The sequence below is a fragment of the Globicephala melas genome, chromosome 5 (genome assembly GCF_963455315.2).
Source record: "Globicephala melas chromosome 5, mGloMel1.2, whole genome shotgun sequence".
In the NCBI taxonomy this organism is placed as follows: domain Eukaryota; kingdom Metazoa; phylum Chordata; class Mammalia; order Artiodactyla; family Delphinidae; genus Globicephala; species Globicephala melas.
The window spans coordinates 92,174,862-92,246,950 of NC_083318.1; the positions used below are offsets into that span (position 1 = coordinate 92,174,862).

Sequence of the window (72,089 nt, forward strand, 5' to 3'; positions counted from 1 at the left end):
GATGGAAGTCAGAGGGCAGACAGCAGAAGCAAGAAGAACTACAACCCTGCAGCCTGTGGGGAAAAAACCACATTCACAGAAAGATAGGCAAGATGAAACGGCAGAGGGCTATGTACCAGATGAAGGAAGAAGATAAAACCCCAGAAAATCAACTAAATGAAATGGAGATAGAAAACCTTCCAGAAAAAGAATTCAGAATAATGATAGTAAAGATGATACAGGACCTTAGAAAAAGAATGGAGGCAAAGATCAAGAAGATGCAAGAAATGTTTAACAAAGATCTAGAAGAATTAAAGAACAAATAAACAGAAATGAACAATACAGTAAGTGAAATGAAAAATGTACTAGAAGGAATCAATAGCAGAATAACTGAGGCAAAAGAACGGATAAGTGATCTGGAAGACAGAATGGTGGAATTCACTGCTGTGGAACAGAATAAAGAAAAAGCAATGAAAAGAAATGAAGACAGCCTAAGAGACCTCTGGGACAACATTAAACTCAACAACATTCGCAGGATAGGGGTCCCAGAAGGAGAAGAGAGAGAGAAAGGACCAGAGAAAATATTTGAAGAGATTATAATAAAAAACTTCCCTAACATGGGAAAGGAAATAGCCACCCAAGTCCAGGAAGTGCAGAGAGTCCCATACAGGATAAACCCAAGGAGAAACACACCGAGACACATAGTAATAAAATTGGCAAAAACTAAAGACAAAGAAAAATTATTGAAAGCAGCAAGGGAAAAATGACAAATAATATACAAGGCAACTCCCATAAGGTTAACAGCTGATTTCTCAGCAAAAACTCTACAAGTCAGAAGAGAGTGGCATGATATACTTAGTGATGAAATGGAAGAACCTACAGCCAAGATTACTCTACCTGGCAAGGATTTCATTCAGATTCGATGGAGAAATCAAAAGCTTTACATACAAGCAAAAGCTAAGAGAATTCAGCACCACCAAACCAGCTCAACAACAAATGCTAAAGGAACTTCTTAAAGTGGGAAACACAAGAGAACCAAAGGACCTACAAAAACAAACCCAAAACATTTAAGAAAATGGTCATAGGAACGTACATATCAATAATTACCTTAAAAGTGAATGGATTAAGGGCTCCAACCAAAAGACACAGGCTTGCTGAATGGATACAAAAACAAGACCCATATATATGCTGTCTACAAGAGACCCACTTCAGACCTAGGGACACATACAGACTGAAAGTGAGGGGATGGAAAAAGATATTCCATGCAAATGGAAATCAAAAGAAAGTTGGAGTAGCTATACTCATATCAGATAGAACAGACTTTAAAATAAAGAATGTTACAAGAGACAAGGAAGGACACTACTTAATGGTCAAGGGATCAATCCAAGAAGAAGATATAACGATTATAAATATATATGCACCCAACATAGGAGCACCTCAATACATAAGGCAACTGCTAACAGCTATAAAAGAGGAAATTGACAGTAACACAATAATAGTGGGGGACTTTAACGCCCCACTTACACCAATGGACAGAACAACCAAACAGAAAATTAATAAGGAAACATAAGCTTTAAATGAAACAATAGACCAGATAGATTTAATTGATATTTATAGGACATTCCATCCAAAAACATCAGATGACACTTTCTTCTCAAGGGCGCATGGAACATTCTCCAGGATAGATCACATCTTGGGTCACAAATCAAGCCTCAGTAAATTTAAGAAAATTGAAATCATATCCAGCATCTTTTCTAACGACAATGCTATGAGATTAGAAATAAATTACAGGGAAAAAAATATAAAAAACACACAAACATAGGGGCTAAACAATATGTTACTAAATAACTAAGAGATCACTGAAGAAATCAAAGAGGAAATCAAACAATACCTAGAGACAAATGACAATGACAACCAAAACCGACGAGAGGCAGCAAAAGCAGTTCTAAGAGAGAAGTTTATAGCTATACAAGCCTACCTCAAGAAACAAGAAAAATCTCAAATAAATCACCTAATATTACACCTAAAGGAACTAGAGAAAGAAGAACAAACAAAACCCAAAGTTAGCAGAAGGAAAGAAATCATAAAGATCAGAGCAGAAATAAATGAAATAGAAACAAAGAAAACAATACCAAAGGTCAATAAAACTAAAAGCTGGTTCCTTGAGAAGAATAAACAAAATTGATAAACCATTAGCCAGACACATCAAGAAAAAGAGGGAGAGGACTCAAATCAATAAAATTAGAAATGAAGGGCTTCCCTTGTGGTGCAGTGGTTGAGAGTCCGCCTGCTGATGCGGGGGACGTGGGTTCATGCCCCGGTCCAGGAAGATCCCACATGCTGCGGAGCGGCTGGGCCCGTGAGCCATGGCCGCTGAGCCTGCATGTCCGGAGCCCGTGCTCCACAATGGGAAAATCCACAACAGTGAGAGGCCCGTGTACCGCAAAAAAAAAAAAAAAAAAAAAAAAAAAAAAAAAAATTAGAAATGAAAAAGGAGAAGTTACAACAGACACCGCAGAAATAAAAAGCATCCTAAGAGACTACTACAAGCAATTCTATGCCAATAAAATGGACAACCTGGAAGAACTGGACAAATTCTCAGAAAGGTATAACCTTCCAACCTGAACCAGGAAGAAATAGAAAATATGAACAGACCAATCACAAGTAATGAAATTGAAACTGTGATTAAAAATCTTCCAACAAACAGAAGTCCAGGAGCAGATGGCTTCACAGGTGAATTCCATCAAACATTTAGAGAAGAGCTAACACCCATCCTTCTCAAACTCTTTCAAAAAATTGCAGAGGAAGGAACACTCCAAAACTCATTCTATGAGGTCACCGTCACCCTGATACCAAAACCAGACAAAGATACTACAAAAAAAAGAGAAAATTACAGACCAATATCACTGATGAATATAGATGCAAAAATCCTCAACAAAATACTAGCAAACAGAATCCAACAACACATTAAAGGATCATACACCATGATCAACTGAGATTTATCCCAGATATGCAAGGATTCTTCAATATATGGAAATCATTCAATGTGATACAGCATATTAACAAATTGAAACATAAAATCCATATGATCATTGCAATAGATGCAGAAAAAGCTTTGGATAAAATTCAACAGCCAGTTATGATAAAAACTCTCCAGAAAGTGGGCATAAAGGGAACCTACCTCAACATAATAAAGGCCATATATGACAAATCCACAGCAAATATCAGTCTCAATGGTGAAAAACTGAAAGCATTTCCTCTAAGATCAGGAACAAGACAAGGATGTCCACTCTCAGCACTATTATTCAACAGAGTTTTGGAAGTCCTAGCCACGGCAATCAGAGAAGGAAAAGAAATAAAGGAATCCAAATCAGAAAAGAAGAAGTAAAACTGTCACTGTTGGCGGATGACATGATACTATACATAGAGAATCCTAAAAATGCCACCAGAAAACTACTAGAGCTATTCAATGAATTTGGTAAAGTTGCAGGATACAAAATTAATGTACAGAAATCTCTTGCATTCCTATACACTAAAGATGAAAAATCTGAAAGAGAATTAAGGAAACACTCCCATTTACCATTGCAACAAAAAGAATAAAATACTTAGGAATAAACCTACCTAAGGAGACAAAAGACCTGAATGCAGAAAACTATAAGACACTGATGAAAGAAATTAAAGATGATACCAAGAGATGGAGAGATATACCATGTTCTTGGATTGGAAGAATCAATATTGTCAAAATGCTTATACTACCAAAGCAATCTATATATTCAGTGCAATCCCTATCAAATTACCAATGGCATTTTTTACAGAACTAGAACAAAAATTTTTAAATTTGTATGGAGACACAAAAGACCCCAAATAGCCAAAGAAGTCTTGAGGGCATATACCCTGAGCAAACCATAATTCAAAAAGAGTCATGTACCAATATGTTCATTGCAGCTCTATTTACAATAGCCAAGACATGGAAGAAACCTAAGTGTCCATCAACAGATGAATGGATAAAGAAGATGTGGCAGATATATACAATGGAATATTACTTAGCCATAAAAAGAAACGAATTTCAGTTATTTGTAGTGAGGTGGATAGACCTAGAGACTGTCATACAGAGTGAAGTAAGTCAGAAAGAGAAAAACAAAATACCGTATGCTAACGCATATATATGGAATCTAAGAGAAAAAAAAAAGGTCATAAAGAACCTAGGGGTAAGATGGGAATAAAGACACAGACCTACTAGAGAATGGACTTGAAGATATGGGGAGGGAGAAGGGTAAGCTCTGACAAAGTGAGAGAGTGTCATGGACATATATACACTACCAAACGTAAAATAGATAGCTAGTTGGAAGCAGCCGCATAGCACAGGGAGATCAGCTCAGTGCTTTGTGACCACCTAGAGAGGTGGGATAGGGAGGGTGGGAGGGAAGGAGACACAAGAGGGAAGAGATATGGGGGCATATGTATATGTATAACTGATTCACTTTGTTATAAAGCAGAAACTAACACACCATTGTTAAGCAATTATACTCCAATAAAGATGTTAAAAAAAAGAATAAAAATGGTTTAGTTATGCAAAACAAGACAAAGCAAAACAAAACAAAACCCTCCAGAGAGTAGGCATAGAGCGAACTTACCTCAAGATAATAAAGGTCGTATTTGACAAACCCACAGCCAACATCATTCTCAATGGTGAAAAACTGAGACTATTTCCACTAAGATCAGGAGCAAGACAAAGTCGCCCACTCTCACCACTATTATTCAACATAGTTTTGGAAGTTTTAGCCACAGCAATCAGAGAAGAAATAGAAACAAAAGGAATCCAAATCAGAAAAGAAGAAGTAAAACTGTCACTTTGGCAGATGACATGATACTATACGTAGAGAATCCTAAAGTTGCTATCAGAAAACTACTAGAGCTAGTCAATGAATTTGGTAAAGTAGCAGGATAAAAAATTAATGCACAGAAATCTCTTGCATTCCTATACACTAAAGATGAAAAATCTGAAAGAGAATTAAGGAAGCACCCCCATTTACCATGCAACAAAAAGAATACAATACCTAGGAATAAACTACATAAAGAGACAAAAGACTTTTATGCAGAAAACTATAAGACACTGATGAAAGAAATGAAAGACGATACAAACAGATGAAGATATACACCATGTTCTTGAATTAGAAGAATAAACATTGTGAAAACGACTATACTACCCAAAGCAATCTACAGATTCAATGCAATCCCTATCAAACTACCAATGACATTTTTCACAGAACTAGAACAAAAAATTTCACAATTTGTATGGAAACACAAAAAACCCTGAATATCCAAAGCAATCTTGAGAAAGGAAAACGGAGCTGAAGGAATGAGGCTCCCGGACTTTGGACTATACTACAAAGCTACAGTAATCAAGACAGTATGGTACTGGCACAAAAACAGAAAGATAGATCAATGGAACAGGATAGAAGGCCCAGAGATATACCCATGCACATATGGTCACCTTATTTTTGATAAAGGAGGCAAGAATATACAATGGAGAAAAGATAGCCTCTTCAATAAGTGGTGCTGGGAAAACTGGACAGCTACATGTAAAAGACTGAAATTAGAACACTCCCTAACACCATATACAAAAATAAACTCAATATGGATTAAAGGTCTAAATGTAAAGTTAGACACTATTAACCTTAGAGAAAACACAGGCAGAACACTCTTTGACATAAATCACAGCACGATCCTCTTTGATCCACCTCCTAGAGAAATGGAAAAACAACCAAAAATAAACAAATGGGACCTAATGAATCTTAAAAGCTTCTATACAGCAAAGGAAACCATAAAAAATACGAAAAGACAACCCTTAGAGTGGGAGAAATATTTGCAAATGAAGCAACTGACAAAGGACTAATCTCCAAAATTTACAAGCAGCTCAGGCAGCTCAATATCAAAAAAACAAACAACTGAATCCAAAAATGGGCAGAAGACCTAAATAGACATTTCTCCAAAGAAGATATACAGATTGCCAACAAACACATGAAAGTATGCTCAACGTCCCTAATCATTAAGGGAATGCAAATCATTTGCAGAAATGCAAATCAAAACTACAACGAGGTCTCACCTCACACCAGTCAGAATAGCTGACATCAAAAAATCTAAAAAGAATAAATGCTGGAGAGGGTGTGGAGAAAAGGGAACACTCTTGCACTGTTGGTGGGAATGTAAATTGATACAGCCCCTATGGAGAACAGTATGGAGGTTCCTGAAAAAACTAAAAATAGAACTACCATACGACCCAGCAATCTCACTACTGGGCATATATCCTGAGAAAACCATAATTCAAAAAGAGTCATGTACCAATATGTTCATTGCAGCTGTATTTACAATAGCCAGGACATGGAAGCAACCTAAGTGTCCATCAACAGATGAATGGATAAAGAAGTTGTGGTACACATATACAATGGAATATTACTCAGCCATAAAAGGAAACGAAATTGCTTTATTTGTAGTGAGGAGGATGGACCTAGAGTCTGTCATACAGAGTGAAGTGAGTCAGAAAGAGAAAAACAAATACCGTATGCTAACACATATATGTATAGAACCTAAAAAAAAAAAAATGAATGGTTCTGAAGAACCTTAGGGGCAGGACAGGAATAAAGATGCAGACATAGAGAATGGACTTCAGGACACGGGGAGGGGAAAGTGTAAGCTGGGAGGAAGTGAGAGAGCGGCATGGACACATATATACACTACCAAATGTAAAACAGATTGCTATTGTGAAGCAACTGCATAGCACAGGTCAGTCCTTTGCGACCACCTAGAGGGGTGGGATAGGGAGGGTATGAGGGAGACACAAGAGGGAGGGGATATGGGGACATATGTATATGTATAGCTGATTCACTTTGTTATACAGCAGAAATTAACACACCATTGTAAAGCAATTATACTCCAATAAAGATGTTAAAAAAAACGAATTAATGGCATAATAAAATTTGACATGCTTCCTAACTCAGTGTATGATGATGGTTGCAGACATTCTGTTTTCCGATGTTACATTCAGAATTGAGTTAGTGAGAACTCGTAATCATTTGGTGTAGATATGATTCCATTTATGTGACAAACTGGGTCCTGAAGAAATATGTGCAAAGTGGAGTTTTTCTTTTTCATATATGCAGACATTTTTTATTACATTAAAGTAGTATCCTATTAAATGAATAGTCTAAATCAGTTTGTAACATGAGTTTCTTAGCGGTAAACTTAATGTCTTCATCGCACTTACTCACATGCTTCCTCTTAAAATTCATTTCTCCATCCTTCACATTTCCAACAAAACTTCTATCTGTATAAATATGCAGCCCCACCAGTTTATAACCTCTCTGAATGTATCTTGATTTTTTTCACCTATGTGTCCCCTAGTGGAGTAGTTCTTAATCAGAGGTTCACATCGGAATTTTCTTGAAAGTTGTTAAAAAATACACAGGCCAGGACCCCACACCCAACCTACTGAATCAAGAGAGGAGAATGGAGAGTACATTTTGTAGTGGTTCTCAGGTGATTTTGACCAGCTGACCTTTGGTTAAGAGCTAAAGAGAGCTCTTGTCTGGCACTGTTAAGAGGGGTGTTTAAGAAATGATTAGTGGAATGAACTCTTTTCAACAATGCCCTAAATTCCTCTACACATTTGAGCCCCAATGTAAGGCCTCTCTCTGTTTAGCATCCCTCATTCTTCTTGTATGTGCCTGTGTCTATTGCTCCTTCCTGCCCATGCCTATCTCTGCTCTTCTATGTTGTTATTATTGTCCTATAGGATAATGCTCTCCTTTTTATCCTGCCATCTGTTTCCTCTAGAGAGAAAATGTGAGCTACTTAAGTGTAGGCGCTATCTTGTATTTCTTTTTATCATCTTCCTCTACCATCCCAAGTCCTCTATATCACACATTTTATCTCCTTTCTAGCACTTCTAAATACCTAAATTGATTATGTGCATTGTTTCCTTGGTTATTACGTGTTTCCCTTTAATAGAATGTAAAGTCCTTAAAAACAAGGACACTATGACTTATTCAAAGTTCTAGCCCAGTGCCTAAACCTAAAAGAGTATCTAGTTCTCAAAATATATTTGATGAGTAAACGAACTACCTAGAGGATTGACTTTTTGTGTGTGTATAAATGTAGTTAATTGTATATTACATTTATTTAGTTTCCACTGTACCAACTCATTCACTTATTTCAGTCCCATCTGCTAGTCCTTGCTCTGCAAAAGCCATCATGTGAAAGATATAAAGGGCAAGTAAATTTATTTTATTCTGTCAAGATAAATCAAGTTCATTGAAGGTCTCTTTTTGAAGGAACTAGAAATTATGTATGCTTTAGAATGGATAAATTCCAAGGTGAAAAGTAGAAAATGATAGACCTCTAAATGGAGCTAATTTATTTATTAATAAATGAAATGTTGCTTATATTTTAGAGAATTTCTTAATTTTAGTTTGGGAGTTCATTTGTTGACTCATAACAATAACCATGATGTAATATTTACTCAGACCCTGGTGCTATCTGTAAAAACTCAAGATCAGCTATATGAACAAACACATAATTCTACTCTGGGCTCTATAGCACACATTTTAGCAGAGTCAAAGTGAGTTTGTTTCCACTATACATATAAAATATTATCAGGATCCAGATACTAGGCACCAAAATGAGTGTGGTTGGCTAGGAACATTTGCCTTTAGGGCTGCCCTTAACCTTATACTAGATGAGGGAACCATCAATTTATCAGGGTAAAGAAGAGTTGCTTCTCTACTTGAAATTCTTGCAATTGTTCCTTCTTGTCTCAACTTAACATGCAGAATGTAAGGAATCCCACACTTACATGGGGTTGGTTTCTTTCTCATGCATATATTCCAGAATGCCATGAGTCATCAGGGGTGCTGCCATTGTGATGCAACTATGATGACGCCTATGATACCCTGTGATGAACCATAAATGTTCAAAATGTTTAATCTTAATGTGAAGTAGGTATAAAGTTCATGGCTTGAAAATATTGGAGGAGATTATTCACTTACTCTGTGAGTAGCTGCATTTATAAGAGTCACTTAGTTCTTCAATGTGATTAATATAATGTAACTATCATAATGTCAAGGTTAATAATAGTTACCATCTACTGTGCACTCATGATATGCTAGGATCTGTGCTAGCGTTTATGTATCTTATTTCATTTAATCTGCTTAACAGCAGGCAGGGATCTTTATTCCTATTTTTAGATGAGGAATCCAAATTTTTCAAATATTAAGTAACTTAATATATGGTGGAATTTGTATATGAAAACCCAACTTGTTTGAATCTAAGCACTCTGTCCCTATGATGCCATGTTATATTCCACACCAATGTAAATTATCACCCTCTAAATTTCCAATCGGAAAAAGACAGAACAATTTCCATTGTAAACAGCCCCTTTCACTTCAAAGTAAAACACTTTCGATGACAGATATGCACAACCTGCATTCACCTCACTAAGAAGAAGGAGTAATAAAAAGGGAAGAAGGGGACTAGAACAAAATCAAAACCTAGGAGAGCAGAAAGATGCACCAGTGTAGGCTGACAGCCTGCAAGCTAAACAAAATCTCCATCTTTTGAAATCTGCGGGTAAGACTGTGAATCTCCCTGAATCACAGTTGCCTCATTCACCAAAAAAGATGACCACGCCGGCCCCTGCTTCACTCTGGAATGGGCAGTGTCATCTTTCTAGTCTGCTTTTCGGCTCTCAGTCACACCTCGACTTCAGGTATTCTTTCCATTTACACTTTCTGCTGGGAAGGCCACTGAGTGGCCTCTCCATCTTTCCACAGAACTTTCCATGATACACATGGCAAAACTAAACTGCATCCTGGTTTTTCATGGCACCCAATCCTTCTTTTCATCGGATGTAACAGAATTACTTTCCTATGCATCTGACTCTCGCCTCATTGAGCTACTGGGATCAGGGAGTTGGTCATCATTGAATCTCCCTCTTTACTACCTCCCTGCATAAAACATAAAACAAGTGGATTACACAAAATATGTTCTCCGCAAGTGTCCAATAGGAGAGAAGACATGATTCATGACTGTTTATTTTGTCCTACTAAACATATGGTACTATTTAGCCTACTTTATTATGATGTGTCATTAAAAAATAAGTAGCTTTTAAAAAGTTTCCCAGAATTAGGAAAGATGCACTGTGGCCCACATTCCGAAAAGAGCTGTTTTACTGGAACAGTCACGGAAGAGATACATATCTTCAGGACAAAGAAACACTAAGAGAGAACAGTGCTTTTTTCGATTCCTCAAGTCAAGAGAAATCCAGTTCTGGAGTTGTCTCTACATCAAAGTTAGTCAAATTAAGCAGCTTTCTCCCTCTCCCTTCATATTATCTACTTGTCATGATTAAAATGCCTTACTAGCTTCTAAATGGGCCCTAAAAGCTGGCCCTTTTTATCTTGGTATTCCAAGAGGCAAAGTCTTGGGACCACCCTTCATCCAAATGCCAACGTGCTACTTGTAGAGATTATTCCTTTATGTTAAATATTATTCTCTCCCAGAAATTCTCTTTTCAAAGAGAAGTTTAGTCTAAATCCCTTTATCAGAAAGGAAAGAGATTTTAAGAGTCAGATGAACTTGAAGTTAAATCTATCTGACTTCTGCCATGACCAGCTGTGTAAAGTCCTCCTTGCTTTGTAAAGCTGACATTAGTCCCTCTTGTAAAACAGGGAAAATGATACTTAGCAAGGTTTTTGAATGAGATGGCACTGGTAATATTTTTAGTGTACTGTTCTGCAAAATAAATGATCAATAAATAATGACTTTGACAAGGGCCCTGGGACACATAAAGAAACCAGAAGGGAGGTGGTTGGAAATTTTGGCCACTTAGTAGCGGGTGGGAAAGAGCCCCGGTTGAGATATGGTGAATAAAGCAGCTTCTCATTAGGAGGTGTGCTCTCTAGTCATTTAATGCATTTCATTATTCTTGTTAAAGACATCGGGCTATTGTTAAGTCATTCTTGGTCTTCAAGTACTTTTACATCTTAATATGGAACTTCTCTAGTTAATCCCTGTCTGCTGTAATACTAGATCAACCGAAGTATATTCGGAGGGTTTTCAGAAAAACTTCGGGATTTTTGAATGTCAGATATCTAGCTCCCAAACTCCACTCCTTCCCTTGAACATAGATCTGGTATTTTTTTTCAGCTTGCAGCGAGGGGTTTAACTTTTCATTTCCTCCCAGTGGCTCTCTACGGTCCCAGAAGGTGGGGCGCCTGGCATCCGTGTGTGGTTTGGGGGTAGTAACCTCTCCCGGGGCTGCCGCCCGCCTCCACCCACCGCGGCGGCCGTGACGTCACAGGCGATGCCCGGGTCTCCGCCCGGCCTATAAAGCTACAGGTGCGCGCCGCGCCTCCGGAACGTTCGCACACCTTGCGCGCGAGCCGGAGCCCAGGGATCCCGAGGCGAGCTTCAGGAGCTGCCTCCAGCGCCCGAGCCCGGCCGGGCCTGCGAGCACGCCCTGCAAGACTCCCCTTGTCCCCCTTCTCCCCACCACCTCCTCCTCCCTCCAGCAGCTCCCGGCCGAGTTGCCCCAGAGACCGCGACGCCGCCGCTCCGAGGGACCAATGAGAGTCCCGCTGCTGCCGCCGGCGCCTGTGGTGCTGTCGCTCTTGATCTTCGGCTCAGGTGAGGACATCCCGGCTCTGAGCTGCTGCCCAGCGCTTCTCCCACCGTGGGCACCTCTTGAATTTTGCTGCTGCTTCTCCAAAGAAACCGCCCCTCGGCGCCCCCGGCTCTGTCCCGTGGGAGGTGATCGAGGTCCCTCCCTCCCTATGGTCCCTCCCTTCCTCCTTCCCTGGCTGAAGAGAAAAGTGGGTGGGTGTCTTAGATGTTCCAGGCTAGCAAGAGGGAGCCTGAGAATCCTTGTACTCTTACTTTAGTCCAGCTGAAGGAGAACTTACAGATCCTGTGATCCAAATAAAGATAAGATAAAGAAACCGAGGTACAGAGAGGTGAAGTGATTTCCGCAGATCTTGGAGAAGAGGGGTTAAGTCTCGGGCCGAGGAGTGCTACCTCCTGCCTAAATTCTCCATGTCCTCTGTCAAGTGATTTTGTTTTTACTTTTCTAGACGGCCTCGCATCGTCCCAGGGAGAAGTTAGAGATATGGGAACATATGTATATGTATAACTGATTCACTTTGTTATAAAGCAGAAACTAACACACCATTGTAAAGCAATTATACTCCAATAAAGATGTTAAAAAAAAATTACCACTCTGACGCTGTTTTGTTGAAATCTAAAAGATAAAGCAGGGGCTTAACTCTGGGCCCCAAATCTTACCTAGTCCCTAGTTTCTACTCTATGTAAGAACAATAATAAGAAACAATGGCAATAAGAATAATTGTTATCAACTACTGTTTACATTTGATATACATACTCTTGTTAAAAATGTGAGCACGTGTTAGGAAAATCTGGTATTTATCTCTAGAACCTGTTTATTAAAATGGGACAGGTAACATTCTAGAAACTACAAATGCATTTGGTATGTGAAGTTACGACAATATTTAGATATTACTTCTTAAATAACTATATTACATTAATTTGCCTACTTGGTAGTGTTTTTTTGGGGGGTGTGTGGAAATTAATGTAGGCTATCTGTGGAAAAGAAAACAATGAAAGGAGCTCTGTAACTGACACAACAAACAGCCATTTGTTGGCAAAATGTGAAGGTGCTTTCATAAGTGACTCAATCACAAACAGTAGCACATGTGCAATAACTGCTTTGACAATAAACCTGTCTCCTGAATGCAACTGATTGGTGAGAAGAGGCATTCTGCTTTACTTTCTCTTTTCTTCCCTTTTTCTTGCTCCCATAGCCCATTATACTGCTGGATTAGACGTCAATGACACCTACTCTGGGAAAGGGGAACCACTTTCTGGGGACCACACTGCTGATGGATTTGAGGTGACCTCAAGAAGTCAGATGTCCTCGGGAAGTAAGATTTCTCCTGAGAGTGAAATGCCTTCTAGTAGCGAACTGTCCTCGGGAATGGACTCTGACTATGCAGAAGAGTACGATAACGAACCACAAATATCTGGCTACATTGTAGATGATTTAGTCAAAGGTGAGTAGAGGATAAGGTGACAGTGTAGCCTATAAGATGTGTGGTTTGGATGAGCAAAGCTGCTTCCAAAGAAAAGCTGCTCCCCGGATCTCCCAGGGGCTTTCTTGCATGTATGACTGTTGTATACCCCACTAGGTAAGCTAGCAACTGAGATGGAAAGAGCTATTTGTTTGCACATCCTATGTGTCTGGAACTCTAACAAACGTTTTATGTCTAGTAAGTCTAATCTTCACAACTCTGTGAAGTAGGAATTGTTATCATTTTACAGATGTGATAACTAAAGCTCAAGAAGGTTAAACATTCTGCCCCAAATTCCACAGCCAGAATGAGAAACTCCAATCTGTTTGGTCCCAGATACTCTGCCACACGACCCCCCCACCCCCAATCTGAGAAACAGATTAAACATCAACCAGTCCTATATACTTAGCATCTCAGCTTTTATAGCCACTCCCCACCACCACTTTTCTCTAAATAACTGCATTTTGACACAAATAAGGGAACAGAAAGAAGTAATGGGAGAGGAAAGATTGAATCTTAGCCTTTGTGAATTAGATGTTGAGAAATTGGTAATAATAATAGTAATACCACCTTATGGAAATATTAAAGGACAAATACGCATGGATTTTATATTGCTAAAAGCACTATTTAACCCCAAATCTCATTTGTCAGTTAAATAATAGTGACCTATAATTTTCCTCTCTTTTGCTGTTATCTGAACTTTTAAAAAGAGCATTTGCTTAAAATGAGGGTACCAAAGTAAGAGGTCAGTATTGTTCATTACCCTCATATTACTTTGGAGTTTGAGGGCAGATCATCAGTAAATCAGCTCTAAATATCCTAGGAGCGTCCACTATGGAGGCAGGACTTAAGGACCCTTCTTTCCTGACTGTAGTTTCCCTGAATCCTCCCCATCTGTCTAGCTCCCAGAACTGGTGAAGGGATAGCAGGTGACACCACGAGGACAGTGACTGAGTTAAGTGGCAGGTGGGAAAAGCTTTATCGAACACTCCACTTTCCTCCTTTGCTTCAGAATTTGTGCTTTTATTTTATTTTATTTTATTTATTTATTTTTTGCGGTACGCGGGCCTCTCACTGTTGTGGCTTCTCCCGTTGCGGAGCACAGGCTCCGGACGCGCAGGCTCAGCGGCCATGGCTCACGGGCCCAGCCGCTCCACGGCATGTGGGATCTTCCCGGACCGGGGCACGAACCCGCGTCCCCTGCATCGGCAGGCGAACTCTCAACCACTGCGCCACCAGGGAAGCCCCAGAATTTGTGCTTTTATAATACGTAAGGTGAAGGGGGTCCATCTATAGTTCTTATTTTTGCGGGGGATGAGATTAGACCATTAATACTCTAGAAACTTTTGTCTTAAAAATGCTTCAGGTTAACATTTCATAAGGCCAAATGAATTGTTGGTGATGAAAATGACTAGTGGATAAAATTGCAATGCGTTGTAAAATAGAAAATTGATCCATGGGGTTGTCTATTGAAGCATTTCAGCATAGTGACCATTTGTCTCTGTCTAAAATTTGTAATATATCTGATAAAGTACATCATATTGATTTGAAATGTTTCTGTTAGAGGAATTATCCTAATCTGTGGTACTTTTCTTATCATCAGAGGAAAGTTTCAATATAAAAATTGCATAGCACCTATTAAACATTGCTCCTAATTTGACTATTGTTAATGTTGATACAGTAACTGCTAAAATATTCATAATATTTATTGGTCATTACCTTAATCATAGGGTTCTATCTTTGATACCCTTCCCTATGTTTCCAGAGTTTTCTATTTAATGGGTACTGCAGGACCATTATGACTAATTTTATTATGACATTATGATATTTTCCTCTTACCACTGGACTCTGCTAAATACTAGCTCAGATAAACCTATTCAGGAATTAGTATAAGAAAACGCACAGATCTAACATGGAAACTCCTTCTTCTTATATTTAGCATATGGGTATACTATACCCCGCATAACTGTAACACTGAACAAAGGTTTCTGTGGATCTGAAGAGTTAGGATGAATCTATGAAGCAGCAAGTACATATATGTCTGGACTCCCCTTTTTCAAATAGATTGATCACAGAACTGAGCCCCCAGAAGGTATCAATTAATTATAATCTGTTGTAATCTGGGAGTTGGAGAAAATTGATCAACTCTAATGTATAATTCTGTTTTCTTCATTTCAAGTATTACACACTAATTCCCAATTATGATAGTGAGCACAAGACCAATATGAGTAAAGAAAATCATCAGATATACTCGAATCCCACTTTAATTAATGGAACCAAACTTTTTCCAAGAAAAAACATAATATGGTAGAGAAATACTAGGCTTTAACGTCCCAGGACTGCCATTTTCTAGCTAAGTGTCCTAGTGCAATTTACTTGTCTTTACTCAGCTTCATTTTTCTCATCTGTATCATCTGGATAGTAATAATCCATTCAACTGTGATTTGGGTTTAATTAAATTAATGCTCATTACCAAGAACTTGGTATGTATTAGAAGTGAAAAAATGTTTAAAATATTTCATGCATTTTCTTAGACAAGTAGCTCCTACTACTCCTATTATCAATAATAACAATATTACTGACACAGATAAATTCAAAATATGTTTCTAAGCTAATAAAATAACAAAGGGGTTCAGACCTTTAAGCGCCACACAATACAGATATTCTCTTTGTTCAATTATTGTGTATGAGTTGTGTTAAATAATGAGAGAAATATGGCTGCTATCCCTGTGAGCTTCACTGCTAGGACTTCTTTCTCTCATGTCTCCAAAATGGTATTCCAGGTGAAGAGAGACTGTTATCAATAAATCTTTTTTTTTAGTTGAACAGGTAGTTAAGCCCAAGAAAGACAAAACTGAAAGTGAAAAGACTTCAGATAAACCCAAAAGAAAGAAAAAGGGAGGCAAAAATGGAAAAAATAGAAGAAATAGAAAGAAGAAAAATCCATGTGATGCAGAATTCCAAAATTTCTGCATTCATGGAGAATGCAAATTTATAGAGCACCTGGAAACAGTATCATGCCAGTAAGTTTTCCTAAATTATGTAGAATTCTATATTTCTAACACTGTGTCTGAAACCCCTAACTGCAGAAAACCATTTATTTTTTTCAATGTATAAACCAGGGGTTTGCAAACTTTTTCTTAAAGAACCAGGTAGGAAATATTTTGGGCTTCGTGGGTCAAGATGAAGTATGTACTCGTATAACCAATTAAAATATAGCCATTTGAAAATAGAAAAAACATTCCTGGCTTGCATGCTGTAAAAGACCTGGCAAATGGCCAGATTTAACCCATGGGTGATAGTTTGCTAAACCCTGGTGAAAACCATCATTTTACAATATATATTTACAAAACCTCTTGATAAAAAGGGAACTAAAGGTAGTTTTCACATAATGTTGTTCTAGCTTCCTTCCCCCCGAAAGCCGCTAGCACATTAAATGATAGTGGAATGTATTAGCTCCATAACAAGTCACTGACCTCATCAGTTGGTCATACATGGAGCACAAAGAACGAAAAGGTGTGTCTTGGAATATCACACCCAAACGAATCTCAACTTTTCTTATACTAATAGATCTTTGGCTCAAATGCATTCAGTGTCTCATCATTTTGCAATACAAATAAATGTATGGCATGACTTTTTTTGATGTTAGAATTAATGGTCGTTTATGATCTGGAAAGCAAACATAAAATTTATTGGAATTTTTTCAGTGATTATAATTTTAAAATATGGGTGTTTGCAGATGTCATCAGGATTACTTTGGTGAACGATGTGGGGAAAAGTCCATGAAGATTCACAGCATGGCTAACAGCGATTTATCAAAAATTGCTTTAGCAGCTATAGCTGCTTTTGTCTCCGCCATGAGCTTCACAGCTATTGCTGTTACTATTACACTCCTGTAAGTAAGGCATATCTTAAAAATCCCTGATAAAATAATGCCAAGTTAATCTTTTTCAGTATTTCTAACACAATGTGGTATCATATTTGAGATGAGTTTTTCTATTGGTGGCATATGATCTTTGGTTATATCTTTACACTTCATTGACAACTCATAGAATATGGTTAAATGGATATTACTTGGGCCACCATTGAAACTTAATACATGAAGCCCTTTTCTTGAACTTAAATTGATAGTTTTGTTTCATGTTATATGGCTACTCATTGTTACTTCCAAATCTCGGAGTGTTGGTATCGTCTATGACTATATTAAGCTAAAACAAGCCTCCCCAAAGCTAATTAAGGCCTGGTTCATAGTAGGTTGTCAGAGATATTGCTTTGGTACTAAAAAATCACAAAGAGCTTCAAACCAGGAGCCAAGAAAATATGTCTTCTGCTCCTATTAGAATGCAAAATTCTGAGTTAGGACTTTTATAGCATGGTGTACTGACATACTTAGAGCTTATGCCTATTATTGTCAAGTGCAATATGGGAACTCAATTATTAACATAAATTTCCTCCATATGGCATGGCATAGGAAGCAGGGACAATTCTATTACTGTCTCATTCCTGCAGTATCTTCCCTGTACTTGTAATAACAGACCACTTACTTCATTGCATGACCAATGAATGTTAGAACTAGACTGTCCCAGGTAGTAGACACTGGTGGCTATGTAAAAATGACATTGTCTGTCAAACAAAAGTCAGTGAATTAAGGAAGTTGGGGGAGGGTGTGAATGGCTCTATAATGACTCATGAGCTACTAGAGCTTAGGGGAAAGCAAGACTCATTATTCTAATTTTACGTCTCGGTAAATTACTTTAACAGCTGGACTGTGTACATGATCTATTACTCCTGCCATTCAGGAAACAAGGGGTTATCTTCTGCCATTGTTTGCTATTATTTTAAACTCAGATCAGATAATGATAAAGTGACACATAGAATACTGTTTTATGATGCACATAAAGTTTTATGTGCGGTTTAAATTTGTTTTGCACACCCTAGAACTTATTTCAGTCTGTTAGTACCTCAAGTCAAACATGCAAATGTATTTAGCAAAGATTCCCTCAGACAAACCATTACTATTTGACATCGAAGGAAAGAAGAAGAAATTGCCAGTTAGGGAAGATGTTTTGAAAGAATTATTTAAGCTTGTAATTATTCAAGTTGGGATATTTAATAATCATTTGGAAAAGTATGGAAAAACTTTGTCATGTTGTCCTTTTCTCTGGTATTCTCCCTGAATTTGAAACACATAGCAAATATTGCCTAAGACATAGCTGCTGCTTTTTCATAATTGAACTTGATTTTTTCCCCAAACATCACAACAAAAGTTCTTAAGATTTTAATAGTAACATTTAGTAGATAAAGACCTACTAAAAATAGAATTGCTTGTACAACACTAAGACATTTCAGACCATTGAGTTTTTTGGTAATAAGTAGTCATAAGTAAAACTAGAGGTATTTATTATATTTAGAAATAAATAAAACTCAATTTGTTTTGTAAGCCTGTTTTTTAAAAAAAAAAAAAAACTAAGCATTCAGATTAATTTGTATAAGCATACAGTCCTTCTCTGGTAAAACTATACTATCTTTATCTCCCAATTGTGCATGGCAATTGTGCTAAGTTGGCGGCGGGGTGGTGGTGGTGGGACATGGATGTGTTTCATGCCTTCTGAAAGTTTGCATCTCAAGGCACACTTATTTAAATCTCAGTACTTTGGAAATATGTTTATGTAAAGTCAACATAAAGATCCCCTTGAAAAGAACATTCATGATACTTTTAGCTGGGTTTAGGTTTTGTTTTGGTGGAGTGGTCCATAAGTGTGAAACGGTCTATAACAACTTATGAAAGGAATTCCCTGTACTCATGGAACCCCAGTCAATATATAGATGAATAGAACTTTGATAACAGTAGAATATCTTGTTCTCTGAAGGCTTCGAAAACGATACTTCAGGGAATATGAAGGTGTGGCTGAAGAACGAAAGAAACTTCAACAAGAAAATGGAAATGCACATGCCATAGCATAACTAAAGAGAATATTACAGGTTTGAGTTTTAAAAGATATCTTTATATAATATCCTACAATTAAAAAAATATAACATCTATTATATGAAGAAAAATGAGCAAAACATGTTTTTTTAATTATACACTGTGAACATTGGCTACATTAAAGTGTTATTCTTTGATCATGAGCTGGAGTTCAGTACTGAGGATGGACTATGTCCTTTTGGACTATGTCCTTACTATTATAAGGGATATAAAGATGAGGGAGACACAAATTCTGTTCTCAAACAACTTAGTGTTTAGTAGATAGAAAAAAAGTGTAAGGAATGAGAATACTAGGGGAAATAAAATATGTCATAAGAAAGGCACCAATGGAACATGAGGAGTTTCCAGTGAAGGAGAAATAGAATCCAGTGGGATACATTTAGGGGGCAGAAAAGGATGTGCATACGGATGGCACTGGAGGTGAGTCTCAAAGAACTGGTGAGATGGGGACAAGCGATTATAAAGGGAAAGGAAGATAAATAGTGTGATATGGGCTAGATTATTTTAGAACTGTTTGAGAAATGGCCTAGTTCAAATGGCGTTGAGGAAGATAAGGTTGAACTGATAGGCTGCGCTCACATGGTGAAGAGCCAGCATCCAGGAGCTTGCCCTACAAATGGGACGAAGTGGAAACAACAGGTAGAATACCCTTATACAGAAAGAAGTAGGAGGGCAGAAGGGGTTCAGATTTGAGAGGCAGCTTGGTCAGAGTATATATTGTAGTTCTTATTAAATTTTTTTTTTGTAAAGAGGGAGAGCTGAGCATGTTGTAGGGAGAAGGTATAGAGAGGAATATTTCATTGATAACTAAAGTGAACAGCTAATGACGCAAACTTCCAGAGGAAGAGGGAGGTAAGATCAAGGACACACTTAAAGTTGGTTAGAAGAAGGAACTCCATTCCCTCAGACACTTGGGAAAGATGTCACATCCTTAAGTTATTATTTTCTGCCTTCAGTGGACTTAAGAACTACTTAGATGGTTGTTAAATATGCATATTCCTAAATCTACTAAGTCAGTAGTACCATTTTTAATCAACACTCCAGATGCTTGGAGAACCAGTATATTTAGCATTGGTTGAGTACAGGCACTATGTTCTGAGCCTGTTACAGAATTAGCTCAATAAGTCATAAAATAGGTAATTATCCATGACAATTCTATACTCAATACTTATTCATCAAAATTTATTAATGAATTGGCTTAATGATCTGAAGCTAAAACCACCAGCATGAATAAGGGTTGATTTCTGGTGATTTAGTGCAATTGAAATTTCTCAGAGGAGGTCCAGAATGACTTTAGGAAAAGGACTTATGATGAGCTGGCACACAGTGGCTGCCTATAACTGGTATCTACTATTATTATGCCCTAGGTACTAAATATTCTAAGTTAACTATATATCATAAATACACTGAGCCACTTCATCTTCGTTTTTAGTTATATCCACTGCATAGATTTGGTTAGGAAAACTATTGCTCATGACTATTGCTGCGGTTTTATTAAGCAGAATTTGATGAAACAGGTTGAGCATATGCAGTCTCTACCTAAGTAGGCATATAACCAAAGCTGATGTGAAAGAAAGATTCAAGTCAAAGGGATAGTTTGTCTCTGAAAAGCTCTTAGCAGTTTTCACAAGACATCCTAGACAAAAAATTGACAGAAATTCTGATTCCTGATTATTCTTTGACATTTTCTTAAAGCTATGTTGGAATTGAGCTTCTCTCTAACACTTTGTTTTATTTTCTAACAGAGTATCAGATCCGAGTCACTGCAAAGTCACAAACCTGAGTGATGCATTGGTTTCTCTTTTCAGTGGATCCAGAGAAAACAGAACCTTTCCATTCTGATGGCTTTAAACTTTCAATTGTCACTTTTTAACCCTAAGTCTTATTTCTGTATATAAAGATGCATGGAGATAAAAAGTATTTTTTCAAGTTGTAAATAATTTATTTAATATTTAATGGAAATATATTTATTTTACAGCTCAATAAAATTTTTTAATCAAACAGATTGAGAGTCTGAATATTAGTTTTGACACTGTGAGACTTTAGGGTATTTTTCTCCTAACATTTAAATGATCAGTTTAAAAGGAGTTCCTTCCCTTTTTTACTGTTTTTGTGTTCATTTTCAAAACTTACTGCTTTTCTTAGAAAGCACTCTTAATGGGAAAATTATAAAACAGAATCACTTAGTCCTCCCACAAATGCTAATATCCCAAACTGGTCTTTCTTATTCTATGTAGAACTTATTCCAAGTCCTGTTAATTATAAAAGCTTCTCAAATCAACACATGGCATGGCCTCTCTGTTACAGTAAACACAGATATTATAAAAGAAGGAAAATATATTGCCCGTCATTATCATCACCGTAAACAAGGAGACAAGGTTTGAATACGGCATTTCAAGAGAACCAGGAAGTATTTAGATTTGAGACATCTTTCCCTAATATCATGACATAAATGTAAAAGTATCTAAAACCCACTTTTCTTTTTCTCCACTTGCTACTCTTTTCTTACTCTTTTCTTATTTTAAACAAATACATGTGTATTTGTGATGAGTGTTCTTTCAAGAACATTAATGTTGTGGAATGACTCAGTCTGGTTCCTGGCTGGTCAGTTGAGCTACTGCATGAAAAACAAAACAACCGTTATATTGTGCAGGGAATATTTTGAGAAAATGAACCAATAATAAGCATAATTCCAGCAATCATCTCATAGAATTTCATGAATAAAAGGTACCTCAAGCATCAATACTTACATCTGTCTCTAGCATCCCATTCACCAAATCCATGCCCAGTGACCATCTAACCAATTGGCTCGCAGCCTCACCTACACCTTATCACTTCAGTTTCAAATGTCAGTGTCCAGGCCCCCCCTCCCAGAGCTTCTGACTTAAATGGACAGGTGTGGGTCATTGATACCTGTATTTTTTTAAAGGTTCCTAGATGTATCCTATTTACAGTCAGTGTTGAGAACCTGTGATTCACCTCTGCTTGCACATCTACAGTACACATTTTCCTCAACTTCATTTACTGAATATTTATTGTGGATGATTCAAATAGAGTGCTAGGAATACAAGACATTTACCACCAAGTTGGCGGGGGAAAGCTGTGTGAGTTAAACTTGGAGAGTTGGCAGTGGCCAGGTCATGCAAAGCTGAAAGACACAATTTCTCTGTCCAAGTAACTCATAGTCTAGTGGGGAGGCAGACTCATAAACAGATGTTGACTGTACACTACAGCATGATAAATGCTGTGATGGTAACCTACACAGGTGATACGTGAGCACAGAAGATCAACTTTACCTCCTGGAACTTGGCAGGGGTCTGTGATCTTCCCGAACACGGACCATCACAATATCCACAGTGCCCTCCTTCAGTTTCGCTCCAAGGCACCCACCACCCCAATTATTCTGAGTGTCCTTCTGAACTGGCAAGCAAAGAATTGAGCTTGTTCCCTATAAATCACTTTGAGCCCTTGGGAAGAGAAGCACTCAGTAAACAAGGCCCGGGATTATCTCACTGCTTTATGAGATCAGAGCACTTTACAAACATTAACTAACTGAGCATATCATGTTGCACAGTGTCGGTGTTGTAATGGGTCTCTGTTTAAGCTCTTTATTCTTTCTAAAATGTCTGCGTACTCTTGGAAGGTATGAGTTCCACAGTGACTTCATGGACAGAAAGACTTTATTTGTCCCTCCTTCTACACTGCTGGAGAATTTTATCTCAGCTTGAGGAGCAGGGGAGTTTGGTGAGAATGCCACTTGACAGAACATTAAATTCCTTACCCCACAGCCCATTTGAGAACGCTTAAATTAGAGATCTCTGTTAGTGAAATTAAGACTATAGGATCCAACACTGTGTAGACCTGTAATCTTTGTCATGTTCTGGGAACTCAATGACACCTCTAATCTTGGCTAAATATCTCAAAATTATATTTGTTACAAGAGAGACTTGGAAAGAAAGCACAGATAGATCTATGCTTCAGAATCACTTGTTGACTTGTTGAAAATGAAGATCCCTGGGACCCTCTCAAGAGCTCTTGATTCAGAATTCCAGGAATCTCCATTTTAATAAGCTCCTGAATTGCTTCTCATGCATGTGCAAGTGATAACTACTGCAGAACAATGAACTCAAATCTCAGGTCAATTCAATTCCATTCAGTACATTTTTATTAAACACATACCAAGTACAAGGCAGCAACAGAGAAAAGGAAGACCCAATTTTAGCTCAAGAAATATATATTCCAGGAGGAGGAATAAAACAGGTAGGGCTTCCCTGGTGGCGCAGTGGTTGAGCGTCCGCCTGCCGATGCAGGGGACACGGGTTCGCGCCCCGGTCCGGGAAGATCCCACATGTCACAGAGTGGCTGGGCCCGTGAGCCATGGCCGCTGAGCCTGCGCGTCCGGAGCCTGTGCTCCGCAACGGGAGAGGCCACAACAGTGAGAGGACTGTGTACCGCAAAAACAAAACAAACAAACAAACAAAAATGCACATCACTTTTCATACCTTTGGGAACGAGGAAATAACACAAGAAATAAAGACCCTTACAGTGTTTCCACTTAAAGCAATAAAACTGTCTTTAATAAAAAATTTTATTTTTCTTGTTAAAACCCCAATATGACATCCCTGCATTCCCCTCACTTTGTCTCTGCATTTATGTCTCTGTTTTAATAGAAAATCTTAAATGACATCCACAATTTGGCAAACACTCACTGGGCACATACTAAGTGCCAGAGATGGCTCATATACAGGGGCCATTTGTAATTCATTTGGAAGTGTCTTAAGTGGCTTGAGACTGAGAAGGACGCTGACATCTAGTCTAGGATCAGTAGTTTGGGGTTTGGGAGGGGGTAATCCCTGTATATTTGCTGAGATTATTTTTTTGTTTCAGGGAATTTTTTGTTTTTTGGGGTTTTGGCCACTCTTGTCATGATATAATAGGCAAAGTTGAGACAAGTTTCCTACCTTCAAGGAGGTTATAATCTAGCAGTTTAAAAACATGTTTGTGCATTCATTCATTTACTCATTTATTTATGTATTCATCCACAGATATTTCATGTTGATTTTTATAAAATAAATGAAGTAGGAAGTGTTGAAAGAATAGAGAAGAAATAATTTTGTACAAAAGGAATAGAAGACACACTGTTTGCCCAGGAAGAATATATAATCTACTTAACATCAAGTATGTGTGTGTATATATATATATATATATATATATATATATATCCATGAGTTCCAGCAAATGTAGAATGAAGGAGAAATTGATGTGGGGAAGACTGGTCTTTTATTGTTGTTATTGTTTAATAGTAGTATTCTCTTCCTCATAATAGCTACTTCAGTGTTCATGCTCCTTATGTGGGACAGAAGTGTCAAGGTGATGAACATTGTAGAATTATAAAGATAAGTGCCCACAGGTACACTGGTAAATTGTGTGTATTGTCAAAAGTATTCTTTGAAATGAGTTATTAATCACCTTAATTCTTCTTTTCCTTTTGTGCTTAATACACTGTTTTTTACCTGTTTTCCCCAGTCTTTACATTCTTCACTAATATAAACAAAAACATTCATTGTTAACATACATGTTGATAAATGCTGACTACTGTACCTAAGTCATCAAAGGATTTTGTGAAGAGGGCCCACATCCAGCTTGTGTTCACTGTTAATAAATGCAGCCAATTTTAATCTCTACAGTTCAATCTTACTGTGTTGCAGTAAGCCAACTTTTTATTGATTGCTTTCCATAACTTTCTTGACAAAGACAGAATGGAAAATTATTGAACCATAGAAAGACAACTCTCCTAAACAGTCTAACCTTGTCCAAAGCCCTCTGTAGGTGTAATAAACTAAATTCTGCCCTTAATGACCAATTGCTGGATTCCCTCCGTTTATACAGACATGTCAGATCTCGAGTACACAATGCTTTATATATATATATAGTCATGAGAAGAAAATTCTGTAAATAGCACTCTCGACTTATGTGTGTGACTTTTCTTGAACATTAAAATTCTGCTGACAACATATAACATACACACTCTGCCACCTTTGTCAATCTCTGTTTGCATTAATTAATTCATCTGCAATACATTTTGATTTGATTCCCTAAATAATGAAGCATTTGCCTCTGATTTGTTTGGTCTCAAAAATTAGATACAGGATATTTTCTGGGGAAACAATGCAATATTTAAAACTCTTAGCTTGGACAGCAGGAATTTATACTGGAAATTCCTGGAAAACTACCTATGACTGAGTGGCATATATGAATTGAAGGACAGACAAATACCCTATGTCTTGGAAATGTTTACTTCTGAGCATAAACTTTGAAACTGAATCTGAGGGTGTGCACTGTAGGCATCGGTGCCCGTGAATGCAGAGCTGTCCCTTCTGCAAGATCATTTAGGTTACAACTATGTCCATAGAACTAAAATTAAACAATGATTTTCTTAAAGTATATCTCTATAGCCGGGAAGGATAGGACTAGGAAGGCTTCATCATTTTTTCTTGCTGATCCTGATGGCGTTTCTATTTTTTAACCTTACTTTCTGGCTCTCTTCCAAGTAAGTAGGTTCACATTGCTCTCTCTTTGCTAGACTCAGTTTGGAGTCACACGTGCATCTGACAGTCACTGAATCTACATTTGCACAGCTCAACAAATGAAGCTCTATTCATCCATCTATTCCTTCCTCCCTTCCTTCTTTCCTTCCTTCCTTCCTTCCTTCCTTCCTTCCTTCCTTCCTTCCTTCCTTCCTTCCTTCCTTCCTTTATTATTTGCCCATTCATTACACAAACATTTATTGAGGGATTTGTGTTTCCTAGCATTGAACTAAATGCTGAGCTTATAAAGAAAAATAAAACATTTTTAGAGAAATGACCTTGGGATTTTTTAATTTGTTTTTTCTTTCAAGTGTTCTGTTACTTTAGATGTGTTATTCAGTTGTACTATTGGGCACTTTATGTTTCATTTGGCTATATAATTCAAAGCATTATACTTCGGGTTGACTATTTTTGTGACTGCCCTAAGATTTGAATCCATAAGGTATTCAATGCCTCCAAAAGATGGATTGATAATAGCTGGCTATCAGTTACTGAGCTTGGAATATATATTATCTCCTTTAATCCTCACGACACTCAGGTGAGGTAGGTACTATTATTACCCTTATTTATTATCTGTATTATCCCTATTTCACAGATGAGAAGCAGAGATTCAGGGAGGTTAATTAATCTGCTGAGATCACAAAAACAAAAAAAGTTTTGGACTCTAAAACTATCTTTTGGACCATATCACTAGATTCTGGAGTGGGTTCCATTAGAGTCTTCAACGTATTGAGGAAATTTATCAAAATGTTATTTTTCAACTTCAACCAGCTCAGGAAGAATAAACTGTTCCCACCTAGACTATTAGGTGTTTTAATGGAACCAGCACAAGGAGTGTGTGGTCTATAGGTCCTCAGTCTCCCTACTCATCTGTCCCAAATGCCATGCAAAAAATCTCTACCAATCAAGAGGCAAGGGAATTCTCACTTGGGTTTGCTAGACGGAATAATGTGAGGAAGGGAGGGAGGTATCTTTTGATAAGCCTTGCCTAAGGAGAAAATGAAAACAATGCTTGCCTTGAAAAAAGACTTTGAGACAACAATTACAGCTAATTCCTATGGAAGGGAGTTCACTTAAATATTGTACAAGACAATATTCAGGGTAGAACTCTGGTAAAAATACAGAATCTAGAATTAGAAAACCCTGCTTTCCAATCCTGACTTTGTCACTTATTAGCCATGTCAACTTAAAATTGCCCACCCTCTGTAAGCTAATACCCGTATCCTATCAATATAATGGAACATAATAAATAACCACCTAATAGGTTGTTGTGAAGATTAAGTACAATATTAAGTTTAAAACTCCCAGAACAGGGCACAACACAGAGTAAAGCCTCCGCAGTGCTATTTCCATTGCTACTGCTGTGGTTAGTATTGTTGAGCATGGGTCTGCATTTTATTACTTGTCTCCCCAGAAAGGATAGTAATGCAATATCAGACCCTGTGTGAGTGGTCCCCAGCTACTTTGTCTTGTTAGCCTCATCTTCTTCTCACTGTGCTGCAGCCGACTGGCCTTCTTACAGCTCTTCAAAGGTACCAGCGTCTCTCCATCCTTAATTACCTCCCATAGGCCTATCACTTCCCATTCTCCATGTCCTGTCCAGGCCTCACTGATTTTTGAAGCCTCAGCTGAAATGTCACTTTCTCAGAGACGTCTTCCCTGATCATGGCTCTCCAGGCTCTCTTAGGTATCCCTGTTACACGCCCTTTGTGCCTTCTATTATGGAAGGCACCTCAGCCTCCTTCAATGTGTGAGCCAATTCTTCAAAATAAATTTCCTTTTGTATAATATACATTTATTTATTATATAGGAGATTATTTATATATCATATTATATATACAAGGAAACCTTGTTTTACGGCAGTTTGCGCTATTGTGCTTCTCAGATGCTGTTTTTAACAAATTAAAGTTTTGTGGCAATCCTGCATCAAACAAGTCTATCAGCGCCATTTTTCCAACAACATTTGCTCATTTCATGTCTCTGTGTCACATTTTTTTCATGTTACTAGGAATGAACATTTGTGTTCTTGTTCAGCATACAATTAACTAAACCACTGTATATTTTGTTCTCTGAATTTATAGTTTCTGTACCTATCAATGGTCATTTCCTGTGTAATTCAAATGGTACATTTTGGTATGTGATACAAATTTACAATTGACGTAAATTGAGGCATCTTAAAAAGCAACTGGAAAATTTCTATGGAATTTCCTTTGTCTTACACTCACGTGAAGAACATTCAGCTGATGACTATATAAACCAGATGAAGTGTTTGTGGATTGTTCATCATTTGTGGTTTAAGAGAAATACAGATGCAACATCTCATGTGTTTAGGCAAGAAAATGCATTAGACATTTTCCAGCTACATTGTTTACCTGGCCTTCAAGAGAAGTGGACTGAAATTAACCGGAAAGCCATAATGTTGATAAACACTTCATGAAAGGACACAAACATGAAATTAGATGACTTCAGGAGAATAATCATTTACCTACTTTGATGCAACGTTTTAGAGTGGTATTGTCAAGTCAAAACATAATGAGAGCTACATACATAACTTTGAATTTAAATTTTAGAGTCAGGAGTGTGGCGTTGCAAGAGGGCTGGAAGGTACGCCCGCAGGCAGCTTCCCTAGCAGAGCACATTTAGTTTTGAGGGAAAAGCCAGTACCTTGTGGTACTGGGAGCTTCCTATCACATCACGTCAGGAGGAACGTCGTGTGTACTTAGGTCGCTGGGAAACGGACTGAGTCTGCATACTTTTTTCTCAGCTGTTAGCCTTAGCATATTCAGAATCATTTAGTCCACCATTGTCTCCAGAAATAATTACAGGCATGAGTGTCACCTCTCTGGGGGAATAACAGCACCTGTGTTGGCTGGAGTCTCTCTCTTGGCCACCTCCTCATCTATCACCACGTCACATCTCCTCTAGTCCATTTGGAGATGAATCCCACAGACTCTGCCTTGGAGTTCTTCAGAGACAAAAGAGTGGAGACACCGTGTGGATGAAAGGCTCTTGGTGCTGCAGCCAGGAGTCAGTAGTGTGTTTCCGAGGTGGGAGAGCCAACTTTAGGACACTGGTCCACAAGAGACCTCCCAGCTCCACATAATATCAAACGGCGAAAATCTCCCAGAGACCTCCATCTCAACACCAACACCCAGATTCACTCAACAACCAGCAAGCTACCATGCTGGACACCCTATGCTAAACAACTAACAAGACAGGAACACAACCCCACCCATTAGCAGAGAGGCTGCCTAAAATCATAATAAGGCCACAGACACCCCAAAACACAACACCAGACGTGGACCTGCCCAGCAGAAAGATAAGATCCAGCATCATCCACAAGAACACAGGCACTAGTCCCCTCTACCAGGAAGACTACACAACCCACTGAGCCAACTTTAGCCACTGGGGACAGACACCAAAAACAACGGGAACTACGAACCTGCAGCCTGCAAAAAGGAGACCCCAAACACAGTAAGATAAGCAAAATGAGAAGACAGAAAAACACACAGCAGGTGAAGGAGCAAGATAAAAACCCACAAGACCTAACAAATGAAGAGGAAATAGGCAGTCTACCTGAAAAAGAATTCAGAGTAATGACAGTAAAGATGATCCAAAACCTCAACAATGCATCCATTAGGAAAAGTAATTCAACAGATTTAAGGAGATAATGTATGTTAGAATAATGATTGTTCAACATTTGTTAGAAATACAAGTGTTTTAATAATTAAGGTAGGTAGTATACATGGGTGGGGGAGATTGTGTGGAAAGTAGTACCTGGCAATACCAAGGGCCCTAGAAGATGCTCAGGAATCAGAGATAGTTAACTTTAAAACAGCATAGTTAGAGAAAAAAAGGGAATTGGGGCATCATTTTTGAAACCAATCTTGACAATGTATTCAGGAGTATAAGAAGGCCTTTGAGCTCTGCTAGTAATCATTTCAGATGAGTTTTACCACCAGCAGTAATAATAGTGAAGTTTAGGAAGGGACCATGAGGACCCACCTGAATGGACTGAATATAGTCTTGCCCATACTGTTAAATTCTCATAGTTGTTTCAAAGTCTGTGTAGAGTCTAAAGATAGAATACACCAGGAAATGTGGTTGTCACTGAACATCCTTATAGCATTTACTTCTATTAAAATAAAAAGAAGGGGTTTTGGTAGAACAAGATATGGATATGTTGTACCCATATCCTCAACCATCACCTTCTAACTTGTCCCAAGTAATGTACAAACAGGACTTTTCACAACACCAATATTTCATCTCAACACAACTAAGCACCTATGAGGCATAAACCACAGGTCTTTTTTCTTATGATATATTTGCATTAGGACTATGGCTACTGTATAATATGAAATTATCATAGCTTTTACCTAGTGAACCATTGTTAAACTATTATAAACTATGATTATGAATACACAGCTGCAATTTTTAAAATTCTTATTTATTTTTAAATGTAAAAAAGAATATTCACCAAATTATACATACACAGTGACTATATATGGACAAGGATTTGAATGAAATATAAAGAAAAATAGTTTAGTTTGTAACAGAATTATGGGTGAACATTTTAGATTTAAAAATATTTTAGTTCCTACCATAATTACAAATTATGATAAGAATAAACAAAGAAAACCAAACAACATCTGGTTCAAGGAATTCTATTTAATTATAGTTAAACTTGAAGAGCAAATTCATTAAGTTTAGAATTTGGCTGGATGAATAAAATTTCACAAAGCAAGATCTTGGATTTATATAAATAGGGAAGTATTTTAAAGCACAGGAGCAGATAAATGACATTAGCACTCACGTCATTGTAGTGATCAAGGTAAAATACCCTTATGTAGCTTTCTGGAATGGAACCTTATCCATCTAGCTACTAATTCTATCTCAAAGAGAAAACCCAAGGTGAAGGTGAACCAAAGACTTGAATCCTTCTGTGCACAGCAAGCACGTTACTTATGTTCACCAAAGAGACATAGATTCAGGCTCTCATTTTACCATTTACACTTTACTGCTCTCCACCAATTGTTCTATACAAGAAGATTTAAAAAACAAACTTGTTTTCTTGATATCCAAGCAGCAGAAAGAGGTTAAAAACCCCTGATCATGGGCGTGATTGTTTGATCTTTGAAAATTGCATCAAATATCCCTTTGAGAGTCTTTCAAGGTAGCAGAGTGCTAGCTGAAGAAGTACACTGTAACATAATCTTCTCAATGTCTCTTATTTCAGAGAGCAAGAAAGACATTTCTTATGACAATACTTTTTCTAATCCTATTACTATAAATTTGCAAAGAGAAGCCTTATTATTCATGAAACATAATATCTAGAATCATCTTCAGCCTCTCCCACACATTACCATCATTTTCTGGCAAGACAAACCCATCTTAGCCTTAACCTCAACATTACACAGCATCATCTCTAGGAGGTAACACTATCTGTAATCATAAACATTTGTGCCAATCAAAAATTTTTTCCCGAGGGCTTCCCTGGTGGCGCAGTGGTTGAGAGTCTGCCTGCCAATGCAGGGGACACGGGTTTGTGCCCCGAGCCGGGAGGATGCCACATGCCGCGGAGAGGCTGGGCCCGTGAGCCATGGCCGCTGGGGCTGTGCGTCTGGAGCCTGTGCTCCGCAACGGGAGAGGCCACAACAGTGAGAGGCCAGCGTACCGCAAAAAAAAAAATTAAAAAAAAATTGTTTCCCGAGGCCTTAAATGTAGTGTAGTAAAGTGTGAAAAGATGCCGTAAAGAAACCATTCTCTGGAATCTGTTTATATTAATGTAAATTACTTGGAAACACACGATGAATGAAATAATATTGCAAATTCCCTGTTAATATTTCTGATGTCCTATGTGTACAGCCCTAGTTTATGCTCACAACTGCTTATTAAAGAATGTGAAAAGCAGTGTGAATAATACAAATCAGGCCTTCTAAACCCAAGTAGCTAACAATTCCAACTCTGGCACTCTTTCCATAATAATTAATTTGGCTTGTGCTACTGGTGATATTGGTAACTCAGATATGTAGAATAGCTGTGTTACATTGCTACAGAGTTAATCTGGTTAACACATGAATAATAAAACTTTAAAACATAAGATTTAGCGCTTTTTGATGGATTCAGTCAATGCACATGGGCAGTACCTTCTAAATATGTTCTAAGATGGATTAGACCAACTATCACAACCATAATATTTTTACCTATGAAGTTTCATTAGAATCTATTGTGAAATTCCATGGGATAAACTGTGGATGGAGTTATGAACTACAAGCCTTTGTCTTGGTTGCTTAGCTCAGCTGGTTAGGACACAGCACAGAGGAGGATAAGAATGTGGTAATGATTACAGGAAGGATTTTATCTACATAAAATAATGACACTAGGCTTTTGGAATATTTTAGCAATTAAAGGTAATGTGGATATGTAAGTCTGGGGATTCATTTCAAATCAAGCAAAGCTATACCATGAAACCTTAAAACAAAAGATGTGACAATATTATGTTCTCCCTACCACCCTTCAAATATTTCCCCCCCCCATAAGACTCCCGCATTCATTGGGGAGGGAGCAATACTTATCAAAATATTAAATCTCCTTTGGTCCTTCCAGCTTAAACTTTTCTCAGTGGGATAATAAAAATAAATTAATAATAATGATAATAATAATACCAGTTTACATCCATTAAGTACTTACTATATGGCAACATTACAGCAAGAGTTATAGCTATTCTATCTCACTTGAATCTAACCAAACTTTCTTGAGGTAGGTACTATTGTCAGCCCATGTTCAGATGAAGAGACTGAGACCCCAGAGAGGTTAAATAACTTGCTGGGATCACTTAATAAGTGACAACATAAAGGTTCAAACCCTTTCTGACTCACTTAAACAAACTTTTTGTATTTACTAGCATTTTATGGTGCTGAGTAAGCTCTAGAAAGAGAAACTTTTAAAATGACATTAATTCAGGAAAACTTTATAGAGTCTCACTCTATCCCCAACTCATGTACAGTCAATTGATTCTCACCACTGATCATTTAAATATTTGTTTCAGATAAACTGTACTATATACTGGTGACTAACAGTGTTGATAATGACCTTTTGGTTAATGAGAGTAATGTACTGTTCTTTGAGAAGATGATGCTACTGAGATGATCCAACCACAAAAGGACCATGAACTTTATGTTGATTTCTTAATTGTGATGATGCAATAGCTTTGATTTCCCCTGAAACATTCACTTTATTTTAGGAGGGTATAATCTTTTCTGTTTCCATTGTTGATACAACTGTGCAAGGTTAAAGTAAATGAACTGGCCCACTTAGATTCTACCCACATCCGTCCCTTCCTCTGAACCATGTTTTGACCAACTGAACTGAGCAAAGCAAACCAAAGAATTCTAGTTAATAATTCCACCCATTGCCCACACTCAGCCTGGGACTTTTGCAAGAGAGTTTCTAGTAAAATTTCAGAGATACAATATTATAGTTATAAAACTTAACATTGTTTCAGTCCATCCTAGGATTTAGAGTTTACTGTCAATGTGCATTCTCTGTATCTATCAAATACTAATCAATTTATTTTAGAGTCTTATGATGAATAATGAATCAGCAGTAATCCATTTCAGCCACTGAAGTTATCTCAAGTACCAAATGGTGATGTTACCAATAGCAAAAGACAAATTTCTTCCTTGGAAAAGGTATTGGAATTGAAGTTGAGTTGACCACACAAATCTAGAGGGTGTCATTTTGCCTTTTACTAGCTGTGTTATTTTGAGTAGAACATAAGACAGATGCCTCTGTAACTCTTCAACTATGAAATGGGTGTGATAACTACCTCTTAGGATAATAATAAGGAACAGATGGATGAAAAACAGAGAAGTGCATTAAGCATTGTGAATAATTAAAGGAGATTATTATAATATTGGCTTAGTCTAATAGATATTTAATTATACTGCAGCTCTGGGAATTCCAAATGAGTTTTGGGGTCTTTGAAAAATAGACCAAGAACGGCACCTGAGAGTCAATGATGATTTCTTATCGGTAGGAATTCCAAACACGTGTATTTCAAATCCTTTAAATCAGAGTCCTTTTAGCTCAACATTATTTACAGATTTTTAAAAAAATCCCCAAGATAGGCCAATAATTTGGTGATGGTATTTGTGTATACAAACAATGAATACTCCTGTTCAATAAATTCTACTTTCCACAGAATGACGTAGGTGGAAAATGTTGAAATTTTTATATTTTAATCTGTTAAGTCTGATCCAGCACTACAAATTTCCTATATTAAATTTCTATAATTATTTGACTTTATTTTTGGATAGATTTTGGAACTGCTGGTAGTGGTTGAGAATATAGTGATGTGTGAGAAAAAATATACAGAGAGTAATATGCTTAACTAGAGGTAAATTTTTTGCTTTATTGGTCTATTTTCTAATTCAATTTTTCCAAAAAATTGCACCTTTGGAAATATCTTTACTTGAAATGGTTAACTAAATTAACCAAAAGGATTTTGGTGTGGTTTAAGGGCAGATATCTAGATAATAAAGGTTGAGATTTTTCTAGAAAAGAGTTTCAAAGAAAGCTGTGCTATCTTTAAAAATAGCCTCTATTCAGGCCCACTTAAAACTGTGAGAGAATAACCGCCAGCTATTTACCTCGCCTTTTGATAATCCCTCAATGCTTCTTGTACTCCATTCAAAGGAAATGACCTGTTCTCTACACAATCTGGTGAATCTTTTTATCTGATGTTCCTTCTGTAAGAAGTGTGCCTCCTCACTTTTTCATCCCAGCAACCTCTTCCTTCAAATCGGTGCACCAAAGGATTCCTGTTTCTCCCAGGCAGTGTTAGATGCTCACACTTCCATACTTCTACTTTGCAAATTAATGCATCAATCCATCCATTCGTTCACTCATCAAGCCTTTTTTGAGTACCTATTATTCAGTAGGCACTGCATCAGTCACAGAGGATACAAAACAAATAATACACAGTCTCTATTATAAAATGTTTAAAGTGTATGCAGGGCTTTTTAACGTGGGAAATTCTGAATATGAATGAGCTTTTAGGGTTCCATTTAGCTTGTTGAAATTTAATGCACAAGTTTGTGTGTATGTGCATGTGTGAACTTCTTAGCAAAGGTGGTTTTTAGATGTCAGAAGATTCTAAAAAATATCAGAAATCCCAAGAAGTTTAAGACCATTGATTTATTGGAAAAGACAAATAATCAGTCAATTATAATACAGTGTGTAATCAATGATAATATGGAGGTATGCGTAGGACCAAATGTATTGTGTATGTGATAGAAACCAGAAAGTGGTGACATTATCTGAGAAAGATTTGGGGAGGACGTGCTATCTGATTGAGTCTTAAAGGATGTATAAGAAGAGTTAGCTCTCTCTAGTTTTCTTCACTCTCAAATTTCTGGAGCTCTTCTTTATTTTCTTGTCACTCCTTTATCTCTTAACCTACAGAAGCCTGGCTTCCAGACCCACCACCATGCTGAAACCATTCTGGTGAAGGTCATTAATAATGTCTTTATTTCTAAAATCAATGGAAGTTTTTCTGTTCTTATCTTGTTTGACTCTATGCAACATTTGAGTCACCCTCCTTTTTTTCCATTGTTCCTCACTCTTGTAGCTTTCCTTTCATTTCTCTGAGTGCTATCTCTAAGAATTTCATCAATATTTTTCCTCCTCTCTCCTCCTGGCATTCCATTTCCAGATGTCTTACCTTTTTAATCTACCCTCTCTTTCTAGCTGATCTCATGCACATTCATGGCTTTAGCACTTCTATGCTGCTCTATGTCTCCATCCCAGATTTCTCTCTTAAGGTCCAGAGCCATCTACCCAATTACTTACTATACATCTTCACTTCATTTCCATTCAAGGTGTTCAAAACTAAACTCATCATCTTCTCTATGAATATATATCAATAGAAAGGATTGTCAATAAATTAGAGAAAAAGAGAAAAATAATACATGAGAATTATACTCTAAGAAATAGTAAATAATAGCAAGAGTACTAGTGTTGTAATGGTAAACTATATAGACAATATTTTGGCCTTCATAGAATTTACAGTTTACTGAGAAATAGTGACAATCCCAATATTGTATGTAAAGTGTTATGAGAGAGAGAGTACACAGGCTGCTATCAGAGCACATAAGGAGACCCTTAACCTAGACATGAGTAGTTAAGACACAGGAGGTGATATGCAAACTAAACTTTGTGTTTGGGTAAGCTGAACTCATTGATGACCTCTTCAAGATTCTGTCTTTATTCAGAAAAGGTGAAGTGCCTGGTATTTTCTTACTCAGAGTCCTTAAGAGCTTTCCTGGAAGCTAGTTGAAGCTACCTCAAAATCCTGAACTGAAATTTAGTCATGCGTTGTCTTTTAGGAAAGCAGGTGAGAAAACTGGACTGTGACATTTCAGAGAGGAGAGAAAAGAACATGTCCTAATTTTTTTGTATCTGTCATGACAGCTGGCTCAAATGATATATGATGAAATAAATGTTGATTTCTATCGGGGCTTCCTGTAAAATAAAATTAACATTTTCTGTGTGTTAGGACGTCAGTGGTGATTATAATATTTAATTTATTAGTCAGATCATTAAAGTCAGATTTTAAGAGTCATACATTAAAGTCTCAGTGAAGTAACACAACAAAAGTTTATTTCATCTTATGCCACAATTCCATGTAGGTCAGACAATTTTATTGCACTATCTTTTACTTGCCAGGAGCTCCCGTCTTTCAACTCCATCATTTTGGCTTCTTCATTTGCCGCTACAGAAGATTGCCCTAATCTTAACTACCTTCAACCAAAAGTGACACACTTCACTGACATTCATAGTTCACTGACCAGAATTAGCCACCTAACCCCAACTTATCTGTAATAAAAGCCGGGAAGTAGAGAAGGCCCATGAAATACTTGGTGAACACTAGCAGTCACTGCCACAGTCTGCTCTTCTAGTCTCCAAACACACTTAACAGCTTCCAGGGGAGAAAACCAAAGTCTTAGCAGTTATCACATTGAGCTTAAGCTCAGGATCTCTGGATAATTCCTGCAGGTTGGTCCTTCTATGAGTTACAAATATGAGTCCTCATAGGTTGAGAAAACTGTGAAGTTATCTGTCCCTCCTCCAGCATAAGCACATCCACACTTGTTATACAACAAGGACAAAACAACTGCAATAAGCATTCTCATTCAGAAAGGAGGACTGTGGGGTGACCTCCTTCAATCATTGGTCCATAGCAATTCTGAAATCCTATGGGACAGACTTTATGAAGATTTTCTATTTTTGGGTGAGGATTATTCCTTGATTTGATCTTGATACTGTTCTATAGAAAGAGTTTTCTTGACTAATGTCCTTTATGGTTATTTATTCTTTATTCTCTTTGGCCATATCTAATTTTGTGTTAAGAGATTATCCTTCTCATGGATGAACAACTTTCTTTTCTCCTTTTACTATGAAACTAAAGATTCTCATTAAAGAATTTCATATGCAGTAAAACCATGTAATTTCACAATGGGGATTCTAGTTAAACCTAAGTTAATTGAAGAGCCTTGGTCAAAGCCACCCTGAAAGACTTAGTGCATACTGCCAACACATATCAACTAAACCCATTAAAATTTTGAAATCTAATGTTTTACAGTTTTCCTGTTAATATAATGACAAGATTGACTATGTTGTAGTAGTATGGTTCACCATTTAAATTTTCCAAAATGTCAAATTGTTGTAACACTAGCACTAAAAGGAAAATTTATTATTTTAGAAAGAGTGCTAGAATAGGTTTTCTAATATCAGGTGACAAAATCAGTTCCAATTTCAAAGCTTTAATCTCAATTGCTTAACATAGCCTAGTTGGTCTCCTGCTCATGTGATAGCCCAGTGGGAGCTGGGCAACTCTCCTGCACAGCTCTCCTTCAAACAATGACTCAGGAACCCAGGCTGTGCCCATGATGCAATATCTCTCCCTTGAAGTCCTTCACTTCCAGCCACAGAAGGTAAAGAGAATGTAGATTTTTAAAAGCATGGATAGAATCACACATTATTAACTTATGAGACTGAGAAATATGGGAAGTGGAACCATTGAGTCCTCCCTACCACTGTCACAATATTTAATATTTTGTACCATGTCAGCCATTGTGTCTATATTTTCCTCTGTAATTTAATAATTTTCTGGGCACTCTTATTAAACTGGGCTAGTTGCAATTTTAATACCAAATTCTCTCAATTTCATAAACAGGTCAGAAGTTGGGTCCCATCATCTGACAAAGATGAGTACATTTATTGAATTAATAGAACAGAAGATTTGAAATGAGAAGTTATAAGAGAGGTAGCTGTTCTTCCCATGTCTGGCTAACCTTGGCAATTTAATACACACGCAAGTTAAATTTAATAAAAATTCTTTTTTTTTTTTTTGTCTCAAAACTTTCATGGTGTTAAAAGACTCGGTTATGAGAAAATTCTACGTAAAATTGTAAGTTAAAGGTGGAAAGTTTTATTATGTATGTGCTTCTGACTGGGGCAGACAAGTTTGCACAGCCTTTGAACTCACATTGTACTTTCACATCCCCAGGGTGGGTACCCTGCCTTGTGAAGGTGTCATCCCATCCGCCTTTGCATTATATCGTTTCTCCTCCCTCCCAAGGAGAGATGGCAGAGGACTGTCTGGGAACTTCCTGAAATCTACCTCTTCTTCTACAAGAAAACCTGCTCCTCCTGCCCTTGGAGGTAAAAAGGCCACTATCACAATAACAGAACCTCAAACAGGTCATTGGATTTCATAGTTTCTGGAAATAACAGGCTTGTATTTGGGACCAGGAAGCCAGAGTTCCCTGCTGCCTCTGTGGCATTGGGATAAAGAAAAAAGCAACCATATTTCATCCCCCAAAATGACACGAAGGAAAACATAAACAAATCTGTTTCCCACATGGCAGCCTGCACAGTGAAAGCCATTGTTCCCTGGGAACTTCAACAGACACACGCCCCACTGTGCTGGATCAACTGGCTCGTCCTCAGTTTCCAGGCATGAAGTCACAGCAGTGAAGTCTCCATCCCTTGGGTGATTTTCCTCTTTGCTTGCACTGAGCTGTTTCCTGATGTACCTGATGTGCCTCAATTCAAAACAGTAAGGAGGAGAGAGAATCTTGCTGATGTACTTATCTTATCTTTGGGAGAAATCAGCTCTAGAGAAAAGTCAAGAAAGGTTCTGTGAACTGTATCACAGGTCATTTATAGATAGATCACCCAGGAAACTGACAGTGTTTTGGCCTGATTACTATGAAGCAGTTAAAAATATGTAAAGTAAATCATCACAATATTGATTCATTTATCCATAAAGACAGAACATTCTCTTAAACACTTAAGAGAAGTGTTTACACTACTTAGGAGATGCCTTGGAGGTAAATTAAAACCTCTCGGGGGAATACATCAGACAAAAGCATAGCCACTTTTTAAGGAAATGAACTTTTGCTGGTGTGCATGCCTGAGTCGCATTTATTAGCCAAGTCAAACAAATGAGGTCTATTCACTGCTACGGACAGTGCCCAATGCCACTTCCCATGCCCCAGTGGCTTTTTTTTTTTTTATTATTATTTATTTATGCTGTGTTGGGTCGTCTTTTATGTGTGTGGGCTTTCTCTAATTGCGGCAAGTGGGGCCACTCCTCATCGCGGTGCGCGGGCCTCTCACTATCACGGCCTCTCTTGTTGCGGAGCACAGGCTCCAGACGCGCAGGCTCAGTAATTGTGGCTCACGGGGCCAGTTGCTCCGCAGCATGTGGGATCCTCCCAGACCAGGGCTCGAACCCGTGTCCCCTGCACTGGCAGGCAGATTCTCAACCACTGCGCCACCAGGGAAGCCCCCCAGTGGCTTTTTTGTAGTAAGAGCAGAGCTGAGCTTTAGGAACTTACTCCAATCTCCATTTTAGTGTCTTATTGTCTAACAAGTCTTTCTTCCTTCTCCAATTCAAAACCAACATTAAGAAGAAGCAAAAGTGGTTACAAAAGGAGAAGTGGTGGGGGGAGGGATAAATTAGGAGTTTGGGATTAACATATACACACTACTGTATATAAAATAGATAACCAACAAGGATCTACTGTATAGCACAGGGAACTATACTCAATATTTTGTAATAACCTATAAGGGAGATATATCTGAAAAAAAATAGATATATATGTATGTATAACTGAATCACTTTGCTGTACACTTGAAGCTAACACAGCATTGTAAATCAACTATACTTTGATAAAAAAAAATAAAGTAAAAAGAATTTTTAAAAAAGAAGTAAAAACACAATTTCTGTCTCAGTTCTACTGTCACAGGCAGAGGCAATTCATGGTAGGCAGAGATTTCTCTTTTCCAACATGTGGTGATATGACGGAAACAGTGAGAGATCCGAAAATATCATGCCCATCAGCTTGTCTCAGTGTCTCATCAATAAAAGCTTAGGCTGCGGTATCTATTGCATATCTACCATGGGTCAGGCATTACACTATGAACTAAAGATACAAAGATGAGAAAGACACTCTTACAGTCCAAAAACTGCTATACATTGCCACAGTAAACTGTCTTCTTTACTCTGCCTCAGAATTTATCTATCTGAAGCATGCTTATTGTTAACTGTTAATTTTCTGTCTCTCCAGCTTTGACTGTGAAGTCACGGCCTCTGTGTAGGTAACCCCCATATGTAGTAGTGACTGATGCATTGCAGGGGCTCCATTTGTGAGTGATGGATAATGAATAAATGACCAGCAATACAGTGTGCTTTAATAGTCATTTGAAAATCATTGATTAGAGTCTTTCCAACAAGGAGACAGCTCTTGAAGAACAGTCTTATTGGAGGGCAGAAAAGACTGAGTTAGAGCCTGAGGCAGCCTTCAGAGGAGGGCACACTGGTGGACAGCCAGCACCTGATTCGGTCTAGGCCCCTGACAACAGCAGCCCCAAGAGGAGAAGGAAGCTCTAAGTGTAGGAAGAAGGTACCAAGGACAGCCTCACTTCGTCTACACCCATGCCAAAGCTCAGCTTTACTAGTGATGGCTTTGCTGTAAATAAAATTTTTTTAAAAGCTAATGAGGAAGACAAGTATATCCATTTTAACTTCCCATAGAAGAAAATAGTTTTTAGGAGACATACTTTGGCTTATCAGTGAGGGGAGGCAGTAGTTCTCCATGAGGGATCAGCAGACGGATTGAGCATAGCATTGACATTTGGAATTTGAATTCAGAAATATTTTTATTTTTGGAATTTAAATAATATCTTTTTTCATTTGTGGCTCAAATTTGTTTGTTCATTGTAATAGAACATACACTTTCTGGAGCTCTTGTCTCCTGAACAAAGGCAGGTAACAAATCCAACAGGCAGGTACATTTCTCCTGGGGAGCGCAGAGTTTCCACTTCAGATATCCTTCCGAAGCCTGAGATTTTTGCAAGGTTAGGTCAGCCCTTTAGGACCACAGCCAACGACTCAGCCTGCTGGTCAGCTCAGACTCAGAAAGGCTGTCGGTCTCTATCACACTGCCATCTTTTGGCAGTGAGAAGTATAACCAAAAAGGCAGAAGAAAGGAGGCCTTATTGTTACTTGTACCACTTTACAAATGAAAGCAATGCTGATGCAACCACCCTCTCCACTGGTAGAAGTTCTTTGGAACTGACAAAACAAAACAAAACAAAATGGAGCAGTGCTTCATGAATTTACTTACACATAAGTCACCCTGAAACAATTTCAGTCCATACTGGGGGCTCCATTCTTTAATCTGTTAACACTACAAGACTTTTAAAGTTCTCATTTTGTATAGAATCCTGTAATATAAAACATACAGCATAGGTTACCTAAGGACCAGACATTCTGAGAGTCTTGTGGCACTTTCCACAATGTTGGATACGTGTGTTAGTCATACAACAGGTGTTTGTTTGTGAGTCAAATGCCAGGCCATATAGTGGTGGCTGGGGACACAGCAGTGAATAAGACAGATATGTTCCTGCCCCCATGGACGTTACAGTGTCAGGCTTGGGGGACAAATGTTAACATGGAAAGACACCAGGAGACCTAAGGGTCAGAGCGGAGTTTTATTCGTCAGAAATCAAAGTGTGCCTGCACAGGAAGTGACATTTATTGGAGTGTAATTGCTTTACAACAGTGTGTTAGCTTCTGCTGTATAACAAAGCGAATTAGCTATACATATACATATATCCATATATCCCCTCCTTCTAGCATCTCCCTCCCACTCTCCTTATCCCACCCCTCTAGGTGGTCACAAAGCACTGAGCTGATCTCCCTGTGCTATGCAGCTGCTTCCCACTAGCTAGCTATTTTACATTTGGTAGTGTATATATGCCCATGCTACTCTCTCATTTCGTCCCAGCTTGCCCTTCCTCCACCCCGTGTCCTCAAGTCCATTCTCTATGTCTGTGAATTTATTCCTGTCCTGCCCCTAGGTTCTTCAGAACCTTTTTTTTTTTAGATTCTATATATACATGTCAGCATATGGTATTTTTTTTTCTCTTTCTGACTTACTTCACTCTGTATGACAGACTCTATGTCCATCGCCCTCACTACAAATAACTCAATTTAGTTTCCTTTTATGGCCATTGTATATATGTGCCACATCTTCTTTATCCATTCACCTGTTGATGGACACTTAGGTTGTTTCCAAGTCCTGGCTATTGTAAATAGGGCTGCAATGAACATTGTGGTACGTGACTCTTTTTGAATTATGGTTTTCTCAGGATATATGCCCAGGGATTGCTGGGTCATATGGTTGTTCTATTTTTAGTTTTTTCAGGAACCTCCATACTGTTCTCCATAGTGGCTGTATCAATTTACACTCCCACCAGCAGGACAAGAGGGTTCCCTTTTCTGCACACCCTCTCCAACATATATTGTTTGTAGATTTTTTAATTATGGCCATTCTGACTGGTGTGAGGTGATACCTCACTGTAGTTTTGATTTGCATTTCTCTAATGATTAGTGATGTTGAGCATCCTTTCATGTGTTTGTTGGCAATCTGTATATCTTCTTTGGGGAAATGTCTATTTAGGCCTTCTGCCCATTTTTGGATTGGGTTTTTTGTTTCTTTGATAATGAGCTGCTTGTATATTTGGGAGATTAATCCTTTGTCAGTTGCTTCATTTGCAAATATTTCTCCCATTGAGGATTGTCTTTTCATCTTGTTTATGGTTTCCTTTGCTGTGCCAAAGCTTTTAAGTTTCATTAGGTCCTTTTTGTTTATCTTTTGTTTTTATTTCCTTTTCTCTAGGAGGTGGGTCAAACAGGATCTTGCTGTGATTTATGTCATAGAGTGTTCTGGCTATGTTTTCCTCTAACAGTTTTATAGTGTCTGGCCTTACATTTAGGTCTTTAATCCATTTTGAGTTTATTTTTGTGTATGGTCTTAGGGAGTGTCTTAATTTCATTCTTTTCCACATAGCTGTCCAGTTTTCCCAGCACCACTTATTGAAGAGGCTGTCTTTACTCCATTTCATATTCTTGCTTCCTTTATCAAAGATAAGGTAACCATGTGTGTGTGGGCTTATCTCTGGGCTTTCTATCCAGTTCCATTGATCTATATTTCTATTTTTGTGCCAGTACCATACTGTCTTGATTAATGTAGCTTTGTAGTATAGTCTGAAGTCAGGGAGCCTGACTCCTCCAGCTCCCTTTTTCTTTCTCAAGATTGCTTTAGCTATTTGGGGTCTTTTGTGTTTCCATACAAATTGTGAAATTTTTGTTCTAGTTCTGTGAAAAATGCCCTTGGTAGTTTGATAGGGATTGCATTGAATCTGTAGATTGCTTTGGGTATTGTAATCATTTTCACAATGTTGATTCTTCCAATCCAAGAATTGGTATATCTCTCCATCTCTTTGTATCATCTTTAATTTCTTTCATCAGTGTCTTATAATTTTCTGCATACAGGTCTTTTGTCTCCTTAGGTACATTTATTCCTAGGTATTTTATTCTTTTTGTTTCCATGGTAAATGGGAGTGTTTCCTTAATTTCTCTTTCAGATTTTCCATCTTTAGTGTATAGGAATGTAAGCGATTTCTGTGCATTAATTTTGTATCCTGCTACTTTGCCAAATTCATTGATTAGATCTGGTAGTTTTCTGGTAGCGTCTTTAGGATTCTCTATGTATAGTATCATATTGTCTGCAAACAGTGACAGTTTTACTTCTTCTTTTCAATTTGGATTCCTTTTATTTAGTTTTCTTCTCTGCTTGCTGTGGCTGAAACTCCCAAAACTATGTTGAATAATAGTGGTGACAGTGGGCAACCTTGTGTTGTTCCTCATCTTAGAGGAAATGGTTTCAGTTTTTCACCATTGAGAACAATGTTGGCTGTGGGTTTGTCATATATGACCTTTATTATGATGAGGAAAATTCCCTCTATGCCTACTTTCTGGAGGGCTTTTATCATAAATGGGTGTTGAATTTTGTTGAAAGCTTGTTCTGCATCTATTGAGATGATCATATGGTTTTTCTCCTTCAATTTGTTAATATGGTTTATCACATTGATTGATTTGCATATACTGAAGAATCCTTGCATTCCTGGGATAAACCCCACTTTTTCATGGTGTATGATCCTTTTAATGTGCTGTAGGATTCTCTTTGCTAGTATTTTGTTGAGGATTTTTGCATCTATGTTCATCAGTGATATTGGTCTGTATTTTTCTTTCTTTGTGACATCGTTGGTTTTGGTATCAGGGTGATGGTGGCCTCATAGAATGAGTTTGGGAGTGTTCCTCCCTCTGCTATATTTTGGAAGAGTTTGAGAAGAATAGGTTTTAGCTCTTCTCCAAATGTTTTATAGAATTCGCCTGTGAAGACACCTGGTCCTGGGCTTTTGTTTTAAGATTTTTAATCACAGTTTCAATTTCAGTGCTTGTGACTGGTCTGTTGATATTGTCTACTTCTTCCTGGTTCCATCTCAGGAGGTTGTTCTTTTCTAAGAATGTGTCAATTTCTTCCAGCTTGTCTATTTTATTGGCATATAGTTGCTTATAGTAATTTCTCATGATCCTTTGTATTTCTGCAGTGTCAGTTGTTACTTCAACTTTTTCATTTCTAATTCTATTGATTTGAGTCTTCTCTGTTTTTTTCTTGATGAGTCTGGCTAATGGTTTATCAATTTTGTTTATCTTCTCAAAGAACCAGCTTTTAGTTTTATTGATCTTTGCTATCATTTCCTTCATTTCTTTTTCATTTATTTCTGATCTGATCTTTATAATTTCTTTCCTTCTGCTAACTTTGGGGATTTTTTGTTCTTCTTTCTCTAATTGCTTTAGGTGCAAGGTTAGGTTGTTAGTTTGAGATGTTTCTTGTTTCTTGAGGTAGGATTGTATTGCTATAAACTTCCCTCTTAGAACTGCTTTTGCTGCATCCCATAGGTTTTGGGTCATCGTGTTTTCATTGTCATTTGTTTCTAGGTATTTTTTGATTTCCTCTTTGTTTTCCTCAGTGATCTCTTGTTTTAGTATATTGTTGAGGCTCATGTGTTTGTATGTTTTACAGAGTTTTTCTTGTAATTGATATCTAGTGTCATAATGTTGTGTTTGGAAAATATACATGATATGATTTCAATTTTCTTCATTTACCAAGGCTTGATTTGTGACCCAAGATATGAGGTACCTGGAGAATGTTCCATGAGTACTTGAGAAGAAAGTGTATTTTGTTGTTTTTGGATGGAATGTCCTGTAAATATCAATTAAGTCCATCTTGTTTAATATATCATCTAAAGCTTAGGAAATGACATTTAAAAAGGACCAGAAAGAGGCCAGAAAATGACAAGATGAAAGTGAAGGAGGATGAGCAAGGGCTACTTCTCTGGGAAAAGAATGAATTTGTAGGGACACAGCACTACACCTGTGAGCTCATGGGTTATCCAGAAGGTTCTTGATTTGCATAAAATGTTTCACACTCATGTTTAAAATTTCTATTTTTATATCCTAAAATATAATATTGTACACTTAAGCAGAGTTAATGGGATGTGGTAGAGTGACTGTTAAAGCATTGGGCTTTGAGGTTTCAGAAACTTGAATTCAAATCCAGTGAGCTCTTCAATGGTAAGCAGCTTGTTTTTCTGAAACTATTTATTTTTAAAATGAGAACAATGCTGTGTAGTTTATGACCAGGTTTAATAGGGGTAAATGTATTCAACAGCCTAGCACAGAGTCACACACATGCAGATGCTTCATAAATAGTACATTGTCTCGCTATCTTAACTGCTTTGAGATCATTGAGACATCCTATCTTTAGAAAGGTTTATTCAGTCACCTTCACGAACATATTGCTCAAAAGACCATTTTGATTATAGTCATATGATTAGTGTGTAACACATTTGCTGTGTCATTAATTCCCTTAAATTTATTATTAATAAAATTGCTGGTATGTACTGCTTCAGCAAGTGATGGACCAAGCTCCTTTTGTCCCTCATGAAACAAATTCTAAGCAGAATGGTAAGATGGGTGTATCCTTGAATAACTGAATGTTTATTCTTTGACTGTCCAGAGTCACTCCATTTCACTTATAATGGTGCAACTAAGTTAGCCTTAACTATGTAGAACTTATTACTTCCCAAATATCCCCCAAGTGTATGTGGGGTGAGGGGAGGGGGCAGGTGCAAGCTAGTTCTTTTACGTACATTATAACATCTTAATATGTTTTTAAAGTTTTCCCACTCTTAAAGAGTTAAGCACAATTTATCAATCCAAAAATATAGTAATATCATTTTAGAACTTGGTGATGACCCACTGTAACTTAAGTGTATTTATACAGTTTAAATGTCTTCCATAATATCTCCTGTGTTGGGACATGAATATGTTAAAGCTGGAAGAGCTCTTAACCTCATCTGTTCTAGTCTATGATTCTACAAATCAGAAACCTCAGGTTGAAAATGGTGGCTTTCCTAACGTCAGTGGGTGTCAGAACAAGGATTCTCCTGTGGAAGTTCTGGTTCCCAAATCAAAACATTTTATACTTTTATATAAAAAAGCATATAAGCAACCAAATTTCACACAAGTAATCTATGAATGGGCTCTTTCATCTGAAAAAAAATGTCATGAAATACATTTGATTAAAACAGGTTCTAAAATAGCATTATTATTCTAATTATTAATTAAGAATAATTTAAGTAGTGTTTTTCTGTTTCCAAATAGAATAATTCTTACCAAGTATTCCTTTAAATATCATTGAGAAAAAGATTGTTAAGCATTCATTTATTCAACAAATATTTACTGAGCATATAAAGTTTGCAAGACACTGTATTAGGTAATTGATTCCTATCCTATTTTATTAAGCAAGGTAAATATGGGGAAAGGGGAATGTTTACAGGAACAAATCATCAAAATCTTCCCTCAGTTTCTCCATATTCTGACCTATTATGATAGTGTCCATCTGTGTAGCATTTTACAATTTCAAAGAACTTTCTCATGACATGAATTTTCATAACGTTGTTTTAGCCTCTTCTGGCTCTTAACACTTTCAGTTTGTTTTTACCGTTCTGGGTATTAATAGCATTGATCTACTTATTAGATTTTAAGTTCATAAAACCTAAGGCTATTATAAACACTACTGAATCTGCCACAGTGTCTAGCCCACTTTCTTGAATACAGTAGGTGCCCAATATTTGGTGAATGAATGAATGAAATTTCATTTGATTCTCAGAAGCATGTTAGATAAGAAGACACTGTAGCTTAGAGAGATTAAGTCTTGGTTCTCACTGTTAGCAACAGTTAGAGCTCCTAATGGGATCTCTTTCTTCCTTAACCCTTAATCAAAATCATGTGATAATTCTCACGCAGAATAGAAACATTTCTTTTTCTATTACCACAAATACAAAAGCTACTAAATAAAATATGTTGACATTTGTCAAACTATCTTATTTCTTAAGTCTGTGTTCACTTTTATTCCACAAAATCATGGAGTTACATCAGTCTGTATTTTTGGCTATAATTCCCAGTTTTATTGCTAGGAAGGTGATTGTGACAAGGAGAATACTAAGTTCTCTGGTAAAAAGTAAGTGATACAGAAGCTATATTTTATGTGTGTCATTCAATGCTACTTTACTCATGTTTTTTATTTACCATAACTGACTTCTTCACTGTGATGAGTTTCAAAAGAATGAGAATATGACACCCCATGTCTTGTTCCTGGAAGTAGCTGAACTCAGAAGGTGAAACAACTCACATGGCTTAACAAGAATATGTGAATTCCAGTAAAAGACTTCTTTTCAAAAATAAAAACTTGCCAAGAAGACACCTAAATACGTAGATGGCTTAAATTTACGTGGCATTAGCAATAACAAAAGAATGTATTCTTTTATGGACCAAGAAATATATTTTCTTTATGCCTCTTTTATATCCATGCTGTAGATAAAAGAATCTCTGAAAGAAAGCTTCAATCAAGTGCCCCGAACCTCCTTTCAGTACTGAACAAATTCTAGTCTGCCAAGACAATTGGAAAAAGCAGATTCATGCCTCCAAAGTGGTATAATTAAAATCAGAAGTAGAAATTACTGTTTTTTTTAATATGTAGAGGGGTTTTGTTTTATTGTTACCTTATTTAAGGAAAGTTAAAACAGTCCTAAATTTTATACCATTGTTTCTTGGGGAGAAATTTATTGCCTTCGTATGAGCAATCAGACGGTAGGTGACTAACACCTCGAATTGTACTGCACAGTATCAGAAGTACTTCCATACATGTTATCTCACCTGACCCTTCTACCTGCCTTGTGCAGTTGGTAGGGAAGGTGTTGTTATCTTCACTTTGCAAATGAGAAAAGTGAAACTCACGGAACTTCAGTTGTTTGCCTAAGGTCAAACAACTAGTAGTTGTAAATAGTAAAGTTAGGCCTTGAACTGAAAGCTTCAGTCTTCAAGCTCAGCACACTAAATCACTAGCAGTAAAGAGAAAAGAATTGCAGTGGAAATCCTACTACAACTTTGGTAACTAAAATCCATTTGCACTAAATGAATTCAAAATTTTAAACTAAATTACTAGTTCCATGGACAAGGTACTAGATATAAATACACATGTTAAAATATATAATCTTAATCACCAAGAAAAAAAATATTAATAGCTAACAGCTCAGTCTCAGTTAGAAATCAAAAGTTTCTGATAAACTGAGCAGATATAAATGTCAATCATTGTTTAGACTGACATAATTGTTGACCTATGTATGTATACAGTTATTTAGATTGGCTTTGTGAATACAGATACTTAAATTCTATTTACCAGTCCCTTTTTGGAACAATCAGCTGAGTTTGACCAATGGATATTAAGTTGATGCTGTTACTATATACTTGCTTTTCAGTATTAGGCTTTCATACTGACTTATGTGTAGGATCCTATGATATATTCAATATTATGATGCTGAACAAGATTAGATATAAAATTTCATGGTTAAGACACATGCACCCCAATGTTCATTGCAGCACTATTTACAATAGCCAGGTCATGGAAGTAACCTAAATGCCCATCAACAGACGAATGGATAAAGAAGATGTGGTACATATATACAATGGAATATCACTCAGCCCTAAAAAGGAATGAAATTGAGTCATTTGTTGAGACGTGGATGGATCTAGAGACTGTCATACAGAGTGAAGTAAGTCAGAAAGAGAAAAACAGATATCGTATATTAACGCATGTATGTGGAACCTAGAAAAATGGTACAGATGAACCGGTTTGCAGGGCAGAAGTTGAGACACAGATGTAGAAAACAAACATATGGACACCAAGGGGAGAAAACCGTGGTGGGGTGGGGATGGTGGTGTGCTGAATTGGGCAGTTGGGATTGACATATATACACTGATGTATATAAAATTGATGACTAATAAGAACCTGCAGTATAAAAAAAAAATTTAATGGTTAAGTGTGAGCTCAAGCTGTGTAAACTTGGTTAACTAACCTAACCTAAGTTTTTCAGCTGTAAAATGGAGATAATAATAGTACACTTCTAATTGGCATGTCATAGGATTAAGGGAATTGATACTATGTAAGGTACTTTGTTCTAGTATATGATAATTATGAAATGAATTTCAGCTATGGTTCATCTGTAGAATTTATTGTGTCAATGTTTAATTATATTATTGTCTTGGTGATGAAGACACTGTACACAAAATTTAAACATTAAAAAAATGTCCTAATATCACAACAGGAAGGAAATTTATCCAAATTATTTAAAGCTATGTTGAAAGATCTATAGAAATTAGTTCTGACAAATTATTATAACTTAGACGGCTGGTGGTGTTACTGGATTTTGTGTGCATTAAGCATCAGTCTGATCAGAAAAGCAGTTTTTGCTTTGACAGCTTTCTTGCTGACTAGCTTCAGAAATATGTTAATTAAATATGTCAACCTTTTCTTTGTAAAGATGGTGATAAAGGCCTAACATATCAAATGTGATTACTTGTAATAAGAGAACTAAAAAAGCATGTCTTTGCAGATAGTAATCTAAAGGAAATTAAAAATTTGGACTGTATGTCATTGACCCATCTAAAGAATTCCGAACTGTATATTTACTTTTTATCCTGTTATGTGTGTGTGAGGTGGGGTGAGGAGAGAAAGAAGTTGAATACGTATAAAGAGAAAGTGAGTTTTCTAGCATGACTTATTTTGATTTATTTCAGCAAAAATGCTGAAAAGCCACTCTATTCGGAGTGTGACGGCATGAAATTTTAAGCCATAAATTTTAAGTTATTTTAAGTAATAAAATTTTAACGAGTGAAACATGTTTAAAACACCTATTATGATTACTTCAATAGAACATCAAAAACAGATGAAAGAAAGAAATGCTGAGCTTCACAGGGACAACTGAGATGACTGCATGATTTTGTTTTGGACCCTACCCTACTGCTTTAAGATTTTTCCAGGTATGTTTGGCTATGTCAGAGGGATGAGAAGTGGCTTTCTTCTTGAAATGAAATCTTGGCTTCATGAGACCGGTTGTTTCCAGAAAAGGAGCAATGACATTGCAGATGAGGAGGAGGCCGATGACTTAGAGTCCTGATGAGGGTCAAGAGTGGTACCGTTGCTCTCAGGACCTGGCAGAGGAGGGAAAAGATTGCAGTCAGAGAGAGGAACCTCATGTTGAAACATGCGGGTGGAGCAGTGTTGAATGATGTTGAAGTCCACATTATGGGGATGTGAGCAGGTGACTGACATGAAGTGGGTTTTGAGATCTCTGAGTGGAGAATGCCAGGGAACTAAGAGACTTCAGTGTCAGACAGGTAGTTAATGCTGAGAACAAACTTTCTAAGCATGTTGACTGGGATTGGAGTGGAGCGAAACACAAAGGCTGACACCACTGAGAAAAGTGAAAATAATAACACTCTGAAAGTCAATAAAACATATTTATGAGTGCGGCCACCATTTTGCACTAAAGTATATAGTAATGGGGCAGCAGGCCTGTGGAAACCAGAAAGGAGAGAGAGCTGTGTGTGAAAAGCTCTGCCCTTTAGTCACTTGGTGTTATTCTCATAATCTCCTTACATCTGGTTCTTTATCTGTGCTTTGATGCAGGTTTAGAAAGATTTTTCAAGTTCCTATGTGGAGAAGGTGTTAGACAGAGGAAAGACACAAAGTAAGGAGGTAATTTAAGGTAAAATAAGGAGTCTTCTAGATAACAGGTAGGGTGCCTTGAGTTATGCTGGTGTCAGTGGAATGGAGAGAAGTGTGTATTCTAGAGAGATTTTGAAAATAGAATCTAACAGAGAAGAGATAATCAAGGTAAATTTCAAGACTTCTGTTGCCCTTTATTAAGATGAGAATGACAGGAGAAGGAATAAATGGGGGAAAGATCAAAAGTTTATTTCTGTACATGTTATGTTAGAAACATGGAACCGTAGATGTCGGTTAGGAAGTAGAATACAATGATTCTTGTGGTCAGAATAAAGGTCTAAGCTCAACATATAACTATGACATTTATTATTCTCTAGATAGTGTTTAAAACCATAAAAACACATTGAATCATTAGGGGAAAAACATAGGGAGAGAGAAGAGAACCTAGGACAAAACTCCAAGGAGTTATGGCATCTAGAGACGAGGAGGAAGGCAGTCAGCAAAGGGCACTGAGATGAGTGGACTAGGGAAGTAAAAAGAAACCCAGGAGAGCATGGCATTATGGAAGTCAATAGGCGAGAGGGTTTCAAGTCAACTGTTGTGGATGAGTCGAGTAAGATGAACTCAGGGAAAGGTAAGTGGAGTTGGTGAGCTTGGTGTGAGCAGTTCTGCAAGGAGACTATTTAAATTACACCATTTGTTTCATTGGCTGAAACCCTGACATTATGCCTTTAGGGTCCCAGCTAAAGACTGGAGTACTGTTCTTACTGGTGAACCCCTAGAACTACGGAATAGTTAGGAAAATTTACCTTTTGTTGGTTATACTGGAGTTGCATATACTGCCCTTAATATCTATCCCCGAGTTTGTTCATGCACTTTCAGTCGACACCAGATGATTGGGCGGATCAACAGCACATGTGCTCACCAGTCCCTGAAACTCCACAGAGGAGTTTCTGCTTCAAAAGTTTCTTTCACTTCATTACAAAACTTAAAATATTTCAGGGAATAAGTCAGACAATGCCCTTTCCACTTTGACACTTTCCCTTCATTGCCTGGTATAATAATACAACCCAACAATATGTATAACGTATGAAGAGTGGAATGCTATATTGATGCAATATACTAAAAATAGCTAACCCTTCTATAGCACTTACGTACCAGACAGTGTTCCAACTGCTCTGTATACATTAACTCATTTGATCTTTACAACACATCTATTAGGTAGTGAGTTTCTATTATTATTTCCATTTTACCCTGGAAGACACTGAGGTCCAAAGAGATTAAATATCTTGTGCAACTGGAGCTCCAGGGTAAAGGCCTTTAACCGTTAGGTAACACACATACACACACACACACACACACACACACACACACACACACACACACACACACACCTCATGTGAATTCAAAGCAATCTTATAAAAGAGAACCAATGAACCCAAGAGCCAGGGCTTTTAAATCACTCTGAACTGGCATTCACTAACTTCAAACATTCCAGTGAGGACAAAGTGTGAAAAGATATCATCTGATAAAGACCTGAACTCTGTTCACCTCCATATCTAGGGCTCTTTCTGGGAACTCACCTCGACTCATCTACTAAACTCATTGCAGGAAATTTCTAAGCCTTAAAGTGGCTCTAGTGTTGCCAGCTCTTACGGTGGCAAGCCAAGGAGAAGCACAACATTCAGTCCTAAGGGCAGTCTTTAATCTGGCTATGAAAGTCAACCGAGCAGCAGCCCAGGATGATCTTGCTTTAGAAGCAGAGTTTTAATTTCCATTTGATATTTTTGTTACAAAAATAACATGTGCATTCTGCTGTATGTCATCCAGTGCACCATCTCCTGGTGGAACCAGACATGTTTTAATTATTAAAATTCTCAATGCACCCAGAGGCCACGAACCAGCAATATTGAAAAGAATGTAGAAAGACATCCATATGTAGCACAAATCTTTCTGTTGCAACCTCAAAGACTTTTCCTATTCACAGATATCACCTCAGATTTTGCTACTAGTTTACATTGGCTAGCTATATGTGTTTAGGCTAAAAAGGGAATAAAAGTTCTTAGTAACATAACTGTAGGATGCTTTGTGGTTATTATGTTTGGGAAAGAAATTTTGGTTCTATGGGTTCTATTCAGCAGGTATAAAAAATAGCTAACAAAACCTAGTTATTTTCATTCTCTTCATTCATTCACTCAATAATCATTTATTAATGACTTACTATATTCCCAAACTTGAATTACAATGATAAATAATATAATCTCTATTTGCAAAAACCTCACAGTCTGGGAGAAAGACAAATAATCAGATCACACTAGCATGGTGTGGTGAGGTAGGTATAAACACAAGTTACTATGGGAGCATGTGGGAAGCCAATGACTTATTTGAAATAGTTGGCAACAGGAAAAAAATTCTCCTCTCTCTTTACCCCTCGTAAGTGTGAATTTTCTCCTGAGGAATGTTTGTTTTAGAGAGAGCTCACAGGAAAGAACACTTAAACCTCTCTTCACCTGTGCCAGACCACCAGACTTCCAAAATTTTACTTACTACCTTGGGCTGCAGAAAAGCCATAGGCTTATGAGAACCTGGGGAAAATAAGGGGGGAAGAAAGGAAGTAAAGCTGAGGTGCCTGTGAGGAAATTCAGAACAGCAATTGTATCGTATTCCTTTATAACTGTTTTGTATACAATACCAAACTTAGCTGATTCTTCCTTAAAACCAGAGGTCTTAACGAGAGGTCAATGGATGAGCTTTAAGGGAACAGATGAACTCCCTGAACTTGTAGGAAAAAACTGTGTGCATTTTGCATAAAATTCTTACATGGGTTTATTATTTTTAAAAAAGATTAAGGGCATTTCAGTGACAAAATTCAGATTTGTAGAGGGGGATGAAACTTCGGGGGCCTCCTTAAGAAAAAGAATACAAAATTACCAATGTACATTTATTTATGAAAGTGACTATTGTTTAGAATGAGAACATAATAGTCCTGTTCATTAACTACCTGATACACATCTAATAATACATTTTCCAGATATTTTTGTCTATATTCCTTTCAATAATTTCTTCATGGGACAGCTGCTGTTTCATCATCTCTAATATCATTGAGTTCAGTTCTCCTAGTTTGTAGAAGTCTTTATGTAGAGAGGAGGTTATCATAGGCTCAAAGTGCTGCTTATGACTAATTTTGTTTAGTGCCCTCAGAATGCCCCTAGATGTGAGGCAGTTCCGAGAAAATAACTCTCTTCGGTATCAATAAGATTCAGAAGTTTATAACACTTTGCTTTCCCTCTTTCTATTTCCCAGGTACTATGTAATTCACTTAAACCTTGATGAGGTTGATACTATTATAATGGTTTATGATGTGTAAGATGAGTCAGGTGTTAAACCAAGTCAGACCAACTCCAGAGACTGAGGGCCTTAGCTCAATATTTCACTCTATAAAACTGAGTATAATACAGGGATGAAGATGCTGCTTGCAGTGCCCTGGGCTTCACCCCGAGATGAGAGTGAGTAGTGAGGTGATAGAAACTTCATGTACAAGAAGGGGTAGTTTGAAAAAAGCAGAAGCTTATGCCCAGTTCACATTGGAACCTCGAGGAGGGACCACTTCACCTACTTCACAAGGTGTCCTGCTCCAACCAGCTGGGAGCAGCAGAGAGGAAATGGCACTGCAGCGTGTTCAGCCAGAGAGCACCTTAGACAGCACCTTCTTGGTCCCCAAAGCCTCTATGTGTCTCCTCAACACAAGAAGCTAGCACAGCCATCCTAGACTCCAGCACTGATGCCTGTGCACCTCCCGAGAGAAAAAGGGACTAGGCACATTGGAACAGAGAACAAAACCCAAAGACACCTCATGGAAGCCTGAATGACCAGGACATCGGTCCTATTAGAAAGAGGAAAAGATGGAGTAGAGAAACCAAATTAAATAGCTATATATTTCAGAAGATATGATAAGTCAACATCTCTATCCACGTTTGTGACAAATATTCTTATAACACTTTTTGTTTCTGAGAGGAACAAAGTAATTTTTGGCTTGGAAAATTTTACCTCTACAAATACCTTTCCTCATGGAAACTGCAAATCTGGCACTTGTATAAATACATTTCCAAGATTAGTGGAAAGAAGCTGCTTTACAAATGGATATCGTGCTGCATGGCTATTCAGCAAGGGTTGGGTCTTAGGATTTGCAGAGTGAGTTTAGAATAATTACCCATTCAGACACCTAAGGAAGTAACGCCTTCCCACGTATATTTTGTTGTTGTTTACTAGATTTCTTATGTTAAGCACTTGGGATATTCCTTTGAAGAAAGCAGAAGAGGATATACGCATGAAATTTGGTAAGTCCAAGGGAGCTTTGGCCAGTGTGAATGCCAGAAAGTCAGGTTTATTCACTGTGTGTAAAAGAGAACAAATTCTTCCACTGATCCTTTGATCTCTTTATGGTTTCCTTGTTCATTGTACAGATTGTACCAGAAACAAGTTTCACTTCAAATATAATAGCTAATGACAGACAGTAGTAGAGGAAGTGGGTGTGGAGCTGTAGTTCACTGTAATGACAAGAGCTTCAGTTGCTATTTATAGCATTTGTTAAACTTTCATCTCTTCAAGTTGCTATTTTCTTTTCTTTTAAACATTTTTAACATCTTTATTGAAGTATAATTGCTTTACATGGTTGTGCTAGTTTCCACTGAACAACAAAGTGAATCAGCCATACCTATAAATATATCCCCATATTCCCTCCCTCTTGCGTCTCCCTCCCATACTCCTTATCCCACCCCTCTAGGTGGTCACAAAGCACCGAGCTGATCTCCCTGTGCTATGCGGCTGCTTCCCACTAGCTATTTATTTTACATTTGATAGTGTATATATGTCAATGTCACTCTCTCACTTTGCCCCAACTTACCCTTCTCCCTCCCCGTGTCCTCAAGTCCGTTACCTATGTCTGCGACTTTATTCCTGTCCTGCCCCTAGGTTCTTCAGAACCATTTTTTTTATTAGCTTCCATATATATGTGTTAGCATACGGTATTTGTTTTTCTCTTTCTGACTCACTTCACTCTGTATGACAGACTCTAGGTCCATCCACCTCACCACAAAAAACTCAATTTTGTTTCTTCTTATGGCTGAGTAATATTCCATTGTATATATATGTGCCACATCTTCTTTATCCATTCATCTGTCGATGGACACTTAGGTTGCTTCCATCACCTGGCTATTGTAAATAGAGCTGCAATGAACATTGTGGTACATGACTCTTTTTGAATCACAGTTTTCTCAGGGTATATGCCCAGTAGTGGGATTGCTGGGTCATATGGTCGTTTTATTTTTAGTTTTTTAAGGAACCTCCATACTGTTCTCCATAGTGGCTGTATCAATTTACATTGCCACCAGAAGTGCAAGGGGTCCCCTTATCTCCACACTCTCTCCAGCCTTTACTGTTTGTAGACATTTTGATGATGGCCATTCTGACCAGTGTGAGGTGATACCTCATTGCAGTTTTGATTTGCATTTCTCTAATGATTAGTGATGTTAAGCATCCTTTCATGTGTTTGTTGGTAATCTGTATATCTTCTTTGGAGAAATGTCTGTTTAGGTCTTCTGCTCATTTTTGGATTGGGTTGTTTGTTATTTGGATATTGAGCTGCATGAGCTGTTTCTATATTTTGGAGATTAATCCTTTGTCAGTTGCTTTGTTTGCAAATATTTTCTCCCATTCTGGGGGTTGTCTTTTCATCTGGTTTATGGTTTCCTTTGCTGTATGAAAGTTTTAAGTTTCATTAGGTCTCATTTGTTTATCTTTTGTTTTTATTTCCATTTCTCTAGGAGATGGGTCAAACAGGATCTTGCTGTGATTTATGTCATAGAGTGTTCTGCCTATGTTTTCCTCTAAGAGTTTTATAGTGTCTGGCCTTACATTTAGGTCTTTAATCCATTTTGAGTTTATTTTTGTGTAGGGTGTTAGGAAGTGTTCTACTTTCATTCTTTTACATGTAGCTGTCCAGTTTTCCCAGCACCACTTATTGGAGAGACTGTGTTTTCTCCATTGTATATTCTTGCCTCCTTTTTCAAAAATAAGGTGACCATATGTGTGTGGGTTTATCTCTGGGCCTTCAATCCTGTTCCATTTATCTATATTTCTGTTTTTGTGCCAGTACCATACTGTCTTGATTACTGTAACTTTGTAGTATAGTCTGAAGTCAGGGAGTTGATTCCTCCAGCTCCATTTTTCGTTCTCAAGATTGCTTTAGCTATTTGGGGTCTTTTGTGTTTCCATACAAATTGTGAAATTTTTTGTTCTAGTTCTGTGAAAAATGCCCTTGGTAGTTTGATAGGGATTGCATTGAATCTGTAGATTGCTCTGGGTAGTAGAGTTATTTTCACAATGTTGATTTTTCCAAGTTGATTGTGGAGATTTAATCCGCTCCTGATGCTGCACAGAGAAATTTCCCTTTCTCTTCTTTTTTACACAGCTCCTGGGGTTCAGGTTTGGATTTGGCCCTGCCTCTAATCAGCAGCTGATTAGGGGGCTCTGGCTCACTCAGGCCAGGGGGGAGGGAGGGGTATGGAATGCGGGGTGAGCCTGTGGCAGCAGAGGTTGGCATGACATTGCAACAGCCTGAGGTATGTCATGTGTTCTCCCGGGGAAGTTGTCCCTGGATCACGGGACCCTAGCAGTGGCATGGTGAACAGCGTCCTGGGAGGAGAGGTGTAGATTGTGCCCTGTGTTTGCACACAGGCCTCTTGGTGGCAGTGGCAGCAGCGTTAGCATTTCATGCCAGTCTCTGGTAACTGCGTTGATAGCTGTGGCTCCTGCCCGTCTCTGGAGCTCGTTTAGGCAGTGCTCTGACTCCCCCCCTCCTTGTGCAACCTGAAACAATGGTCTCTTGCCTCTTAGGCAGATCCAGACTTTTTTCCAGACTCTCTCTCAGCTAGTTGTGGCTCACTAGCCCCCTTTAGGCTGTGTTCACACAGCCAACCCCAGTCCTCTCCCTGGAGTCTGACCTCTGATGCCCAAGCCTTAGCTCCTAGCCCCCACCCATACCAGCCAGCAGGTGATCAGACAAGCCTCTCAGACTGGCAATGCTGGTCGGCACTGATCCTCTGTGTGGGAATCTCTCTGCTTTGCCTTCTGCTCCCCTGTTGCTGCGCTCTCCTCCATGGCTCCAAACCTTCCTCCCTGCCCACCCCCTATCTCTGCCAGTAAAGGGGCTTCCTAGTGTATGGAAACTTTTCCTCCTTCACAGCTCCGTCGCAGAAGTGCAGGTCCTGTCCCAATTCTTTTGTTTCTGTTTTTTCTTTCTTCTTTTGCCCTACCCAGGTACTTGGGGAGTTTCTTGCCTTTTGGGAAGCCTGGGGTCTTCTGCCAGCATTCAGTAGGTGTTCTGTAGGAATTGTTCTACATGTAGATGTATTTTTCATGTATTTATGGGGAGGAAGGTGATCTCCACGTCTTACTCCTTGCTATTTTCATACAGCAGCAAACTCAAATTTCTCAGGTAACAGGATAAGGAGAGAGATTGGAACTGGAAGTAATTTCTAGCGTTAGTCAAATATGTAATGAATAAGAAAAACAACTTCTTCACCTTGAAGTGCCACCTGTTACCAGTTACCAGTGAGAACAGGAAAATAAACATTCACAAAGGAATGGTGCAGTCGTCAGTGTGGGAAAGAAAATGGTCTAACAGAGGATTTATGTTATAAGATACCATCTGTGAAGCAGAATTGATGAAACGTAAATTTGGAACAAAAAGACTTCTTTTTTAATTGAAGCAACTGTATAAAAAAAAGAAAAGTCAGAAAATCACTTTCCCATCTCTAATAAAAAAACATAATTGGTGGTGAGACTGGAAAGCAGCTGAACCTGAGATCATAAACTCAGAGCTATGGTTTGCACGCTTGAGATTTGAAAGCTGCTAATTTACTGTATGACTAGGAAAATTTTGTTGCTTTTAACTATCCCAAGTTCCTCTTTTTTAGAGTTCTTAAGGTCTATGATGAACTCAGTCCACCAGGATGGAAGGAGAAGTGTAGGGTTGGGAACGCTGGGAAGGTCGGGGGCGGGGGAGCTGGGTCTGTTGTCGTGTGGACCCTCCCCTTGCCTCCTCTTACGTTGCAAAGACTGATGTTCAGGTTTCTTCTTTTTTCTAAATAACAAATTAATTTATTAAATCAGAAAACTGTATACCCCAAAATTTTAAATCATAAGTCAATCATTCAGAGATAAGAACTGTCAACATTTTTTTATTGAAGTATAGTTGATTTACAATGTTGTGTTAGTTTCAGTTGTACAGCAAATTTATCCAGTTTTTTATATATATATTCTTTTCAGATTCTTTTCACTTATAGGTTATTACAAAATATTGAGTACAGTTCCCTGTGCTATACAGTAGGTCCTTGTTGGCTATCTATTTTACATATAGTAGTGTGTATATGTTAATCCCAAACTCTTAATTTATCCCTCCTCTCCCCCTTTTCCTTTGGTAACCATAAGTTTGTTTTCTATGTCTGTGAGTCTATTTCTGTTTTGTAAATAAGTTCATTTGTATCACTTTTTTTTAGATTTCACATATAAGTGATTTCATATATTTGCCTTTCTCCGTCTGGCTTACTTCACTTAGTGTGAAGTAAGGTTTCCTTCTCTTGTTAGATCTTAAGCTCTTTGTTGGAAAGTTTATTTACAACCTTCTGGACTTACAGTATATGCACAACACCTTTATGTAAGTCAATGTTGTTAGGAAAATCTGGATGATTTGATCCTCATACAGCTGTCTACTGATTTGAGTAAGTTTTACAAACTGGTGGCAGGCAGATTGTAGAATGAGGCTAGTAAAACATGCAGGGCTGAACAGGGCAAAAAGATTGCAGTAGCTGAGTGCTCAGGGGAGTAAGGCAGCAATCATCTTTGGTCTTTGGGGAAGCAAGGGTGTGGTCTCTACCTCAAGCTTGGTGATTGTGCTGAAATGATCTTAAATGTGGTGGCACTGACTCCTGATTGAGATGTTTAAATAGCTAAAATTTATTTCAGTTTTTAGGTTTCAGCTCAACATGCCATTATATCTTGCTTGTGCCCAAGACTATTATTGATATTGAGAATACTGTGAGTGAAACGTGATAAACAGAGAAGATACTGGCCTTGAGTCCCTTATCTATTAGCAATAAAAACGTGTTCACAATATAATATACATGAGTTGAAAATTCTGATACTCTCGATTTGCCCTTCCCTTTGCTCCAGGTAGTATCATCCTCATAGCTGCAATCCCTCGTAATTGTTTGTCTTCCTTATGACTGTGCAACCATGTGTTTCATGCAAGGTGTTATTCTGGACTAACAGGTGGATAAGAAATGTACTTGTATACGTTTTCATTGCATTTAATTAAAGCCACAGATATATATTGCTCACTTTCTTTCTATAACCTTCTACAGCAAAGGCTGAAGAACATAGAATTTTTAAGGACTGGCTTTACCCTTTAGGAAATAAGATCATCACCTGAAAAGAAAAAAAAAAAAAAAAAAAAAGAAACTAGCATGACAAGGTCAACAATCCCTGGCAGACAAGGAATAAGGACTAAGAACACTGAGTGATGTAAGAGGTCAAGGGAGTCAAGGAAGGGATTAGGCTGGGATAGTCAAGGAAGACTTCCTGGAAGGGGTGGGGTTTGAGCTGAACCTTGAAAAAGAGCGCACGTTTGAGAGGTAAAGAGAAAGCAAGAAAGTTTTCCAAGCAAAGGGAATAGAGCGTTTTCCAGTATGGCTTATTTAGAGAAACCGTTTCCAACTAGGTTTAGAAAAAACCTATTCCCCTCTCCCACCTTCCTCATCCCCCCCAAAAAAAGAATTAGGAATTTATTGGCCTAGATACTGAGAAGTCTAGGGGTAGCTCCAGCTTCAGATATGACTGAAGGCAAATGCCCAAACACCACTGTGATTCTCTGTGTTGGCTTCATTCTCCAGTAGGTTCTCCTTTACTGTAGGGCCTAGAAGCTCCAGATTCGTAGCCTGATAACTCATTAAGTGGGCAAACACGTATGTCCTGGGATTGAGTCTCATTGTCCTCACTGTGGACAAGCCTGTTTCTGAGCCAATCCTGAGGCCAAAGTGACAGAATGCTCTTATTACCTGATCTAGGTCACGAGCTCCTGTAGTTGGGTTAGACTGGAGATGGGAGCTTAGTGCCACTTTAGCCTAACAGGTGATGAGCTTTATAGAAGTAAGTCTGCAAAGAAAGATCAGAGAGGTACTCCTGGAAGGAGAAATGGATGTTAGGAGTCAGAAACCACAATGGTATAAAAAACTATTCAGAAATGAGAAATAGATCAAGGTTATACAGACCTAGACTTTCTTAAACGTGAGCACAAATGGTTATCATAAAAATAAATTTTGATGTTTTCAGGTATTGTTTTACTTTGTATCTGTTTTTTAAATGTTCTACCAAACCAGGCTTTAAAAATATTTAATCTATAAACCATGTTTCATACCCATTCTCCTCTCCCAACCCTTGACTATTATTTCATCCTACTACTAAGAACTAAAAATAAAAAATAAGTAAGTTGGGAAACGGAGCAAAGCAATAAAAGTTCTTTGCTCTCTGTTGCTCAGGACAGAGTATTAAGAAATCTTTTCTTGAGAATTCCCCATGTTTCAGAAAGGATAGAAATTAAGTGGCTGATTCCTTTATTCATAACAATAGGGAGAATATTCCGAGGTGCCAATCCATCCTAACTCCAGCAGTTCCTCCCTAATGCCTGTGCTTGCAAAAGGACTCTGAAATTTCAGGGGTGTTTATTGGCATTTGCTCTCACCAAAAGCTAATGTGCTTGTGTCACAGTATTTTGTTTATGCGCCATAGATGTTGGCATACTTTGTTTTTAAGCACAATCAATAGCACTTATGTAGCACTGAACAGTCAGTTTAGATGACATATCATTTTTGCCTTTTTGTTGTTATTGTTACTTACAAAGTCTACTTCTTTAGAGTTTTACATTTTAAGCAAATAAGCCTGTTACAAATATCAACAGGTTGAAACTGTAGTTGAGAATGTGTTTGCATAGTGCATACTTATGATCTCTGGAAAAACCTTCCAAGGCCCTAATGAATTGGGGTAAGTGGATCCAGCAAGCTTTAGTGTATCTTGACAGCCATTGCGAAGTGAACGCTCTCCCTGAATGGGTTTTGACCTTGACAGTTGAAAAAAATATGTATTTTTTTTTTCCATCTCAGGTACCTTTTTAAAAAGATCCCTGTGATCACTTCGTTTATCTTTTCCTTTGGTTGGCTTGGTCCCTATCACCACTTGTTCCAAAAAGAAAATACCTCAGAAGGGTACAGTGAAACATTTCTCTTTTACTGTTAATCTTATGGTTGGATAAAGGAATACTTTGGACTCTGTTCACTGTGAATCAGAAATGCCAGTTGGAAAAAAACAACCTGCCGTTTGTCCAGTGACACATAAATAATGCTGGATTGGATATTCAAAGCCTAACCAAATCTTAGGGACACACCAAGGGCTTGCTTTCCCTTTCATTCATCAAATATTTCTTGGGTGTCTTCTATGACCAAGGTACATCAGTTAGTTTCATCAGTGGTTTGGGCCAATGCCCCACAAATAAAAAGAACTCAATACCTATTTGCTGAAAATGAATAATAACTAACATTGGTTGAGCAATTATTAAGTGCCAGGAGCTTTAATTCTCAAAGCAACTGTGCGAAGTAGGTGTCATTCACTACGTTGTAAAAGTTAGGAAACTGAGGCACACAGAGGTTCAGTAACTTGACCAAGGTGATGAATCTATTATGAGGATGGATCTGATGCTTTTAGCTACTGCATTATACTACTCCAATTCATTGTGGTAGGTGTGATTGTTTAACCTTTGTTCAGAGATTATGAACTCAAGGTTCAGATCTTGTGAATAATTTTCTCAAAAGAACACAGGACAGCCTGGATTAGACCTGAGTCTGGCTGATTCTGACATCACTGCTGCCTTCTGTGTTATGGTGTGAATCCCATCCATATATCACCTTCTCCCCTAACTTCTGGTCCATCTCCACGCCCATAGCCAATCATCTGAAACCACCACTTTATCACTGGGGAATGAATGCACTAATGGCTATAAACAAAAGGCTCCTATTTTCAGGTCAAAGGTAACCACACAAAGATCCTGCAAAATTTCAGAACTTATTCACTATAATCTCTCATTTGTCTGTTACTTGTATATTTTAAACTTTGTGGAGTTTTAGTTCTCTGAAGGATCCATGACAGTTTTGTCACTAATTGGGATTAAGGAGGAGAAAATCGAGCCTCTTAAGGTTTTTTCACTTGATTAATTATTCCTCATAGGTTTTATATTTATTATTGTTTCTGGAGCCTTACCGGTGTGGCCATCCACAGGGCTGGGTGCCTACAGCTGATGCATCTATGAAAAGCTTATGTGAGAATATCGTCCATTCTATTCTATGTAATCAATCCCCTTCATTCTCTTATTGCCCCCACGTCTGCTGATCATGAGTTGGTGTGTCGAAAATCAATTGTTAAAAATTACGACTTCTGGCTGGCTTCATGTTGTATGTGTATTATGTGAAGCCTGAATCTCAAAATAGATTCCAAATCATGATATCAAGACGGACCTGTCCTGGCTTATAGATTTACGTAGGGGTTTGAAGGCGTTATTAGATGACACTGAGTACCAGCCCCACCAGTTGGGGGTTAAAAATCTAATCTCACAGCCATGTAGACGGAGCCAAACACAAAGGAGCATAAACACAATCAAGCAATAAGTACACTGGGCAGATCCTTATTCACCGGGAAGAACAAATATTTGTTGGGTGAGACAATCTTCCCAGTTCCAGAGAACATGGAAATACCATCATTCCTGTAAACTGCATAACCCCAGGTATCATGTTTGTTCCACATCTCCAGGGATCAATATATTCTCTTATTAAAAGAAGGTTTTCCAAAAATCATGTTTTCACAGGTGTCAGTTAACACTGGAGGAATATTCAAGGACTACATCCCAGTGCAAAGGGAAACTTCCTTCTCTCCTGTCGCAACTTTTTTCAAGGATGGGCAGAAATTCTAAGCACAGAGTAACAAGAAATCTGGGCAGATTATTTTACTGCTGATCTAAAGCTTTCTTTGACATTCAATTCAGCTATACGAGAATTAATGCTACACATGATGTGTTTCCCTCTTACCTTAATTTCATTATGATCATTCTTAGAAATGTGAGCACAAGAAGCAGATAGGCGAGTTAACCACTTTTCCAACCCGAGTTATGAAGTTCAAACAAATGATTATTTTATTTTATTTTATTTTAGCTGGTTATTTCCAAAGGAGCACCCTCTTTCTCTGTTAATTAGAATCTAGATATTTGCTTTTTTACTAGAAACATATTACAGTTGTCAATTCAAAGCAAAAAATATTTGAATGTAATTTCCTATTTGGAGTATGTTAACAAATTAAAAACAAAAGAAAGGAAAGGAAAGTATCTTCCATTATTCGTGATGACAACATGCCATCTACTATACACAAATATTATACTGCTGAGCCTTTTGAATTATTTTTCCTGATATGAGGGTACGTTGTGCTGACCTCTTCAAGATCCCTCACTCAGCTTTCCTTACGACCACATTCACAGTTATCTGTAAGCTGCCATTAGGGTGTGGACTACATAAGAGAGTAAAGTCAGAAGAGCATGACCTAACACTCACTCAAATGGGGTCCTAGTCACCTGGACAAAAGACTAGATCTTTCCAGAATTTAAACCCAGGCCCTCTGAAACCATTCACTCAGCCTCTCTTGTGCAAAGTGCTGCACTGAGTGCCCTGAGCAGTTAAGCCTCGGAGCAGTGCTGTGCAGGAGGCTGAGTCTGTATCTCACTCACATTCACACATTTAGAGGGAAAAGAGACAGGCTTTCAACTAGGTTTGTCTCCCTCCACGCTCTTACCACTACTTCACATGCCAACTCTAAAGAAGCAGAGAGATTGGTACAATCAGCCCCTGCCAGTGAGACCAGCTTCACAGGGCCAGGGTCAGTGTCAGGGTCAGGATCTGAAGGTCCTTATGCTTGGTTTAATGTTCTGCTGCCACTGTCTTGAAATTCTTAATAATTTTTGGACAAGGGGCCTCACATTTCATTTTACCCTGATTTTGCCAATTACCTAGCTAGTCCTACCAGTAAGGATAACACACAGCAGAAGGAACAGTCCCATTAAAGCCCCCCTTGGGGACATTGGAATGAAGAGGGCTGTCTTCTGTATAGTTAGTTGCCTAGCAGATCAGTCATAAAATTGATCTCAAGGCAGTCTAGGTATTTGGGAAAATGCTCAGATTTCTGTCTTTCTTCTTATGGGGAGATAGAAGTGAGAAGTGGTGTTTGTCCATTTTTCCCCTGTAGTTAGCTGTCACACCTAATAATTTGCTTTACATTTTGAAGTGTGTGGCAGTATCTCACACCAAATAAGAGCTCTAAAGGAAGAAATAATCTTGAAAAGTCTTGAGGTTGCATCTTTTTGTGAGTCAATGTATAGCACACACCCATCCCTTTTCATGGGTTGAAGGAATTAGCAACTCTTCGCAACTTTGGAACAGTAAATACAGTGGCCATGTCCACTGGAAATGCAAGGGAGGCACATCTTCCCAGTTTAAAACCCCCCAAAAGTCCTATGCAAAAAAAAAAAATTAGCTTCTCTTACTGGTTTAAAAATGAACAGTAATCTCACTGTCAACAGATACTGATCTGAAATGCTCAGGGCACCACCCAATAAATATACAGTGTTAACAATTACACCAGAAAGAGGAATTCTTCTCTTACAAGGCAGTGACTAGATAAAAAAACTATATGGGATTTAGTGGCCAATTGTATGCTGGAAGGTTTGGCTTTAGATGTAGGTGTAAACTTACGTGATAACATTTTAGAGAGAGAGAGGTCTCACTTACCCCAAATTCTTACTAACTTAATATGGTATTTGGAATTCTAACACTGGGGTATCATTATTTTGGGTTAAAAATTATTAAATATCATACCTTCATATGTTACAATCACTAATCCCTTTTCTGCATGGTTGGGGGTATGCAGGGATACAAAAGTAAGTGAAGGACATCCTGAAGGAGGAAAATAGGCTGTAGAAAATGACTTTCCCCCCTTTTTCTTCCAATTCAGGTCTCATAATTTTGCCTGAAACTAATGCTGAAATCTGACATGAGGAACATTGCAGAAGTAGCAGTTTTAACATCAACAACATCAATAATCATAACAATAAATACTTTTGAGAGCCGTGCCAAGCATTCATTTTATGAGTCGTCTCATTTAATTTTCAAAACAACTGTGTGGAGGTAACTATTTGTACCTGTTCAAATGCTTTCAGCTGCAAGAGCTAGAGTTAGATCAGATTCAAAATGGTGTAAATAATAAAATAAATCTGTTATTTCAAATAACAATTCTCTCATGGTGAATAGTGTTTAACCTAATCAATATTTTCCTCTTAAGACTGAGAGCAGGTCCAGATTGCTCTGTTTGCAAGGATGCCCAAAACTTGAGCGAATTAGTTGCTGTGTTAGCAAGGAAGCAGGAGGGGAGTGGATTTTGCATAGACAACCAAGTATATCTACCACAGACTTCATTGTGCCCTAGGACACATGAAAACACAAGCTCAGCAAGCCGGGTAACTTGCTCCAGGACACAGAGCTGGTAGGTGATGATGCCAGGACAGAGCCAGCCCCAGTCTGTGGAACCCTGAAGGTCATGCTTTCAACCATTGTGCCTTTCAACACATTCCCTTTGTGTATCCATCCATAAGCATTCCAAATTTTTGCAAAAATTATTTAAAAAATTAAACACCATTGTTTCACCATCATAAGCTTAAGAAAGAAATCCAGAATGATTTCATTACACCTGCCTAGCCTGTATTAGTAGATACTGTTCACAGTCTAATACCAAGCCCTACACTCCAGTTAAAATCTACTAGGAATACAGTCACTGTGGAGAACAGTATGGAGGTTCCTTAAAAAAGTAAAAATAGAACTACCATACAACCCAGCAATCCCACTACTGGGCATATACCCTGAGAAAACCATAATTCAAAAAGAGTCATGTACCACAATGTTCATTGCAGCTCTATTTATAATAGCCAGGACATGGAAGCAACCTAAGTGTCCATCAACAGATGAATGGACAAAGAAGATGTGGCACATATATACAATGGAATAGTACTCAGCCATAAAAAGGAATGAAACTGAGTTATTTGTAGTGAGGTGGATGGACCTAGAGACTGTCATACAGAGTGAAGTAAGTCAGAAAGAGAAAAACAAATACCGTATGCTAACACATATATATGGAATCTAAAAAAAAAAAAAGAAAAGAAAAGAAAATGGTTAGAAGAACCTAAGGGCAAGATGGGAATAAAGATGCAGACCTACTAGAGAATGGACTTGAGGATACGGGGAGGGGGAAGGGTAAGCTGGGACAAAGTGAGAGAGTGGCATGGACATATATACACTACCAAACGTAAAATAGATAGGTAGTGGGAAGCGGCCGCATAGCACAGGGAGATCAGATCGGTGCTTTGTGACCACCTAGAGGGGTGGGATAGGGAGGGTGCGAGGGAGCGAGATGCAAGAGGGAAGCGGTATGGGGACATATGTATATGTATAACTAATTCACTTTGTTATAAAGCAGAAACTAACACACCATTGTAAGGCAATTATACTCCAATAAAGGTGTTAAAAAATAAAAACTAAAAATAGAACTACTATATGACCCAGCAATCCCACTACTGGGCATGTATCCTGAGAAAACCATAATTCAAAAGGACACATGTACCCCAGTGTTCATTGCAACACTATTTACAATAGCCAGGACATGGAAACAAACTAAATGTCCAACAACAGATGAATGGATAAAGAAGATGTGGTACATATATACAACGAAATATTACTCAGCCGTAAAAAGGAATGAAATTGGGTCATTTGTAGAGATGTGGATGGACCTAGAGTCTGTCATACAGTGTGAAGTAAGTCAGAAAGAGTAAAACAAATATCATAGAATCTAGAAAAATGGTACAGATGAGCCTATTTGCAGGGCAGGAATAGAGACGTAGACATAGAGCACGGACATGTGGACACGGGGTGTGGGGGAAGGGGAGGGTGGGACGAACTGGGAGATTAAGATTGACATATATACACTATCATGCGTAAAATAGATAGCTAGTGGGGACATGCTATAAAGCACAGGAAGCTCAGCTTGGTGCTCTGTGATGACCTAGATGGGTTGGATGGGGGGTGGGAGGGAGGTCCAAGAGGGAGGAGATATATGTATACATATAGCTGATGCACTTCACTGAACAGCAGAAACTAACACAACACTGTAAAGCAATTATACTCCAATTAAAAAACAGAAAAACCTACTGGGATGTTTTATCCTAACAGGACCACTTTGGAAATGAGTTCCCAAACAATGTCAGCCTTTGAGGATTCTGAGGAGTTGAGAAGGACTGTTCTTATCTAAATGCTTCCAGTTTGATAATATAGTGAACTCTGCCACAATTGCTGAATGCAGTGTATCTTTAGCCTTAACACTCCCCTAAGATACTCTTGCCTCTTACTTACCCGGGAAAACTAGCTATTCTTCAACCACCAAATTTACTACAAAGATAACTTCTGGATTTTCTGCTGCTAGTTTTTATACAAGTTGAAGTTAGATAAAATAAATGACTGGTTCCAGAAGTTATAGAGAAATAATTGTTCGGGGGAAGAAATAGAAAATACACATATATTCTGTATTTGTTTTCCTTGTAATTGATTATTTTCAAAACAAATGGAATGGTGATAACTTTACTCAAATCTTGTATTTTAATGGAGATAGTTAAAGGCAGGAATATATTACTACATTAAAATTCTTAGGTGACTTATTTCTACCAAATTGGAAAAAAAATATTCTTTTGACTATACAACCTTCAGTGAAAATGAAGAGCTGAAAATTGGATCTGAATTTGACTCTTGGAAGTAATTAACAATATACAAAAATAAAAAGGCTAAAAATCTTCACCTAATGAATTTAAAAGTTGAATGTGCCTATGGAATTAGTGAGAAGAAAACTCAGTTTTACTTTTAGTTTTCCTTACTTTTGTTTTCCTTTTCAACCCACCTCCAACCTCATTTTTTCCTCATGTTTAGTTTTAACTATCGAGGCAAAAACTAAGTAGATATACTTCTTACATTCTTCAAATGGAGACATTTTAAAGCCAGCTAAGCATGCCTAGAAAAAAAAAATGGTAAAATTAGAGATGACTTTAATGAACCAATTCATTTTTTCTAACAAATTGGATGGATATTTTATTATCATAGAGACACAACACGAATTCAGCAGAAATATTCCAACTGCATTCAGTTAGAAAAATCTGTTCTCCAACTAAGTAATTTATTGTTATCAAGATCATTTTGAATATGAAGAAAAAAAACTTCCTATTATTATAAAATATGTATCATCTTTTGTTATAGTTTCAAAGGAGAAATCTTAACAACTACTATAAACAATTACTTGTCAGTTCATGATTTTGTGAGATATTTCATATTTAGATCACAAATAAGAAGAAAAAATGATAAGGAAATATAACTGGTTAAGATTTTGTTGGGTGCAGGGGATCCTAAGAATATTGTTTTATATTACCTTACATAAACTAGAGGTGACAGCTTAGAAATATGGAAAGTCATGGGAAACCAGAAAATGATTTTGAACCCTGAAACCTCTCAAGGAAATAGGAAATGGGATCATAAAACTTTTTTTTCCCGTAGGAGATTTGGCATTAGAGTGACATTGACGAAACCTTAGATAGGGAATGAGAGAAAATGGACTTCAACTTTGGCCTTTTATAGTAAGGGTGAAAACCAAAGAGCCTAAGTTGCTGTCTCTCATTTTAAAATTTCACTGATTCTTTATACCCAAGAGGGGATTCTTAGTAAATATCATGCTGAATGAATGAAGGAATCAGTGGCATGAATGAAAGGTATATATATAAATGTCTCTAGGATAACTAAGACTTTTCGAAGGGTTTTTAAGGGAACATTTTAGCATTCTATAGTGGTGAAAGAGAGCCTTCTAGAATAAAACTAGTTTACTAATTAAATTCTTGCACTGAAACATTAATAAAATTATAATCTAAATTCATTCAAAAGAAGGTAATGCAATGAGGTTGTGTCAGGGAGGTCCAGAGGCAAAAAAAGATAGTGTTCTTAAAAACTTGCATGCTTATGTTCTATTCTCTATCTAGTTTCCATTAACTGATCCAATTTCCTGTTCAGTGGAGTGTGTACCTTGCTATAACCCATGGAATGTGATCCAGGAGGAATGCATACCTAATCCTCCTAAACCAATGAGTCAGACATGGCAACCACAGTAATCTACAAAGAACCCAAACGTGGGAACTACCATTACTGAAATATGACCTACTTTGATGTCTTACCTGTGGCAATGCAGAAGAACCAAGTCAAGAAATGGACATATTCTATACATTTTGGAAAATTTTCTTTTGTACTTTTTAACCTATGGTTCTAAATATTAATAATTTTTGGATATTCTACAAAATATTTGACCATTTAAATATTACTTCTATTGTACAGTTAGAAACCTCAAGATAATATAAATATTGGTTCCATTTCGATAATTATAATTTCAATGCTACGGTTAGTTGTATAGAAATAAGCATACAACTGCCCAAGCCACTTGGGCAGTTGTATGCTTGTTGTTGCCCAACAACAGTTGCCCAACAACAGTTGCCCAAGCCACTCACTGAAGAGTATATAGCCCCAGATTCTCCTGGCTTTAACCCAGATCCCTATAATTACACAAATAACAGTAACCACTTTAACTTGCTGCCTCAGACACATGCACACTGATATACCTTTGCAAACCAAAAGTATGGGAAAACTGTCAAGCTAAGGACACAACATCAAGAGTTCTAGACCTATCCACCTCATTGGAGTCTGTCATACAGAGTGAAGTAAGTCAGAAAGAGAAAGACAAATACCATATGCTAACACATATATATGGGATTTAAGAAAAAAAAAATGTCATGAAGAACCTAAGGGTAAGACAGGAATAAAGACACAGACCTACTGGAGAACGGACTTGAGGATACGGGGACGGGGAAGGGTAAGCTGTGACAAAGCAAGAGAGAGGCATGGACATATATACACTACCAAACGTAAGGTAGATAGCTAGTGGTAAGCAGCCGCATAGCACAGGGATATCAGCTCGGTGCTTTGTGACCGCCTGGAGGGGTGGGATAGGGAGGGTGGGAGGGAGGAAGATGCAAGAGGGAAGAGATATGGGAACATATGTATATGTATAACTGATTCACTTTGTTATAAAGCAGAAATTAACACACCATTGTAAAGCAATTGTACCCCAATAAAGATGTTAAAAAAAAAAAAAGAGTTCTAGACCTATGCTGGAATCACACAATAGTGGATTTGCTACCTCTTCAAAGGAGGCCTCAGGCAAAGACCTAAGTAAGACCAGGAGGAGGGAAGCTAGATGAATGATTTCCTCAAATGAGAGAAAGGTCAGTCTTCTGCACATATGACTGGTCTGAAATGGCACAATGTAGAACCTGCTTTGATTTCGATACAACGAGGACCACTACTCACTCATTCATTTAACAATATTCTGGGGACAGTGTGCTAGGCAGTATTCTAGGAGCTGGCAACACAGTGGTGAATAAGACACACTGAGCTGACAGACAGGCAGAAAGATAAGACAGTAACAAATACTTGCATAATTAATGAAATACAATTGTAAATTTATGTATAGAAGAAAAGTAAAAGATGCTATAGCAATGTAGTTTAGGTAGAAA

General features: G+C 37.8%; 1 protein-coding gene across 1 annotated transcript; it reads left to right on the plus strand.

Annotated features, from left to right (window-relative positions):
• Positions 1-11,600: 11,600 nt before the first annotated feature.
• AREG (amphiregulin) lies at positions 11,601-19,082 on the plus strand. The gene is made up of 5 exons (XM_030878090.2): positions 11,601-11,661; positions 12,852-13,100; positions 15,940-16,141; positions 16,858-17,013; positions 18,989-19,082. The coding sequence occupies exons 1-5, from the start codon at positions 11,601-11,603 to the stop codon at positions 19,080-19,082; spliced, it is 762 nt and encodes a 253-aa protein (XP_030733950.2).
• The last annotated feature ends 53,007 nt before the right edge of the window (positions 19,083-72,089 follow it).

Coding starts and splice junctions, on each gene's coding strand:
- AREG (XM_030878090.2), top strand. CDS start 11,601: ATGAGAGTCCCGCTGCTGCCGCCGGCGCCTGTGGTGCTGTCGCTCTTG. Junction 11,662..12,851: donor GCTCTTGATCTTCGGCTCAG/GTGAGGACATCC, acceptor TTGCTCCCATAG/CCCATTATACTGCTGGATTA. Junction 16,142..16,857: donor CTGGAAACAGTATCATGCCA/GTAAGTTTTCCT, acceptor GGGTGTTTGCAG/ATGTCATCAGGATTACTTTG.